Source organism: Piliocolobus tephrosceles, chromosome 5, assembly GCF_002776525.5.
Source record: "Piliocolobus tephrosceles isolate RC106 chromosome 5, ASM277652v3, whole genome shotgun sequence".
Taxonomy (NCBI): domain Eukaryota; kingdom Metazoa; phylum Chordata; class Mammalia; order Primates; family Cercopithecidae; genus Piliocolobus; species Piliocolobus tephrosceles.
The window spans coordinates 51424488-51496576 of NC_045438.1; the positions used below are offsets into that span (position 1 = coordinate 51424488).

The window sequence follows — 72089 nt, forward strand, 5'->3', positions numbered from 1 at the left end:
AATGTTTCAGATTTTCAAGCATTTTCAATTTTCGATTTTTAAATTAGGGATTCTCAACCTGTAACAGTTTTCTTCTTATTTAATTATCCTGTATCCTTTGGGTGAATCTTATTTGACTATAGAAGATATATTTTAAACACACTAATAAATGAAATGGCCAATTCTTTTTGTAAAATTTATGAGTAGGATTCATAAATGAGACTAATTTTTATTTTCTGGTCTGCTATCTTTGTTAACATTTTAAAATAAGTTTATACTATTTTGCTCAATAAATTGGGAAGCTTTTCATGGTTATACACTCTGAAACTTTTTATTTAGCCTGAGTAATACCTGTTCTTTGAATTTTTGAAAAGTTCACCATCTGAGCTGGGATACTTTTATTCACATAAAATGATTTGATGTTTGTAATTTTTTAAACCATAGTCACTGATTCTTTTTTTTTTTTTTTTTTTTTTTTGAGATGGAGTCTCACTCTGTCGCCCAGGCTGGAGTGCAGTGGCACGATCTCGGCTCACTGCAAGCTCCGCCTCCCGGGTTCTTGTCATTCTCCTGCCTCAGCATCCCGAGTAACTGGGACTACAGGCGCCCACCACCTCGCCTGGCTAATTTTTTGTGTGTGTTTTTAGTAGAGACAGGGTCTCACTGTGTTAGCCAGGATGGTCTTGATCTCCTGACCTCGTGATCTGCGTTCCTCAGCTTCCCAAAGTGCTGGGATTACAGGTGTGAGCCACTGCACCTAGCCAGTCACTGATTTTTTGTTAGTTTTGGAACTTCATTTGTTTTAGGGAAATTATTCCAGATTATCTGGGTGGTCCCAGTGTAATCAGGAGAGAGCCCTGCCTCTTAATTGACACCTTGATTTTGGACTTTCAGCCTCCAGAACTGTGAGAGAATAATACGTTTCTGTGTTTTAAACTATCTAGACTCTGATACTATGTTACAGCAGCGCTGGGAAACTAACATAATCAGGCATCTCCTTAAATGCCAAGCAACAAATGCCTTTATTGAGAGACACCTTGTAGTCTCAGATACTTGGGAGGCTAAAGTGGGAGGATTGCTTGAGCCCAAGAGTTTGTGGCTGCAGTGAGCTATGCTTGCACCACTGTACTCCAGCCTGGGTGATAGAATGAGACCCTATCTCTCTCTTAAAGAAAACTATCTTGTTTTGTAAAAATTAAGTCTCCATAAGAAGCGAATATACTATCGATAACTCTTACATAATACTGCTCCGGAATATGACATTTTCCTATTAAAAACATTTGTGACTAATACCACTACAGAGTTTCTATCCTCTTTTCTTGAATGCGTGTCATGTTGTTTGTGGTTAAGCTTTTTCATATAAAGGCATTGATTTCAAAAGATCATATAATATGGTAGTTGGAGAACTTCTATAATTTTTATTTTTTTAGGCCCCTACCCAAGACCAAAGCAGCACTGTTCAGATATTTTTTGGATAAGGAAAAGAAACACTTAGAAAATCCCTCAACCTCAAAATTAATGCTTTGATTGGAACAGAGACAGACTCACTTGAATTACGTTCCAGAACCAACTTCAACTTTCTGAGACCTGTATTTTCTTTTGAGCTTTTTTTCCTGAGAGCTCTTTCTATGAAGAGCCTCTCCCCAAACCCATCATGGCTCCACTTAAATGCTCATCATGTTGAATAGCACATTCAGCTGGGGAAATCCAAAACCCTTTCTCCAAGGAAAGTAAGGAGTAAGGCAAAGTAAGGACGGGAATACGTGATTTGCTTGGAGAAGGTGGGATATAACCTTTAATTCCCACTCCATAGTCCTCCATATTGGGACCATGTCACTTCCACCACCACCAATTTTTTTTTTTTTTTTTTTTTTTTTACCTTAAGTTCTGGGATACATGTGCAGAACGTGCAGGTTTGTTACTTAGGTATACATGTGCCCTGGTGGTTTGCTGCACCTATCAACCCATCATCTAGGTTTTAAGCCCTGCATGCATTAGGTATTTGTCCTAATGCTCTCCCTCTCCTTGCCCCCCACCCACTGACCAGCCCCAGTGTGTGATGTTCTCCTCCCTGTGTCCATGTGTTCTCACTGGTCACCTCCCACTTACAGTGGAAACATGCGGTGTTTGGTTTTCTGTTCCTGTGTTAGTTTGCTGAGAATGACAGTTTCCAGCTTCATCCATGTCCCTGCAAAAGACACGAACTCATTCTGTCTTATGGCCACATAGTATTCCATGGCACCACTGCCAAATTTTATGCAAGCAGTTCCTCTTCCCAGTCCCACAGTTTTCTTTCCAAATAAGACCCCCGTTAGCTTTCGTTTGAACTGCTGCAATGGTTCTTTGACTCATCTTCCTGCCAAAGCTTTTATTGGCCCCTGATTCTGTGACCAGATTATTTTACCCCAAAATAGTTTTAAAAACATCACTTCCATTCTTTATTGAAGCTTTGAATATCCATTTACTGGGAGTTTATTATGTGCAAGACACTGTACACATTTCTGTTGTTTTAAACCATAGAGGTTACAATACTCTGTCCCAGCAGCTCCAGCAAACTAATGCAATCAGGCATCTTCTTAAATGCCAAGCAGCCAATGCCTTTGTCAAGAGCCATCTTGTTTTCCAAAAATGATGTCCCAATAAATTATTCTTAGAGGAAAAATAAGAATGAGAAATATTTACTAGCTCTGAGGATTTTTTTTTATTTGCAGAAAAGCAAAATGGTGCTTTATTAAGACACCATGTAAGAACAATTTTCAATAATTGTTTTATCTTTAGAATAATTTGCTTTTCTGGGTGATGTAGGGGCTTGGGTTTGGAGAATCTGAATTTGGAATAAAGTAGGGCATGTAAGAAAGAGCCTTTCCTGTAGCTCAGTGGCTCTCAAACTTTAGCCAGCATCAGAGTCACTTTAGGGCGGTTGAAATACAGATTGCAGGGTCATGGTCCTACAGTTTCTGATTCAGGAAGCCTGGAGTGAGGCCTGGGAACCTGCATTCTATCAAGTTCCCAGGTGCTGCCAATGCTCTGATCCAGGACCATACTCTGAGGACTCCGGCTCTGACTCACTCACTGTGCCTGGGCCACAGTAGGTAGTTCTTCATTTGCTTTTCTTTTCAGAGCAGTGGAGTTTCTTATAAGATGCCTCATCCTGAGAATTCATTGTGCTAATGTAGATAAAGGGTTAATACAGTGCTGGCACTGAGTAGGTAATATATGATAAACATCAGCATCATAAACCTTCTGAGCAATTAGCTATATGATAAATACTCTTGGTGGGTTGATATAAGTGAGCATAAGGCCAATTAAGTTTTAAAGCATTTGTGAATTCCGTAGGTTTTTCCAGCTTCACGTTGGAACAGAGATAAGATCATGGAGTACAACACAGGCACATCCTATTTCAAGTCTTCAACTTGAACTTGCTAAATGAGCAGTTGATTTAAATGTTTGACACCAGTTGGCTTGTGTGAATGGATAGAACAGTTAGTTACCTCACTCAATGCCCCAAGAATTCTCTTTTGTGGAAAGTTTTTCAAACATATTTGGCTTCTTTGGTGAATACATATTCGAAAAGCAAAAAGGAAAATGAACACAGGGATCATTAGATTTAACGTCAGCATTGAGAGTTAAAAATAACATGTGTGTCTTGGGGAGTTGTGTCTTCTAGAATAGTACTATTCAAAATGTGGTCTGCAGATGGGGCTTCTGAACATGACTCTTGGTTACCAGTCCCCAAATGAGGTAAGAAACATGTACTAGAATGTAAATTCAGGGACACCAACCACGTCACTATACACACTGTTTAGTTCCACTGGCCTTTATAAAAGGAAAGTATTGTCCCACTCCCGTAAGGGGGAGGGGCACAAGACTGGGGGACAAGACTTTCCTGAGGAAAGAAGCTGCATTGATTACATCCTGGTACAAGCTCCTTTCCGGACTGGCACCTTGAGCAGCACTGTCCCAGAAGACAATGAGTTCAAGACTACATAAAAGCTTCAAAACCTCTGTGGACCCTGTCCCCTCTTAGCCTAAATAAGGGACTCCGTGTGTGTGCGATTCTATTGTCAGCCCACAGTTTAACGAAAAGAGGCTCTCTTAAAAAAAAAGTTTACTTAGGGATTAGGAAATTGCAAGGTAATACGCATGCCATAATAAGCTATGTTCATATTTGGGGAGGTAAGGGAAAATCATTTCTTTCTTTTACTATTAGTATCTTTTAATTTTTAATTTTATTCATTTATTATTATTTTCCCTTATCTCCCCGAATATGAACATAGCTTATTATGGCATGCATATTTTATTTTGAAATAAAATAACTATGTCAAAATTTTGAGATAATTATCCTTGGCTACAAGGACCAATAATAAGAATGATGCCAGTTCATGATTGGACAGGCAGTTGCTGGGCAGATGTCCTCCCAGAAGTGTTAGGTTGTGATGACCTTTGTGTGAGATTAGGGTTTTTGCGATCTTTTGGGAGAGTTCTGGCGCCTGCTACAACATGGATGAACCTCGAGGCCATTATGCTAAGTGAAATAAGCTGGTGACAAAAGGACCAATGCTGTGTAGTTTCACATGATACGAAGTGCCTAGAGTCATCAAATTCACAGAGACAAAAAGCAGTCTGGAGGTTACCTGGGGCTGGCGGAGGGTGAATGGGGTTATTTATTTAATAGGTCTCGAGTTTCTATTGCGTAGTGAAGAAGGTTTGGAAATACTGGTGATGGTTGCACAACATTGCCACCAACTGTACCCTTACAAGTGGTTAAGATGATCAATTTTATGCTATATATAGTTTACCACAATAAAAAATACAAAAGTGCATGTTGATATATGCATCTACTATGTACCCCCCAAAATTTTCAAAATATGTATTTTTAAAAATTTCAATGCATGCTAGTTGAAAAAAATCAAATTATATAAGTGAGAGAGGCCTGAGATAGGCAACAACCCTCCTCCCCCTCCCCTAGTCTCCAAAAACGCAAGGGAACAAATATCCCAAGAGACTTGGAAACTACTCCCAAGGGGCGTGGAGATTGGTTGATGATGGAACAGCCAGAAGGGCCCTGTCATCTGGGTTTGGAGGATGCAGAGGTGGTGGGAGGCAGAATATGTCTGGGTGTAGGTGCAGCCTGCACACTGTTGCCTAAGACCACCAGGACTAGACCCTTCCAATGGACCCGTCAAGATGGGGCCACACCAAGACCCGCCTCTCTCTCTCCCAGTACCAGGACACTCTGTGGGCACCCAGGGAAATGGAAGGGCAAGAGAGAGAGAATGCTATTTGTCTCTGTATCAAAACAGAGGGGTAAAATTGTCATTTATTTATTTATTACTTATTTGAGGCAATAAGTAATAAACAAATTATTTATTACTTTTATTTATTATTTGAGGCAGTGTCTTAGTTCGTTCTCACACTGCTATAAAGATACTACCTGAGACTGGGTAATTTATGCAGGGGAAGTGCAACGCTTTTAAACTATCAGATCTCACGAGAGCACTCACTGTGATGAGAACAGCCTGGGGAAACTGCCCCCATGATCCAGTCACCTCCCCCCAGGTCCCTCCCTGACACATGGGGATTACAATTCGAGGTAAGATTTGGGTGAGTGCACAGAGCCAAACCATATCAGACGTATCAGACAGGATCTTGCTCTGTCACTCAGGCTGGAGTGCAGTAGTGCCATCATAGCTCACTGAAGCCTCAAATACTTGAGCTCCAGTGATCCTCCCACTTAGCCTCCCAAGTAGCTATGGGCCACCATGCATGGCTAATTTGTTAATTTTTTATTTTTTGGTAGCGATGAGGTCTTGCTATGTTGGCAGGCTGGCCTCAAACTCCTGGCCTCAAGTGATCCTCCTGCCTCGGCCTCCCAAATCACTGGGATTACAGGCATAAGCCCCCATGCCTAGCCAAAATTGTCTTGATAGCAAAATTAAATTTTCTGTCATCAGTGGAAATGAAGTGATTAAACCAGACAACGAATCTGAAGTGAGTAATGAAACACAACCGGTGTGAAAGTATCTCATGCCATCTTCCAACGCATCCATCCTCAGCACTCCTCCATTTTCCTCACTTGATGATGAAAACATGTTGTGGAAACAAGCTGACCAGGGTGCTTTAGAGCTACTCAGAGTAGAGAGATAGTTGGGCCTTCCCCAAGTCAGCACTGTGGCATGACACTATGCCGCCAACCACAGCTCTGCTTCTAAAATAAAACCAAATGGAAACTTTGATATTAGCAGAGGCCTTTACCATCAAGGTTGGTGGGGAACACAAGGCATTTGCTATCTTGACTTGACCATGAAAGAGAGGCCTGGCCATGGAGATGGGGTTGGATAAGGAGAACTGGGGGTCTAGCTCAGGTGAGCATTGTGGGAATCCACATCAAGAAGGAAGCAGGGATGGTATCGTGGAAATCCAAGAGTGAGAGTGCTGGGAAGGATGCACTTCACTGGCCCTGCAGGTGCTTTGGAATATAAAGCAGTGTGGGCACCAGAGTTCCAGGGCTGTGTGCCTCCCCTCTTGGTGTCACCATAACCTGCCCTGCCCCTCTCCACTACCTGTTCCTGCCACCCTTTGCTCCCTGGTAGCAGCTGCCAATTCTTTTCCTCTATGCTATATGCATTTTTAAACCTCTTTTCTGTATTTCTCCTAAGCTAAGCTGGAGCCACACGATGCCAAGTACCTGTACCTGCTACATCAGTGCAAGAAACCTGCACCTCCCACTTTCCATTCCCCAACCAGGCTGGTGTGGCACCAATGGGCTCTGGCCAAGGACTCTGGCCTGCTATGAAGAAGTGAACAACAGGGGAGCCATTCCAAGGGGATACACACAGGGCCTATTTCTGCCCATTTATCTGACACTGACCCTCGGCCTATTTGTACTTCATTTTTTTCATTTGGAAAATGAAGATACTAATGGAATCTATTGCACAGGGTTGTTGTGAGGTACATATGAGTAAACATGCGTAAGTGCTAAGAAGGGAACCTGGTACCACATGGTGTGTGCTTGATGTGTCCCCAATTCTCAACTTGTCACTGTTCCCCCCCCCCCCCCCCCCATTCCATTTAGGGTGAAGAAAACATTTACTAGCATGACCTACAGAGACCTGCCTCATCTGGCACTTTCCTACCTCTCTGGCTCCCTGCATCCCCTGTTTATGCCCTCCTGAAATCCTCAGCTCCTGTCAATCCTCTCCACAGGTACCTGTTCCTTCCAAGGCATAGGCCTTTGCCCACACCTGGAACAGGAATTAAAAGAAATTTTAAAATGTGTAAGCAAAAGCTCAGTTGTATGTAAGAAAAACCAATTCCCCCTGAGGAAGAGAAAGAGCTGGAGTCCTTTAAAAATTGACTACCTGTTTTTCTGAGGCTAGTGAGTCTTATCTCTTCCTTTCCTGGGCATTGTGCAGACCCTGTTTCTCTAGTTGTGCAGCTGCAAGGTCACTAGACAGATAAACTCAAGTCATAAAACATGTTGTTCCTTGAAAAGTAAGAAATAATGTAATGCATGTCTTAATTGAATAGCTTTCTTTGTTTCTCACTTCTGTAATACGCTTCACCCTGCACAAATCTCCCCCCACCCCACAAAATGCTTAAAAGGTAGCTCGACTCTTTGTTCGGGGCTCAGTCCTTTGGATGTTAATCCGACTGGTTTGGTGCACCTAAATAATTAAGTAATTCCTCCTCAACCCCTTGGTCTCTCTGATTCCTCAATTATCCTGCTGCACACCATGACCTCTGCCTGGAAGACTCTCTTCTCCCCCATGACTGATTCCCACTCACAGCTCCGACCTCAACTCAACCATTCCTTCCTCTGGGAAGCCTCTGATTTCACCAACTCAGCCCAGTCATGCTCCAATCAGCTCCCTAGCAGCTCATAGGGAAGTTGGAATGTGGCCTTAGTATGTGAGATTCGATCTGCTTGTCTGTCTGTAGCTCCGGGCTCCATGAGGCATGTGCAGCCCCTACTGCCCTCTGGTCCATGTCTGGCCCCAAATGCAATGCCTTTTGCATGGATCCCAAAAAAATACATGTTAAATGAATGAGTGAATGAATGAATGAAGGAATGCATGGTCACTTTGCTTTTCTTCTCTGTCTTGAACCAAGCAATTGAGAGCAAGAATCTTTTCTTTTCCATTGCAAGTCACTAAACATGGTGGAAAGCCGCCCTCGGGCATGGTTGTCCTTATGTTTCTGCTCCTCTGGGGCTCTCAATGGCTTCAGAATCCCCTACAGACTCATTCTGCTGGGCACATGGTCTGAAACCCAAGAGACTCAGGCAATACTCTAATTAGCCGGCCAGCTGCTGCATGCCGTAGCTGTTGGTATTCCCTTCTGAGGTGGGGGTGCCTCCCAGACTTCACCCACCAGTACACTGTAACCAATTTCCACCACCCCATTTTTCCTGGGCTTAATCCTGTTCCTGACACTGATATGAATTGTGCTTTTGTAGTTACAGGCACAGAGGATCTTTCTGATTCTTCAAAGGTAAGGAGACACATGGGCTGAAACCGAGCCAGGCCTGGGACCTCCTAGGAGCAGAGGCAGTTGCCACCTGTGGCCCCTCATCTTGTCTTTCCCCTGGGCTGTGAGGTGTTGCTGCCTCACAGGCCTTGTTTCTCTCTGCACATTTGTTCTGCTCTTCTCTTGCTATGGAGTGGTTCCTTTATTCTGTGTTTTTAGTGGGATGTAAAGAGAAGCTGGGCCCCAACACAGGCTCTGCCGTTTTCAGCTGCCTGTGTGGGGTTGGATCACATGGACTGGACATGTCCCCTCTGACCCACTCTCAGGAGGCACAGGGGAGGGCACTTTCCTGTACAGAAGCTGTTGGCATGGCAGGCAGCACCACCAAATTCAGTGGTCTATGGAGGCCAGTGCTTCCATAATAAACTTTGCTTATTATCGTTTTTTTGTTTTTGTTTTTGTTTTTTTTTTTTTTTGAGACGGAGTCTTGCTCTGTCACCCAGGCTGGAGTGCAGTGGTGCGATCTGGGCTCACTGCAAGCTCCACCTCCTGGGTTCATGCCATTCTCCTGCCTCAGCCTCCCGAGTAGCTGGGACTACAGGCGCCCGCCACCACGCCCTGCTAATTTTTTGTATTTTTAGTAGAGATGGGGTTTCACTGTGTTAGCCAGGATGGTCTCCATCTCCTGACCTTGTGATCCACCCGCCTCGGCCTCCCAAAGTGCTGGGATTACAGGCGTGAGCCACCGCGCCCGGCCTGCTTATTATCTTTTACAGAGTTCTCTGGAGTTAGAGAACCAGTATGATATACATTTTAAAAAGCAGCTATCTATCACAAAAAGGAGTATTACAATATATGATACAATAAAACCATCAAAATGACTATTCAAATAAATAACACATATTCAATTTATTAAATAGATAATATATTTACAACAGCTCAAAAATTTTGAAATTATGGAATAGTATTCAGTAGAAATTCTCTCACCCTTGTCGCCCAGCTATCCAGTTTCCATACTCTCTCCAAAACAAGTAACCACTGTTTTTTTAACTCTTTATTTTGAAATAATATAGACTTGTGAGAAATTGCAAAATTAATAAGGAGAATTCCTGATATAACCACTCTTTAAAGTTTAGAGTATACTCTTCCAGGAAATACATACATAAGCTTGTATAAATGTATCATATTTTCCACTCTGTTTTATTCAAATGGCATCATGTTATACATACTTTTGCACCTTGATGCTGAAGACTGAATGTGTCTTGGCAAAATTCATATGTTGGAGCCTTAACCCCCAATACAATGGTATTTGGAGGTTAGGCCTTTGGGAGGTGAACAGGTGATGAGAGTGGAGCCCTCATTAATGAGATTAGTGGTCTTATAAGAAAAAAGATGAGAGAGATGGTCTATTTCCACCATCTACCATCTGAAGTTACAGCAAGAAGGTACTGTTGGCAAACCAGGAGGGGAGCCCTCACTAGGAGCTGACTTGCCAGCACCTTAATTTTGGACTTCTCAACCTCCAGAACTATGATAAATTTCTTTCTTTCTTTCTTTCTTTTTTTTTGTGAGGGAGTTTCACTCTTGTCGCCCAGGCTGGAGTGTAATGGCACAATCTCGGCTCACTGAAACCTCTGCCTCCTGGGTTCAAGCTATTTTCCTGCCTCAGCCTCCTGAGTAGCTGAGATTGCAGGCATGTGCCACCATGCCCAGTTAATTTTTGTATTTTTAGTAGAGATAGGGTTTCATCATATTGGCCAGGCTGGTCTCGAACTCCTGACCTCAAGTGATCCCCCCCTTCAGTGTCCCAAAGTGCCAGGATTATAGGCATGCGTCACCACACCTGCCTGAGAAATAAATTTCTATTGTTTAAGCCACCCGGTCCATAGTATTTTTGTTATTTCAACCATAACTGACCAAGGCACTTGCTAAAACAGACAGACAAACAAATGAAAAGCCCTACTGAATTTATCACATAAATAATCAAGTTGTCACTTTAATTTTTTGTGTCAGTTTTCCTGGATCAAAGTCTTTCTCTGATGCAAAACATGATATTCTCTTTACTCCATATATTGACTCAGGTATCATAAAAAAAAAAATCAAAACCGTAGTGCTATTTTCACAAACATGCCATTTAAAATGCATGGTGCCAAACCTCTTTCCTGAACATTTTCTTCCAGCAGATCTGAGTTGGTGTGCAGAAATCTATTGAAAAAAAAAAAAAAGTTCTTCAGGTGATCTAGCTAGATCTAGCACATGGAAGTTCTTACTCAGGTTCTGGCAATTGTTGTCTAAGAATATATTGATAGAGTACATACTTTTAAAAAGTGAATGCACTGGTGCATGACCAAAGGCACAAAACCCCACACATGTGACTGTGATCTTTGCTCCTTTGCAAAGTCCTCAAAGAGTTGAAGAGTTCTGCACTTTGTTCCTTCCCTGGCACACCTCTCTCTTCATTCCTTCCATCTCCTGACATTCTCCACTTCTGTCTCTGTGTTTTAAAACCGGTGTAGGAAGTGTGCATGCTTGTGGCGTCAGACTCCAGGCCATGTTTTTCCTGACTCCCATCTTGGTAGCCATTCTCTGCATTTTGATTGTGTGGATCTTTAAAAATGCTGATAGACACATGGAGAAAAAGAAGGGGGAGCCTAGAGCCATGGCCGAGGCTTGCCCCTGGGTGGATGAAGACTTAAAAGATAACAGTGACCTGCACCAAGCAGAAGAAGGTAAATATACCAGCTATGCTGCTTAGCTTCGCTGTCGTATGTGTTGATGATGAGTGTGAGTCAATGGCAGGGCTTATGGAGAAGAATAAACACACACAGGCCAGCTTCAGCATCAACCTCTATTCTGCTAATGAATCAGTGCCTGGCACAGATCATCTATCTCCAGTGATGAGCGTGTCACCTGCTGGGACCAACCCTTTTTTATTTTGGATACTCAGTGAAAATGCTGTTGAGAGGCTGAAGTTTTCCCTGGCTCCAATTCTGTTCTGGTTGTTAAAATCTTTCTGCAGGGATTCATCCCAGGCTGGCAGTGGGCAGGGTCTAAGTGGCCAGGTTTTGATCAGGAACTTTGAAATCTACCAAGTGTCATCACCTAGGAGGCTGCCACCTTTCCCTGTGCCAGGTCCTGGAAATGAAAGACTGGGGTGGCCTTTGTCCTCAACACACTGCATGTCCCAATTCAGCTGCCAAGATGATACAGGAGAATCAGAGAAAGTAACAAAGAGACAGACCCGGTGGAACTGATTCTAAGGTGTTTAGAGCAGGCCTGGGAGTCTGACAGTGCAGTCAGGGAAAGGACAAACTGGGCTGGGAGGATGAATAGGGTACAAATAGCAAGTGCTGGGAGGCCTGTCAGGCCACAAGTGGCAGAAGAAGCAGGAGCACCGGGAGGCCTGGGGTGGGGGTAAGAGAGGAAGTGGAGAATCGAGGGCAGAGGGAAGGGGTAAGAATGGAAGTAGAGAATTGAGAGTGGGAGGGTTATGGCCACCTTGAGAAGAAGAGGTGATGAAGGAGGCAGGGAGGAAGGGAGAGACTGTGGAAGAGGCTTGAGCCACCAGTGTTTGAGAAGCTTTGTCTGGGATGGGTTTGATTTGGAAGAGGCTCCGTGATCTTCAGCTGGGCTAATGATGCCCCATCCCCAAACAGAGTCTATCTGGACATGTGAGCGTGTGTGAGTGTGTGTGTGTTAATGAATGTGCATGTGTGCATGCATGTGTGTGTGTGCGCGCATAAGAGTGTATGTGTGTGTGCATGTGTGTGTTTGTGTGTGAGTTTGCATGTGCGTGTTCATTAATGTGCATGTGTGAGTGTGTATACATGAGAGTGTGCATGAGTGTGTGTGAGTGTGCATGTATGTGTGTGCGTGCATGAATGTGTGTGAGCATGCATGAGTGTGTGTGTATGCGTGTGTTTGTGAGAGTATGTGTGCGTGAGTGTGTGTCCTAATCTCAGTTCCGGGGCACAGGGTGTCCAGCTGGCCCTCAGTGCTAGGAGCCTGTAGTGCTGAATGCACCGCACAGGAGTCTAGCCTCTCAGCAGGGCTGCCTCTTGTTCTCCTACATTGAAAGCTCTTCCACTCAGAACATCAATTCTACCCAGCAGAGAAGCACTTTTAATCCAGGGGACATCTACTGTGAAGCTGGGTAATGGTTTGTGCTGGTAAGGATGGCCTGGATGGTGGGGGCAGTGGGAATGCAGTGGAAGGGGTGGATCAGAGTGAAGTTAATGGAAGAGCAACAGGGTTTGCTAATAAATTGGATATTGGGAAAAGAAGGAGAAAGGGAGAGTTGGAAGCTGGAAGCTATTATAAGTGGGTGAGGGAATGAAGATCCAGCTTAAAGGGGAAAATGTTGAGTTCCATCAAGGACATGTTTTATTTCAGATGACAGTGACACACCTGAGCAGAAAAGGGAGAGAGCGGTCTAGGTTAGGGGCCCAAGCCACAGATACTGACTGGAGAGTCACCAGTATGGAGAGGATACTTGGAACCTGGACAACTAATGAATCCACAAAGAGAGCATTGCTAGAGAGAAGGGTGAGGATAGAACTTGGGGGACACGTGCAGTTAAGAGGAACTGTGGAAGAGAAATGTACTAGAGAAAGAGAGAAGCTGTTGGAAAGGGAGCTCTGGGATCATAACAGTAACAAGCCCTTATATATTAATAGCACTTACTGTATGCAATCAGAGTCACATTTTATGTGTAGTAAATCGTTTCATCTTCATGACAGTACAATGATTCTAATAGGTAGGCACTATTAGAATCCCCATATTATAGATAAGGAAACTGAGGCTCCAATAGGGTAAGCCCAGGAAGGTGATTGCAGAGACAGGACCCAAGCAGTCTGGCTGTAGGGTCCAGACATATAACTGTTTGGTGGGCTGCCTCTCGCCTGGGAGAATGACCTAGAATGGAGGAGGCAGGAGATAACCAGCAGGGACAAACGTTAAATGAGAGACCAGAAAGAGTGTGCATTGAGGAAAGGCCACTGGATTTGAAGACTCAAGAGGTCTGAGGACACAAGAGAGCTTGGGCAGGCTGTTGAGGGTGAGGTCCTGGGGCTGGGCCTGGAGGCTGGGAACACCGAGCAGAACTGGAGGGCCATTCTCTGGCTCTCTGCCTGATCACTTACTTTTGCAAAGTGCTTTGTCTTTTCATTCTCTGTTCCCTTCCATCCTCATCCTTCTCTTATCTTTATGCAGAGGAATGAAAGGGACAGCCTTAGTGTCCTCCTTAGCAGCTGGGGCAAAGACTGCCCTGAGTGTGGCATCCACAGATCTCTTGTATGGGGATTCTAATAGTGCCTACCTCATTGTATTGTCATGAAGATGAAATGATTTACTTCTCATCTCTTATGTTGTTTACATAAGTGGTGCATGCTAAGGTCACACAGGTGGCCGGTGAGAACCAATACTTAAACCCGGGCTTCTCAGCCCCCAAGTCCCTGCTCTTAGTCAGAGGGTGGTGGACATGATCTACGTGGGGATCTTACTGTAGGTCCGGGAGGGATTGAGAAGGAGCTAACTGGAGAAGAGAACGGACTCCTTTACTTAAGAAACATGGAGATGGTGTTGTTGACTGGAAATAGATACTAGATTCAAGCCATTTTTAATGTTAACACGACACTAAATGGTAAAATAAGTATTGTAGGACATTCTAGCATGAGTTAAGGAAAATATGGATACCAATCTAACCTCCTGCAGCTCTGATTCACAAATAATTCCTACTTCATGTTCACAGGTCAGGGAATTGGCATCTGTGTGTAGGGGTGGGGTGGGGGAATGGAGAGGGAACATTGTGTGTCTATGCTTATTAGACATGTGTATGTGTGTGGGGGGGGGGGGGAGTGGTGAAGGAACATGATGTGTCCATGCTTATTAGACATTGTGTGTGGGTGGGTTGGGGGTTGGTGAGGGAACATTGTATGTCCATGCTTATTAGACATGTATGTGTGTGGGTGGGTTGGGGGGTGGTGAGGGAACATTGTGTGTCCATGCTTATTAGATGTAAACTATAGTCTTCCTCTGCAAACGAGCCAAGCTTGGTGTCCTGTTAATACCTTGTTTGTCTACAGTTAGGGTCCAAGAAGGAAGAGTTGCTGAAGTTTATCTCAAAGAAATAAATCTCAGATTGTCCCAATAAAATGAATTGAAAATCCTACCCACAAATCCTCTAGTTAGGCCCAGAATCATAGAAGTTCATAGAAATGGGAAAAGAAGAAAAAAGAAACACATCTCATCAAGATGAATCTGTTTTAATGTTAGTGGGGGATTCTTCTGTACTTAGCTTCATTGGCCATCCAAAAGCTATTATTCTAATTGAAGTCACTAACTGAATAATAAGAGACCCATCTTGTCCAGTCTTTTCTAAGAAAGAAAGGCCTGAGTTAATTTTTTTATCCAGTGTGGGTAACTCTTGAGAACAAAAATGTTCCTACAAACTTGGGAAACAGATTGTTATATGCCCATAATAACAAGTAGCTTTCAGAACTGGTTCCAAGCCTGAGCAGTGGATCAATGACAACTCATTTCAGAATAAACTTGGCAAGCTAACCAATCAGTGTCAGCCTCATGCTTCTGAAAGTCAGCCAACCAGGCGTGGACTCATTCCCAGGGCCAGCTCCTCTGAGTGTCAAGAGTCTCAACCAAATGACACTGATCCTACAAAGGATGTGTGTCACTCACACCCTTGAAAGTCCACCAGTTCCTGAACTTCATGCTTCCCAATCAAGTAGCATACTAGGGCTAGTCTCTGGGGATTAGCAAGGACCAATTGTTAAATATTTAGGAGTTTTTTTGTTAAATCATTAGTGGCTTGAAGTCAGGCCATGGTGTGATTATTTACATCACGGATACTGGCAAGTGCTATAAATCAGTGCTTTCTCTCTTCCACCCTGCAAAGAGTTGGCTTACCAGCACACCATTGCCAAAAATTCTGTACTAAGTCAGCATTCTACTCGGCTCAGAGAGTCGTGCTTGATCAGCATAGTTGTCTTTTACTATGGGAAGCAACACAATCAGCTTTGTCTTGGACACACCCGGACATTAATACTTTGACATGACTAATTGAAGAGGTTGGTTTGCTAGACTCCTGTAAGATCTTAAGGTTTTAGAACAAGAGACAGGCAAGTTTAGATGAGAGAAGAGTAGGAAAGGAAAAGGACTTGAATGAAGATGTTGTTCTTGAGATCAAGTCTGGGTGGGTTCCTACTAGGGGAAAGTTAAGGTCAGCAAAGGACATTGGGGTACTGAAAGAGATAAAGGGACTCAGAAGAACAAATCCTGTCAACTTCACTCCATTGCTTTGGAGACAAGGATAAAAATACCTTTTTCTCTACCCAATCTAGGTTCATGGCTGAGGCTCCTGTAACAAAAGACAGATTCACAGAAAGTGTAAATGTTTATTTAGCATAAGTTTCATGTGATACAGGAGCCTTCATAGGCAAATGAAGACCCAAAGGAACAGTTAAACCTGTGTGCTTTCATGCTAGGTTTCGTGAAAAGTGAACACTCATGGAGATATACAAGAGGACAGAGGGGCTATGGTCTAATGTGATCTAATGGCAATAAACTGGGGAAACTTAGTGTATTCGTCTGTTTTCAGACTGCTGATAAAGACATACCTGAGACTCAGTAATTTATCAAGAAAAAGATTTAATGGACTCACAGTTCCATGTGGCTAGAGATGCCTCACAATCATGGTAGAAGGTGAAAGGCTTGGCTTACATGGTGGCAGGCAAAGAGGAAATGAGAATCAAGCAAAAGGGGCTTCCCCTTATAAAACCATCAGATCTCCTGAGACTTATTCACTACCACAAGAACAGTATGGGGGAAACTGCCCCCATGATTCAATTCTCTCCCACTAGGTCCGTCCCACAACACATGGGAATTATGGGAGCTACAATTCAAGATGAGATTTGAGTGGGGACACAGCCAAAACATACCACTTTGCAGTATCTATTTGTTCAGATTTTTCTCTGTGTCCCTAACATCTTCAGAGATGAGGATGCACCTTTCCTTTGGATGGGCACCTCTTACATGGGGGACATATGACCTGCCTCAGGGGAGGGTCAGAAAATTCTTCCTAGGTTTTATGACCTGCTTCAGGAAAGAAAGCTCTTCTTGCTCTGAAGTTGGCATGTTTTGGGGTAATATTTTCTGAACCCCATTGACTTTAGGATAGCATTGCCCTATTCAAGGTTTCTCTGTCTGGGCACCCTTCAGCCTTCTCAATCCCCACCCACCTCAGTGCTACCAATGAAATAATCCATCTATACAGCAGCCAGGTGTCACTTTAATAGTTCAGTTGCTCGATGCACACAGCAAGTCAATACATTGAGACACCAGGTTGCAACAGAGAAAGAGGTTTAATCATAAGGCTACTGAATGAGGAGACAGGAGGAAACCTTAAATCCATTTCCCTGAGGAGTTTGGAGCTAGTATTTTTTAGGGTTTTGGAGTGGGTCAAAGTGTGGTGGTCATTGATTGGTCAGAGTGCAGGGTGAAGTCATGGGACAGGGAGATGAAGAATCTGTATTCTCTTGCTGATTCCACTTCAACATGGGAGTCTTCAAACTGGTTGGCATCAGCTATTACTGGAATTCATGATTTGAAAAACATTTTAAGTAATTTTAAAACAAAAGCCTTATGATACTGATAGAGAGATCTTATCTATCTCAAACAAAAGCCTTGTGATTCTAATGTCAGAAATTCTATGTATAGGAACAGTGAGGATGCAAAAGGTCAGTATCTACTAGTGATATGAGACTTTCAGAACAAGGAAGTGGGTCAAAGCAGCCTGATGAAATTGATTATAATTGTACTTCTGTCTACAATTCTTGTTAGCCCTATGAGGATGGCCTCACAGGAAGCGGGATGACTGAGAGGCCAGGTAGAGAGCAGAGTAATGGTGAAGCAGCTGGGAAAGAGGCATTGTTGGGGCAGGTGCTGAGCCCTGAAGTGACTCCCATCCTCACCTTCAAAATCTGCATCACCCTCTTCCTTAGTGACATTACTCCTCCAGGCTCCCAAAATTGCAAGAAGGGAACAAGGATGGTGTGACACAAATTGTCCTTGGTTTCCTAATTAGAAAATAGTGGCCCATTTGCAAAGATTGTGTAGTAGAACTGAAAAAAAAAAAAAACACTAAAGCAATGCATTTGGAGATACAACCAGAAAAACACCTCCACGTTAAATGTGAAAAGATAGAAGTGATCTAGAATTACTTGGCTGGCTAAACCTAATTATGGCACAATTAAAGGATTCCTTGGCATTAAAGCGATTGTAGGGACCAAGGGATTGATTGCTAGAAAGCTGATCGTGTGTATTACCACTCCCTCTTCATATCTGCTTCCTTCTAACTAAAATTATACAGTTTGGGCCAAAACGGTTCCTGTTAGTGAAATATGAAAAGAAGTTTCTCCTCTGCCCTCTGAAGGTTCACTGAAAATGAACTGACAAGAGACAGATTAACAGAAGAAAAGGCATACAGATTTATTTAACATGTATAAGCACTGGGGAATCCCAGGAGAATGGTTACCCAATAACCCAATGGGGTCCAGATGCTTATATATCCTTCTCCATAGGGGATGAGGGGATGGTGGGGGTGCATAGGAGTAAATGATTTTCAGAGGAAATGAATGGGTCCAAAGAACAATGCTTTGGGATGAAGTTCCTCGAGCTTATGAGAATTAGTGGGAAGGCGAGGGGTGGAACTTCAGTGTGAACAAAAGTCTTCTCATTATGTAGGTAAAGTCCCCCAGGTTATCTCTGTCTGTCTGGATTCCTAGGCAGGGGGTCTTAAGACAATTACATTTCTTCATCTTCTTCGTTCCTTTTCTTAATACATGGGGTATTGCTTTGTTGCCCAGGCTGGAGTGCAGTGGCATGATCATAGCTTACTGAAGCCTCAAACTCCCAGTCTCAAGCTATCCTTCCACCTTAGCCTCTTGAGTAGCTAGGACTATGGGTACACACCACCATGCCTAATGTTTAGACTTTTTGTAAAGACGAGGTCTCTCTATGTTGCCCAGGCTGGTCTCGAACTCCTGGGCTCAAGCAATCCTCCTACCTCAGCCTCCCAAAGTGCTGGGATTATAGGCATGAACCACTGGGCCCATCCCAATTACATTTCTTTTGGAAAGAAATGTCCTTAGTCAGATTGGGAAATTCCAGAAAGAGTCTCTCTCAGTGCTTCAGGAAAAAGGATCAGAGAGACCAGAGACCAGGCAGGTCAGAGGGAGACCCGGAGGTGCTTCTTTAGTTCACCAGATCAAATGCCAAGTGTCAGTATTTTAGGGTATTATTTGCAGACCCCCAGTGCAATGATACAAGGCAAGTTACTGTTGGCATCAATAGCAAGCCCCAAGTGTGGCAGCACAAGATTTACATTCAAAAAGCAGGCCATAATAGTACACATTTACTTTGCACTATGTGGGCCTTAGAGCTTGAATCCCTGGTGGCTTGGCTGCTCTAGAGTGAAGGCAGGGAAACAAAGGAGTTTACACAGCCTGCTCTCTTGCCTCTGGGTGAGGGCCACATTCCTCGGGAGCAGTCAAGAGTTCAAGGGAGGGGGAGAAGTGGAAGCTCACTGAGCTCCTAGCCTGGCCCTGCTGGTCTCATTTGCCAGCCGTAGTATAGACCTTCTGCCCTGTGAAAGGCTCCAGGAATGGCAGCCCAGCTGTACGGTTTTCTGAGAGTGCACTCAGGACAATCCCATCAGGAGGTGATGAGGACAATTTGTTTGACCATTCCCTGATCAGGGATAATGGCTGGCACTGATAATCAGGCAACAGTTTGCTTCCTTCTGCTAATTAAGAGAGTCTTCCTTGGACTCTAGAAGCTGCAGAAACTGCCAAGTCATGCATTTAGACCACTTTTAGTTTTTACAAGTGCTGAATGGATCTTAAGAGTTAGTAACTTACCTTTCAAACAGTTAAAGAAGCATTTAATGCATTTGCTTATATACCACTTATTAACTACAGAGGCTGCCAGACTTCATCTTAAATGGTGTCGAAAGTATCATTGGTGTTGAAAGTCTTTATTGACACCTTGGTAAAGTTCAGGGTTGTCACTGTGACATTGATGATATTAGCATTTCGTTAGGACTGATTGTTAGAAAGCTGATAGATGTTTATTACCACTCCCCCATCACACCTACTTTCTTCTAAACAGGTCCAAACTGTCCCTGCTAGAGAAATATAAAAAGAACTTTCCTCACTAAGTTTCCCAGGCAAACTTTGTCATAAACCATTGTTCTTAGGTCCCATTCAATTCCCAAAGGGAATTATTGACGATACATCATCAGATCATTGGGTCCATTCATTCCCCCTGAAATTCATTACTCTTACACCTCCAATCTCCTCTTCCTCTATAAAAAAGGGTGTATAAGCATTTGGACCCCACTGGGTTATTGAGTGATCATTCTCTTGCTATTGTCCCATGCTATGCATGTTAGAATAATTTTGTATGGCTTTTTCTCCTATTAATCTGTCTTTTGTCAATTTGTTTTCAGTGAACCTTCAGAGAGTGAAGGGGGGAGCTTTCCCTCTTCACCCCTATGGTGTAAAAGTCACATCTATCTTGTTCACTAATATATATCAAAGGCTCAATAAAAACCTTGTTGAATGAATTATATATTTCCATCTTCCAGGAAGATTTTGAGAGATTTACTAAATGTAATTTGCATTATACATAGTATGTTTTGCAAATGTATAATTATAACCTGAAAACTTGTTTTTTCCCAACTAATCATATGCACCAGAGACTTTTATTCCACTGTACCACCCTTCTCTCCCTAAAACACCACAACTACCACTACCACTACCACAACAACAACCATTGCAAAATCATTGCTATTGGCATTTCCTGAGCAGATGTCTAAAAAAAGAAAGTTGTTTAGTTCCACTAATTTAAAACAGATCAACTTTAGGACTTGCATTGCTTTTTCATGCTTTGTTCTTTTAGCTAATGTATAATACTTACATAACCTAGGGGTCAGCTGAGCTCATCCTATTTAGAAAAAATAAATAAACTAAAAATAAGATTTAAAAAAGGCTGAATCCTCAATCCTACATGCTTTGAGGAGGCCAATTCCCTCTCAAGGATTTGAGAGTCCCCACAGAACCTGGGTCCATAGAGTCACCTCTGGCTCTCAGGTTCATGCCCCATGGACTCCTGATTTCCTCTATGTGTTTTCTTCTTCCACCTCACACCAATTTATCTGTGGAAATCAACCTTTGTTTCTGTTTGTTTCTTTGGTCCCTCACTTCTCAACTTCTCACATGGCCTGTTAGCATGTGAGGCAGCCCTTCTTTCTTCTAAAGGTCTTTTGAACCACTGTCGTAGGTCTCCCTTTGGGCTCCATTCCCTGAACTCTGTTCCCCTCACTTGATCATGCTCAGCTCCTCTCCCTCTAAGACTCACGCCTGTGCTCTGAAAAAGCGTGGTCCATGGAATCCAGGGACGTGGCAGTACAGGAAAATCATCAGAGGTTTAGAATTTTACACTATCTTCTTTTCTCATCAGCTTGGTGAGGGGAAGTGAGCAATTTATTTTCCACAAATAATGCTACTTTGCTCAGAAGGCAAAAGTACCTATGTCAGTTTTGTTTACACTTTTAAGTTCTTACTCATTGTTTTAAACTCTAAATCTTTCTTGAAAGCATTGACATTTTAAATATGAAACAGGAATTTAAAAATATTGGTTTTGCTATTGTGCTTAGAAAAATGGTAACATGGCAAGAAATTCATCTCTAAGGATCTAGGTTTCCACTGTATCTAGACTTTACCTACTTTCGCTGAACTTGAACTTTTGCTGCATTGAGAAAATGTAAGCATCTTTTGTCCTTTTATAGAAGTTTTGTTTTAAAGTTCTGGACAGTTGACCAATTCTTGATTCCTCTGGTAATTAATCTCTACGACCTTCTTCTCATTGAAAAAACTCTTAATTGTGAAATGTACTTACTGAAGAAGTGTATAAAACACAGATGAACAGCTTAACAAATAGTTATTAAGCAAAACCTTACACAATTATCACTTAGGATAAGAAATATACACATCCAACATTTCATAAACACCCATATGTCATTCCCTAGTCACAACCTTTTCTCTCCCCAGCAGAAGTAACTCCTATTTTGAATATTACGGAAATTATTTATTTGCTTTTCTTCTTAGTTGCATCACTCTTACACAACTAAACGTTCCTAAACATTAAAATTATACTGTTTATATTATTTTGACTTGCTGTTTTATATTTGTAAGAGTCAAATATAATGCTAAGCAGGTTGAGCATGTAACTGAGGCTCATTCATTTTCACTATTGTATAGTATTCTGCTATATGACTATATCACAATTTATTCTACTGTTGACGAACATTTGGTCTATTTCTAGTTTAGGACTGTTATAAACTATTTCTGTAAACATTTTAATACTAGTATTGTACATATGCGCATGGATTTTTCTGGTGCATGCATGGAATTGCAGAGTCATGGTGTGAAGGGCCTGATGATGTACCATGCAGATCCCCCCTTGAGGAAGGGTTTGCTGCCTCTACTGCTGGGGGTACTGTCGGCCTCTTCCAGGGATGGCCTCTGCTGTAGACAGCTATCTCTCCTGAGATCCCACCTCTCCCAGGATGGCCCACATCTAATGACTGATTGCAGTGGTTGTTTAAAGACCCAGCCATTATAGCCTAATCTGAGACAACTCTGATGGGTACTTTTAGTTTCAAAATAGCCCTTGCTGTGGTTGAGGCCGTCTCTCAACTTGCATTGCAGCTTGGCTTCTTCTGCCCAATCTGTTTCTTTCTTCTCCTTTCCATAGGTTTTAATCCCAAAGATACTTCCTATAAACGTTCCACACAGCAGACTCAGTCTCAGAGTCAACTTCTTGGAGAACCTAAGTAGAGACATGTAGGGTACCCCTCTATCCAGTTTTACTAGACAATACTGAGTTCTAAAATCTCGGATTTGTATTTTTCAACAATTTTGGAAAAATTTCAGCCATTGCCTTTTCAGATATTGCCTCTGGCCCATTTGCTCTCTCTTTTCTCCTTTCAGGACTCCAGTTAAATGGTTAGACCTTCTCACTGTATCCTCTGATGTCTTTTACATTCTCACCTATGTTTTCTATCTTTCTCTTTCCATGCTACATTTTGGATAGGTAAGAAGAAACTATCTTTCTATTGATTTATTTCCTCTTCAGCTGTGCCTACTTTGATGTTAAACCTATTAATTAAATGTTTAATTTAGTTTGTTTTCATTTTTGTTTCTAGAGGATCTTTTTAGTTCTTTTTTCAAATTTGCTGTCACTTTTTTCTACCAAAGTCATACGTCTTGTACTTCTTTGGACATAGTGAGCACAGTTGTTTCATGATCTGTGGCTGGTAACTCCAGTATCGTAAGTCATTGTTGGTCTGTTTCTGATGCTCATAGTTTTTTAATGGTTCTTATTCGTGACTTTGTGTTTTCCTAAATACACTCTTATTTTTCATTGTTTGCTAGCCATTCTTTTGGAAAATTACTTATAAAAACTTTGTGAGGTCTAGGATATTGGTACTTATTTCCAGGGAAAATTCACTTTTGTGCTTACATGGTGTGACACTAATACTCTGGGATGACTTTAACCTAAGGTGAAAGCCTGTGGTTCCCTGGATCACTCAGTTGATATTGTCTTAGGCTGCAAGCACATATCAGGGCTGGTTTATTTTAAATTCCCCCTTACTGTGAGACTGTAGACCTTAAGGGTCCCAGCTTAAAGTGTAGGGGCTGTCAAGCTCCCAGCTCCCAGGTCCTGGGTAGACCTGGGATTTTGGCTTTTGTCGTCATCCTTTATCTCAGATCATCCTCACAGCTGTTTCTTGGTAATTGGAAAATATATAATACTCTGGGCATTTGAATGCTGGTCTACCTCTGTGGTACTAACCTTCAGCTAGATTTTGACTGTCATTTTCTAGAGTAACAGATGAGCATTCCAATGCATATAAGGAAAACGTTTTAAAATATATTTTACAAAGCATTTCAGTTTTTTTTCCTAGCTTACAGCATTCATAAAAATTCTCTAATTAACCACTACTAAAAGTGGAATTCCTTTAATAGATGCCACAACCACAATTGCAACAACTATAACCACAGCTGCATCAGCTAATCAATGAGATCAAAATGGATTTATGGTTGGGTGCAGTGGCATATGCCTGTAATCCCAGCACTTTGGGAGGCTGAGGTGGGAGGATTGCTTGGGTCCAGGAGTTTGAGGCCCACACAACATAATGAGACCGTGTCTCTAAAATAATAATAATAATAATATTAAAAAAAACCCTCCTCCCAAAAAAAACACTTGAAGTGGATTTGTATCTACTAAAAGAAAAAAGTAACAAGTTATTGTCTTCCATCACACAGCTCAAGGCATGGGATACACATCATATCAAGCACATATAATTGGGTTTTGGGGAGGTTGTCAATGAGGAAGATGTATAACAACATTATATTCAGTTTCCTAAAGACATAGTTTAGGTAGTACAATAATGATTCAGGTAGAACACAAACACATGCACATACATACATTTTAATGGTTTAAAAGACCTTAAATTTGTTGCTTTAGGAAAATGAGTGCTGATCATTTTCAGCAATATGATGGCAGACTGATGGTCTGTTCTTATCTAAGTAGGAGTTGCTTTCTGTGGTGATATTGCTTCTCTGCACCCATTCCCATCAGACTGAAAAATATTAGGGCAGGCTTATTAAAGACTGAATTATTGTGTAAAAGGACCATCTACTCATTAGATCCCAACATTTCAGTGTTTGCTCTGTGGGTAGCCTTCTCAGTGAAGCTTTCTTTATGTGATTCAAATTTCACTGAAAAAATTCCAACTCACAGCAATTCATTCTGATTTAATATACTGAGGTTTACTTTCTATACTGGCCTCGTTTTGGTATACTTTGCCTCCTAGGTTCTAGGAATTGATAAAACTCAACAACAACTGGAAGCCCAAGACCAGCCTAAGACAAGCAAGGAATATCTTTTTTTTTTTTTTTTGCCATCCAAACATTTTCCCCTCAATAATTTTAAGTGTTTGAAGACAGCATCTTAGAATTTTTTTCTGTTGAAATCTTTGTAGTTCAGAAGTATGTCTTTTAATGAGCTTAAGTGAAATGAAGAAACAGTATTCAGAAGAGCTGTGACATTTTGGATATATAACAAACAATTTTGAGAATATTGGAATGTAGTATCTGGGAATTTGACAATACAGTCTTCAAAACCCTTGTTTGTAGAGACTATCTTGAATTTCACAATGTTATTTGTTGGAAAATTTTCTTCTAAAATAAGATAACTGGGTCTGCCCTTGGTGAAGCTTTTAGTGCACTAAACACATCATCCTTCTTATCTTCTGCCATATCTGTGGGCTCATTTTGTTTCTCCTAAGTTTTATCTTTTTTTTTTTTTTTTAATACTTTAAGTTCTAGGGTACATGTGCATAACGTGCAGGTTTGTTACATATGTATATATGTGCCATGTTGGTGTGCTGTACCCATCAACTCGTCAGTACCCATCAAAGTTTTATCATTTTTAGCTTCAGTGATTGACCCTTCTGTTGCACCTTTATCTTCTCTAAGATCTTGAACTACTGATAATGAGCTTGCAGAACTCTCAGAACAGGAGGGTAACAGGCAAAACAGAAGTGGCAGAAGCAGGCAGATGTAATGAGAAATTTTATGTAGTTAAATGTAACAGTTCTTTTCTTATGTTTAATCTTTTTGTGTTTTGTTTAAGAAATCCTTCTCCACTCCAAGGTCGTGAAGACATTCTCTTATATTCTCTTCTAAAAGCTTTAAAAATTAATCTTTCATATTTAGAATTGTGGTGAGAACATTCAATATCCTATTGTTCTCAATCTCTGATGGAAGGGTTTCAAAGATTCATCATTACCACAGCTGGATGTGGTGGGGATTTTCCCCTCATAGTTAGACGATTTATCATTACCATAGTTGGATGTGGTGGGGATTTTCCCCCCATAATTAGACTATGAGATTAAGAAAGTTCCTTTCTCCAAATTTACTGAGATAAATGTCAAGTTTTATCAAACATCTTTTCTGCATTGTAATGATTTTTGTGGTTTATGTTCTTCAGCTTTTTAATGTGACCAAAAAAAAAAAAAAAAAAAGATTATTTTTCTAATGTTAAATTAACCTCTTATTCCTGGGATAACTCCAACTTGCTCAAGATGTATTTTTTAAATAAATTGCTGAATTCTGTATTCATATTTTGTTTAGGATTTTTGTACCGTGTTTGTGAGGAAATTGAGCCTGTAGTTTTTTGTTCTCTTAATGCCCTACTTAGGTTGGGAATCAAGGTTGTGGTCATTCCATAAAATGAGTTGGAGGATGTTTACTCTTTTTCTAATGTTGGGAAGAGTTTGAGAATTTAGCAGTATTATCTCTGTGAGAGTTTGGTAGAACTCCTTCATGAAACTATCTGAACGTAAAGTTGTTTTCTCTTTTAGGGAAATCTTTGCTTACTAATTCAGTTTATTTAGTAGTCAGCAGACTTTTCAGTTTTTCTATTTTGAAGTTAGTTTTGGCAGGTCATATTTTTAAGAAATCGGTCTGTTTTATATAAATTTTCTAAACTATATTGGTACAATAAATATTCTCATACTGTTTGTTAAATGACAGTAACATCTGTAGTGATGCCTCCTTTTCCATTTCTGAAATTTGTTATTTGTGCTTTCTCTTTTTCTTGATCAATCTTGCCAGAGGATTGCCAATTTAATCAGTTTCTACAGAGAACCAGCTTTGGTTTTGATGTTTCTCCCTATTGGATGCTTGTTGTTGTTTTCCTTAATATGTCATATTTAATATTTGCTTCTTTCTACATCTTTGGTTTTATTTGGGTATTTTTTCTGACTTCTTGACATTGATCTTTAATTCATTAATTTTTAGGGTTTGTTCCTATCTAATGTATGTATGTGAGGCTTGGAATCTCCCTCTAAATAAAATATTTTAATGTTATTGCATAGATTTTTCAATACATAATAATGTCATATTTTAATTTGGAAACATTTTCTAATTTTCATTAAGGTATTTTGTTTGTTTTTTTAAGTTATCTTTTTGTTACTAGTTTAGTTGCATTACAGTTAGAGATCATTATCTACTGGGCCATTAAAATATGTTGAGAGTTATTTTCTGGTCCAATAAGTCTGCTTAAAAAGAATGTGTGTTCTATAGTTGTTTGGTGCAGTGTCCTATATAAGTCTATTTGGTCATCTTTGTCAATTACCTTGTTAAAATGTTCTGTATCCTTACTGATTTTTTTCTTCTGCTTATTCTATCATTACTGAGAGAGATGTGTTAAGATCTTTCACTGAGTTGTGGATTTTTACATTTCTTCTTAAAAGTCTGTCTTGAGGTCATGTAATGTAATTGCATACATATTTAAAATTATGTTTTCCCAGCAAATTAAATTGTGTTATGATCAACTGACCCTTTTTATTATCAACAATGCTTTTTGTCTTTTTTTTTTCAACTAGTATACTTATGTGATGCATGGTATGACTTTCAACCTTTCTATATGCTTATGTTTTAGGTGTGTCACTTATAAACAACATACTTGGACTTAAAATAATCATTGGCCTTTATCAGGAACATTTAGTTCATTTCTATTCAATGCAGCTATTCTTGCCTTGGTTAAAAATTCAGTTATTTCTGTGTTTTTCCCGAGGTAACTTTTCCTTTTCCTCTGGTTGCTTTCAATATCTTTATATTTTATTGTAAAATGTATAGTTTTTTTAAAAATAACTCTTTGAATTTACTAGGCCTCAGAGTAAAAGTATGCCATTTACATAGCTTATCTGTAGGCAAGAAGCCTGAAATAACTTGTAATTTGGCGTCTAATGTAGCCCCTGATTTACTTTCATTGTTGTCAGGATCAATTATGAAACTGAAGTTTGGCACCTTCTTTTAAATTACAGTTTCCCCCCTTGTAGCAGCTGTGTTTAATGTCATTAAAAATAGTCAGGTGCAATAGTGCACACCTGTACTCCCAGCTACTCAGGAGACTGAGGCTGGAGGATCCCTTGAGGCCAGGAGTTTGAGTCCAGCCTGGCAACATAGCAAAACCCCATTTCTAATTTTAAAAGAAGAGAAAGAAAAACGTTCTTTAAAAAAAAAAGAAAAAAGAACTTACCAGCCTTGGCCCTCTTGAATCTGTAGATCTGGTATTTTTCATGAGTTCTGTGAAAATTTCAGATGCTATCTTTTCAAATATTGCCTCCACCACATTCTCTTTGAATAAAATGATCATATGTATATTAGACATTCTCACTCTTCACTCTGCTCTATTTTTTCTTGCCCTTTCTTCTATATTTTCTATCTTTTTGCCTCTCCTTGCCCCATTCTAAGTGTTTTCTTCTGACTTATCTCTCAGTTCATTAATTTTTCTATAGCTAGTCTAACCTGCTAGTTAACCATCCATTTAAGTTCTTACTTCTATTATTTTCCAATTCCAGAAGTTCTCTATTTTTTCAGATTGTTTATATTAACTTTTATTCTTTATTTTTGCTGTTGTTTTTGTTTTTTCTTCTTTTTAATTTTTTTAATTTTGTTCTTTCATGTACCCTACTTACAGATTTATATGTTTGTCTTTTTTCTCTAAATATAGTAATCATGGTTGTTTTATCTTCTGGGTCTGATAATTCCAGTATTTGGAGTCTTTGGGCATCTGATTTTATTTTTTAAAAAAAATGGATTCTGCTGTTTCTTGTCCAAGATGTTTTCTTCTTTATGTGCCTGATTGCATTTGGTGGGTTGCTGATGATTATATTTAAAATTATTTGTATATTGGCATTTGCTTCTGCTAGACAACCAGGGTACTTTCAGACAGGACAAGTTTATTCCAAGTTCAAGTTTGAAGCAAGACTCATCAAACTGATATAAACCCTTGAGGAATAATTTATTTATGATTCATACTTCCCCTGTGGATGTAGTTTTGGGGTCCTAGCTTATTAGACTTCACATTCTGTGTGGGCCTGGGCTTTGATATCTGTCACCCTTGATCCCTGCAGATATAAAAATGGAATTCAAATGTGTGGGGATTGGCAAATACAGTAGGAAAAAAAAATGTACCTTCTGCATTTATTTACCTGTGTGAGTTCAAATTTTCTCTTCACTTTGGCCTGCAGATTTCTTGCTATATTGTAGGCTCAATGATTTCAAAAAAGACTTATTTTTCTAAATAAAGAAAAATACTTTATTTAGAGATCTGAGTGGTTTTCAGCTGATGGGAGATTGTTTCAAATAACCTAGTCCATCATTAACAGAAATTTGAATTCCTCATCTTTTTGTAGGTAAAATTTTTCTTTTCTTGATTTATATTTAGTCTGGAGTTTTTGCTTCTTTTTTTTTTTTTTTTTTTTTTTTCTTTTTCTTTTTGAGATGGAGTCTCACTCTGTCACCCAGGCTGGAGTGCAGTGGTGCAATCTCGGCTCACTGCAAACTCTGCCTCCCAGGTTCAAGCGATTCTCGTGCCTCAGCCTCCCAAGTAGCTGGGATTACAGGTGTGCACCACAACACCTGGCTAAGTTTTGTATTTTTAGTAGAGATGGGGTTTCACCATGTTGACCAGGTTGGTCTCGAACGCCCAACCTCAAGTGATCCACCTGCCTTGGCCTCCCAAAATGCTGGGATTACAGGCATAAGCCACCACGCCCAGACTTTTCTTTTTCTTTCTTTTCTTTCTTTTTTCTTTTTTTTAAAGAGACTGGGTGTCTTTCCATTGCCCAGGTTAGAGTGAGTGGTGTGATGATAGCTCACTGCAGCCTTGAACTCCTGGGCTCAAGCGTCCCTCTCACCTCAGTCTCCAGAGCAGCTGGGAATACACGTGTGAGCCATTGCACTCAGCTGGAGTTTTAAGGATAGCCAAGGTCAGTGGTAAGGATTCTGTAAATCTATTCTTTTTTATTTTATTGTATTTTTTTTTAGTTCATAACCTTACACATTTGAGAACTTTATCTTCTTCTCCCCAGTAGTCACCTTATGACCAAGAGATCATTTAGTTTGTTACCTTTCCTGTTCTTATTTGCAGATGCTGATGAATGGCAAGAATCAGAAGAAAGTGTTGAACACATCCCCTTCTCTCATACCCACTATCCGGAGAAGGAAATGGTTAAGAGGTCTCAGGAATTTTATGAACTTCTCAACAAGAGACGGTCAGTCAGGTTCATAAGTAATGAGCAAGTTCCAATGGAAGTCATTGATAATGTCATCAGAACGGCAGGTCTGTACTTGCAGACGGGGTCTTTGGAAATGTTAGCCACTTTACTGGTGTGACTCCAATAATGGAAAAATGTCAAAGTTTAAACATAGTGAATAAAGCCTAGAGTAATATGTTTATGTATAAAGTCTTACCCAAGTGCTGAGTGACTGCCAGAAACACAATGACTTCTACTTTCCACATTTTGACTATTACAAGTTTCTTGGAAGCAGATATGACAATAATTCAAAACTTCTGCAATTATTCAGTTCATGATCCTTTAATTAAAAACCAAGATTTCTGATCACATCATTATATTAATATATTGGAGGAGATACAGCTTCTTTCTTTCCCTCCCCTTAAAACACACCAGACACACACACACTCGCATACTCAGTTATATTTGTTTTCTTTGGAAGCAAATTTCTTATATTATACACCATGATGCTATAGTCCAGTATTCTCATTAACTAGCAAAATTTATTTATGTAAATTTGCAAAGTAAATCAAAGAAAGAAAAAACCCATTTTAATGTAAATTAATATTTCCACTGAGGAAAAAAAAAAAAAAAAAGAGCTACACAAAATGGGGAGGAGAAATAAGAGAAATCTCACTACTTGAGAATCTCCTGTGATTGGAGTCTTATTCTTACATAAACCACATTTAAGTCTATTTGCAAAAATTTTCACATGCTCATTGTTAATCTATTGTCCAACATGAAAGGAAGCAAGAATAAAACACTTTACTTCAGTTAGGAATACAAATACATTAGATTGTTGAGTCCTTAGTCTAACTAACAGCAGTTACTAAATTTCACCTTTACCTGTATCTGTATTTGTATATGTGTATGTACACATATGCTGTGAAGGTAAATTTGACACAACTAAAAACATTAGGGAAAACTTTATTTCTTATGTTTAGAGATATAAATGTTTAGTAAACAAATAAAATGGGTACAAAATTAACTGGAATCACTCTGTGCAGAAATTGGGGCCTCATGTTTAGCTTTTGACTTGCATTTCCCAAGCCAGTTGTGACTTCTAGTGTTGGGAGTGGTGTGTGGCAAGCGAGAACCCCACCAAGAGTCTGCAGCCCTTCCTCCTCCATCGGTGGATTGAACTATCCATTGGGAAGGAAGGAAGAGTTGCTTCTGAAATATCTCACCTGTGAGTCACTGTGGTCTCCCCCTGGGAACAGTGGGCCATCTCTAGGGCCGAGGGACGACACCCAGATAAGAAGCTGGCCCCTACTCTCACTGGAATCCCACAGGGAACTGAGGCTCCTTGGACAAAGGTGATGCACTGTGAAGCTTTGTCCTGAGACACTGGAACCGATCAAGGTGTGGGCTGAGAGGTCCTGAAGTCTCCCTGGGAGTAGAATGACACATGGCTGTGCGTATTGAGTACCCATGTCTAAGAGTTCTCCAACTGGGCCAGGCCTGGTGGCTCATGCCTGTAATCCCAGCACTTTGGTAGGCCGAGGCAGGTGGATCACGAAGTCAAGAGATCAAAACCATCCTGGCCAAAATGGTGAAACCCCGTCTATACTAAAATTACAAAAATTAGCTGCATGTGGTGGCGGGCACCTGGAGTCCCAGCTACTCGGGAAGCTGAGGCAAGAGAATCACTTGAACCTGGGAAGTGGTAGTTGCACTGAGCCGAGATAAGTGACACTGCACTCCAGCCTGGTGACAGACTGAGACTCCATCAAAAAAAAAAAAAAAAGAATTTCCCCAGCTGTCGTGTGTCCCCAAGGATAAATCTCACAGTGCCACACTAATAGCTTTGATATAGGGACCAAACACTGTATAACTAAGTTGCCTTTTGAGGAGTGTTTTAAAAACCATCTTACCATATACATTTTGCCTTCTTCAATAACCTTCACAACTTTTTTTTTTTTTCCAAGAATACCAAAAGAAACAACAGTCTGGAGAACTCTGGCTGTCAAAATTTCCCCTCTGAGTTTCTTTCCTTAGTGGTCATGGTGCAGTTACTGGGGAACATTTTCTCCCAGATAATTAGAGAAGCAGAGGTGGAGTTCCCACAACTCTGGAACTGCAGAGCTTGATCATTGATTAGTTGGCCTGATGCTGAACAAAACAAACTTGGCAGCAGCATGACAGGGTTCCCTGCCAGGCATTTGTTTTCCAGATTATCTAACTTCATTTTGAGCAAGTATGAATTATTATTTTTTTTTTGAGACAGAGTTTCACTCTTGTTGCCCAGGCTGGAGTACAATGGGATGATCTTAGCTCACGACAACCTCTGCCTCCCAGGTTCAAACAATTCTCCTGTCTCAGCCTCCCAAGTAGATGGGATTACAGGCACCCACCACCACACCCAGCTAATTTTTCTATTTTTGCTAGAGACGGGGTTTCACCATGTTGGCCAGGCTGGTTTTGAACTCCTGACCTCAGGTGATCCACCCACCTCGGCCTCCCAAAGTGCTGGGATTATAGGCATGAGCCACTGCACCCGGCCAAGTATGAATTATTATGTTTATCCTTAGAAAAAAAATTTTTTAAGAGATAGGATGTCACTCTGTTGCCAGGCTAGGGTGCAGTGGTGCAATCATGACTCACTGCCTCCTGAGCTCAAGCAATCCTCCCACCTCTGCCTCCCGAGCAGTTGGGGCTACAGGCACACACCAGCACACCCTGCTAGTTAAAAAAGAAAAAAAAAAAACTGCAAAAATGTTTTAATTCTCCAGCTCCAGCCTCCCAAAGTGCTTGGACTATAGGGATAAGCCTCTCCTTAATTAGCAGCCTCACACTTTCCTGCAGTTTTAATTTCTGATTTTAATGGAATGGGTGACAGGAACAGCCCCGAGTGGGGCCCACACAGAGCCCTGGACCTTCGTGGTTGTGAAGGACCCAGATGTGAAGCACCAGATTCGAAAGATCATTGAGGAGGAAGAGGAGATCAACTACATGAAAAGGATGGGACATCGCTGGGTCACAGATCTCAAGAAACTGAGGTACAAACAGTGGTGGAATTGGGGATGTTTGCCTTGGCTTCTTAAAATAAAATCACCACCACTACCATGTCCTGGCTTTGTTGTAAGTGTGGACAAGCTTGATTCTGCCTCTGGGAGGAATTATGGAAGTTAAGACAGAGCTCACTCCCGTATCGGCATGTGAGCATTGGTAAATAGGCTCTGACTCAATTATTTGCTTAGTAAATAATTGAGGAATTACTTCACTTTTCACCCATCTGGAACATAAAATGGCGAAATTCTTCTCAAGATCTTGCATGAAGCAAATTACATTTTGCTAAAGTGAACAGGTCTTCCCAATCATTTTACTAAGCAGGTTTTAGTTTTAGGACAAGTTTAGCACAAGTGTAGTTATCTGTGAGGCCTTAGTAACTTTTTGGCTTCCTCAACTCCAGGAAAAAAGTGGAGGGGAATTCAGTGTAAGTAGTTTCACTGTGGTCCCTCAACAAATGCAGCCCCCGGGGTCTGCTCCGGGCATCAAAGTCACAGTCCACGTGCTCTATGGAGGGAATGGAGAGTGTTGGTTCATTGAGTGAGTCAGGAAAGTGGATTACGAGTGGATCCTCTGTGTTGATATTTCCATGATTTAAAATTCTGATGCTTGGCTTTATTAAAAACCACTTTATGTATTTTAACTATTTTCACCCTTGCAATAACCATAGGGATTGGGTACACAAAAGTACATATTACAGAGGAGGTAACAGTTCCATGGGAGGCCAAGTAGCTTGCCCAGTGGCCAAGACAGTCCAGCTCCAGTGCAGATCTTCTAAAGCATTACCATTTTCCCTCTTTGTAGGGAGAAAAGAAATGACAATAGTCAAATGTAACTAAGCTGGTTGAAGTACAGTTAAGTAGCTTTGAAAGTGTAACATACTGATGTTCATAGTATAAGAGGAACCATGGAGAAATACACAAATGAGTTTCGTGTGCTTCGGAACAAGGAAGCATAACCGGGCTAGAAATGAAATGAATGGTGATTGTCTCTTGCTAATGAATGACATAAGATATCCTAAGGTAAAATCCCAATATATGGGATTATATGACTCTCTGTCCTTTTTGACTATCTGTGCTAGAATAAAACTTCTGCCAAAATGTGTGGGCCAGGGTAATGAAATCAAGAAAGAGATATTCTGAGCTGGAAAACAAAAATTTAGCTCTGCATTTATACCTCACATGAATGATCTCCCTCTCCCGCAGAAGTTCCCTTCCTTTTTTCTATAACTGGGTGAACAGCATTGCCATCTGCCCACCTGCGATTTTGTGATTTTGGCTAAACCTCACTGCCATCCTTGCCTTCTCCCTGGCTGAATTTTGACCCAGTGCATGCTGGGTAATAGGACCTGCGCTTGTATTTTTCAGCATTTCATATGTCTTGTCATACTAGGCACTTACTAAGACATGTTTATGAAATTGAATGATCCTGGTCAGAAAAAGAGGAATGAGACAAAAATAAAAATTCTGCAGCTATTCAATTTAAATATAAAAGATGAGTAAATAGGTTTTTATTTTTATCATAAAGAAGCTAAGGTAGTAAAAGAGAACAAAAAATATGGGCAAATATTCTCCTCAATCTCTTTTCTCTTCACAGAACCAACTGGATTAAAGAGTACTTGGATACTGCCCCTATTTTGATTCTCATTTTCAAACAAGTACACGGTTTTGCTGCAAATGGCAAGAAAAAAGTCCACTACTACAATGAGATCAGCGTTTCCATTGCTTGTGGCATCCTGCTAGCTGCTTTGCAGGTATATTGGGACATCAAGGGTTAAAGGGTGGCCTTATTAGAACATTTCAGCTGAGTTTTCAATTCAGGGACATTTGGAAATTGTTTTTTAATCTAAAGTGGAATTCCTAAGTGAGGTAACTCTGATGTGAAAACTGACTCTGGAAACCTGGATTGGTGAGTACGATGGTTCAATAAGTTGGGAATTCACTTATCACATCATTTCAAGGTTAGAAAAATTGGGGATGTGTTTGCCATCATCTGTAACAACATGAAGTTTCAAGGGTTTTGGCAGACACACATGAAGAACTTTGGAGCCTAAAAGTCAGAGGCTAACTCCCTGGATACGTTTCCTGTTGCTCTTAGAGAAGACGGAATGACTAAAAAGCCATGAGAAGGGCTCTTCATAGAGCCCCCTTTCTGAGAAGTTTGCATTGCATGGCATTAGGAAGATGGTCACATGCTTTTCAAAAATTCCATCTGCATGGGAACAAGAGCAGTGCTAACATGAAATGGAGCAGGATTGCTCTATAGTTTTCAAACTATTCATGCATTCACTCAACAATGCATTCACTCAACAAATATTTTCTGAGCTCCTTTTTGTTTTGTTCTGAGACAGGGTCTCAATCTGTCACTCAGGCTGGAGTGCAGTGGCGCTATCACAGCTCACTGCAGCCTTGACCTCCTGGGCTCAAGTGATCCTCCCACCTCAGTCTCCTGAATAGTTGGGACTACAGGCATTCACCACCATGCCCGGCTGATTTTTTACTTTTTTTTTTTTTTGTATAGATGGGGTTTTGCCATATTGCCTAGGCTAGTCTCAACTCCTGAGCTCCAGTGATTCACTCTTCTCAGGCTCCCGAAGTACTGGGATTACAGGTGTGAGCCACCATGCCGGCCTCTGAGCTCCTTGTATGTGGCAGTTCCTGGGAGCCACCGGGGATAGTTTGTCTGATGAACTGTATATTCTAGCAGACACTGGGGGCTGGGTAGGGGATAGAGAGAGATGGTAAACCCATAAAATAAACGTGGAAAACGAGATTATAAGAGCAAGAGCAAGTAATCATACTTTTAAGAGACAATGGATTCCACAAAAATAAAAAGAGCTCCTTCACTATCTCAAAGAAAAGTATATATGTTGAATAACACCTCCCAAAATGTAGTCATTGAAATGTGTTTTAGGTTATTGGAAAAATTATCCTGAAGGAGCTGGCATTGATTTCCTTCCTGAATCTGTAAGCAGGTAAATAATGGAATCACCATGCGGCGTCAGATTGCAGGGCACCGCTACCTGATCCAGGGTCCTGGAAGAAGCAGCGAAGCCTGCAGTAAGCTCAGCTCACAAGGCTGCCCGGGTGCCTCTGCAGCGGGCAGTCTTTTTCACTTTGCCATTGAGTTTGCTGCCCCCTAGCTTTCATAAGGCATAATCCCGAGAGTAGGTTACGATTAGTGATGGAGGCAAGAAAAATCTCCATGAAGCCCCCATCTCCGGTATGGTGACTGGGTCCAATAAGCGCGCCGTGCATGTCTTATAGAGGCAGCTTCCAGAACTTCCTGGTCAGGTTTAGAGGTGGTGATCTGACTGGAAAAGCTGGAAAGGGGCAGTGGGGGGGAAGTGTCTGAAAGCTCCTCATTGCTTTTACTTAGATGTTTGTTATTTGGAGGCTTGGAAAGAGGTCGATCGGGTACCCCTTGGCCACTGAGTCCCCCATCAACAGGCATCAGCATTTCACTGGGTGGGGAAGCTCTGCTTCCATGGTTGGCTCTGTAGTCATAGGAACTTGCCGTGGTGGTTGTTGTTTAAAATAAAATATACAAGCCTTTATTAATATATTAAATACCAAGAGCTAGTAGTAGCTCTATAATTTTAAAGTAGTGATGAATGTAATGATATTTTAAAATATCTGTAACAACTGTAAAATGATATGAAAATAACTGGATTACATTGGTGATAAAGTCATAGATATTGCTAACACTACTGTGGTTTGCTGCCTACATTTACAAAGGAAGAAACTGCTAAATTTCAGTTAGATGTTAGTGAATATAAAGACTTTGTTTTTCAAATTCAAGTTCATGGACCCACCAAATTCAATCTTTGGCCCTTTGGGGGTCTGAGGATTCCAGTTTAAAAAATCCTGACCTATAATAAGACCAAAGCACTCACATCGAGAGAGTGAAAGATAAAATAATAATAGAAGTCAACTTAACATTAATAATATTAGTGGAATTGTTTAACATGGTCTGTGTATTTGCAGGTTTCTACTGCTAGAGACTTACAAAATTAAGTATGGAGTAAAAGCTATGTCTTGAAAAGGACCAAAATATAAAATGACACCAAATTAAGGTGTAATTATTTTCTCAAAAAAGTTTAAGATTTATCCATTCCAAGTTCAAATACTATGTGAAGATACGATCAAGGAGAAGAAACACCATGATAAAGTAGAGCTAATGACAGAAAGAAGAAATCAGTTAGGTTTTCTGATGCGTGTATTCTTGAGAACAGTCTCTCAGGTATTGTGAAATCTTTGTTAATCAAGGTATATAATGATGTTGTATAAAAGACCTTCAGCAAGAAACTATATCAAGTCACTCTAGATTCATATATGTGTATATGTGCATGTGTAGAGAGATATATATACACACACATATGGGTTCACGTATATATGGTTCATATATATATATATATGGTTCAAATGCCAATATTAGAGTTATTGATATTAAATCATAGATTCCAGGCGGATCACTGGAGTTCAGGAAAGAATATTTAGCAGGAAAATTGGCCAGGTATTATGGTTCACACTTGTAATCCCAGCACTTTGGGAGGCTGAGACAGGCAGATCACTTAAACTCAGGTGTTTCAGACAAACCTGGGCAATATGGCAAAACCCCATCTCTACAAATAAATACTAAATATAGCCGGGCATGGTGGTGCATGCCTGTAGTCCCAGCTACTCAGGAGGCTGAGGTGGGAGGATAGCTTGAGCCTGGGAGGCAGAAGTTACAGTGAGCTGAGATCATGCCACTGCACTCCAGTCTGAGCGATAGAGCCACACCTTGTCTCAAAAAAAAAAAAAAAAAAGAAAAGAAAAGAAAAGAAAAAAGAAAAGAATATTTAGTAGGAAAATTATGTCGCATTTGGGCTAGTACACTGCTTTGGTGGACTGCTCTTACGATTTGGTTCTTGTACCAGGACACAGACCAATCACTTAGCTAAAAGGAACTCCCTGTGGTTTTTGCCTTGCCTTTACTATAGTTGTATTCCTACAGTATTTTTCTGTAAAATAGCCATTCCTATTTCTTAAGCATCAATGAAAAATAATAATATTTTTCTTCTTCCAGAAGCTTCCCACTGCTTGGTTAAAAGAAGGGAGGGGATGGGGAGATTGATGGCGGCAGGGAGGTTCACAATACCATTACCTGAGCTGGCAGCCTCTTTGCTGCCCAACTTCAGGGAAATGATAGGAAGAGCAGGTATAAACGGGACAAGAAGGTCCCCAGGTTAGAAGGGAGAGCAGTCATTCTGCCTGCTGACTTTAAAATGCTTTCTTGTCCTCTTATTTTAGAACGCAGGTCTGGTGACTGTCACTACCACTCCTCTCAACTGTGGCCCTCGACTGAGGATGCTCCTGGGCCGCCCCGCGCATGAAAAGCTGCTGATGCTGCTCCCCGTGGGATACCCCAGCAAGGAGGCCACAGTGCCTGACCTCAAGCGCAAACCTCTGGACCAGATCATGGTGACGGTGTAGGCAGGGCCGCCCAAGGGAGTGTCAGGGAGGCGGCGCCCCTGCTTCTCCCTGTGCTTCTTGCCTGCTCCTCTCAGGTCTCTTGGCTGCTCTTTCTCCGGGTGTCAGGTCCCCTCATTGCTCTTCTCGGGTGGCCACACTGTGTCGAGAAGCCTCTCCACACTCTGTGGCACTTCCAGTCCCATAAGTCCTGTTTCTTATCCACTTTGGAAATGCATGAACACTTTACAAAGAACATGCCCTGGTTTTTAAATTTTAAAAGTTACTCTAGAAAATCACTGTTGGCTTTTTTCTTGTATTTTTAAAAAACTCACATAGAGGAGACAATCAGAAATTTACCACAGTCCCAATAATTCAGCTACACGATGACTCGAATTTAAATTTAGATTAATCAAATGGTCTCCTGCTCTCTGACTTCTGGTGTCTTTTAGACAAAGGATATGCTTTTGAGAACTACTTTTTTTTAACTGAACTTCAGGGACACTCTGCTAGTTTTGAATAAGTAACCATCAAAGTTACTGAAACATGGCCAGGTGCAGTGATTCATGCCTGTAATCTTAGCACTTTGGGAGGCTGAGGTGGGCAGATTGCCTGAGCTCAAGAGTTCGAGACCAGCCAGGCCAACATGGTGAAACTCCATCTCTACCAAAAATACAAAAAAATTAGCTGGGCATGCACTTGTAACCCCAGCTACTCAGGAGGCTGAGGCAAGAGAATTGCTTGAACCTGGGAGGTAGAGATTGCAGTGAGCCAAGATGCTGAGATGCCATCACTGCACTCCAGCCTGGGCAACAGAGTGAGGCCCTGTCTCAAAAAAAAACAAAAACAAAGTTACTAAAATGTCACCTTCACAGAACAGGACAGGGTACACTTGGGTCGCACGGGCCTGGCTGGCATGTAAATGGTCAGTTGCACTGCCTAATGGTGTGGTAGATCTGACTTGTAGCATTCATAGAAGCTGCTAAATACTCAAGAATCTTGCAAGACAGTTATTAAACATTCATAGCTTGAAATTGCTCATGGTGGGAGAATTTACATCACAACCACTATAAATCAGGGCTTGCTTTCTTTTTCTTCAAGAGAGCTACTTACCATACACAGCATCCACAGTCTCCCTTCTCTTTCACCCCATGAAACATACTGACGCCTTTTCTCCAGATGATAACACAGCTGTTTGGGCCTGATAGGGTCACAGGTGCCAGGTTGGGAATGCCAGATGTAGTCTTCACCCATCACCTTCTGTCATCCTCCCAGGGGTGTCGTATACAGAGGCAAACTCTTACAGCTTGGATGATTTCTCATCAAGCAACTCTACTCACCTCTTTATCCCCTTCCACTATGCTTTTCTTCTTCTTGTCCTCATTTTCCTTGAGAAAACTCTCTCTATAAAAAATTTCCATATAGTATGTGGCTTATAAACAACAGAAATTCGTTTCTCACAGTTCTGGAGGCTGGAAGTCCAAGGTCAGAGTGTCTGCATGGTCAGGTGCTGGTGAGGACCCTGATCTGGGTTGTAGACTGCTGACTTCTCGTTGTGTCCTCATATGGTAGAAAGAGGCTTAGAGCCTCTGGCATGCCTTTTATAAGGGCACTAATCCCATCATGAGGCCCCACCCTCATGACCTCATCACCTCCCAAAGGCCCCCCTCCTAATATGGTCACATTGGGGGTTAGGGTTTCAACATATGAATTGTGGGGGACACAAACATTCCGTCCATGGCACCTACTTTATAGGGTTTGGCATGCTGCTTGGTACATGGTTAACATTCATAAATGGTGGGTGCCCTTACTGTGGTAGACACCATTGTCATTGCAAGGCAACCCTGCTTGGGATTCAGGTGAGCAAAGGTAACATGGGTGAGTGAGGGACTCGCTCCTCTTCAGAGAAGCCCTCCTGTGGCTCAGGGGCAGCTGCAAGGCCAGATGGAGTTGGCCTGCAGGGAGTCGGCCTTACCCCATCAGAGACCAACTTGAAGGATTTTTTTCTGTGTGTAGTTGAGTTATCAATCTGATATGCAGACAGGTTACTTACTTCCGAAGCGTTGTAGCTGTTGATTGCCACTGCCCCGTGGTTCTCACTCTTTGCAGGAACTCTTTAAATTTTTATTTTAAAAATTACAATGGAAATGTCTGGTCATCACCTTAACCAAGTGACAAAGTCCTAGCACACCATTAATGGTAGGATAACTGACATTAGGTGTTCCTGTTGGGATGCATTATGAAGCATTCCTTCCAAAGATATCAATGGAAACTAATCAAGTCTTACACCTAACTTTCAGTTTACAGTAAATACTGAGGATAAAGAAGTTAATGGCATGGTGGAATAACCAAAATGTGTGTCATTTTACAAGAAATAGGCCTGGACTCTTTAAGGAGTGAGTGTCACTGTGGGAAGAATAAAAGGGGGACTGTCTTGTCCTTGCTACTCAAAGGGTGGGCCTGGGCCCATAGCATCACTGGGACCACCTGGGCGCTTGTTAGAATCAAAGATTCTCAGGCCTCACTTAGACATCCAAAATCAAAATCTGCATTTTAACAAGATCCCCAGGTGATCTGCATGTCTGTTGAAGTCTGAGCTCTGTTTCAGATAACCAGAGACCCAACAACCAAAGGCAAAGCACAAGCCTTGATTGGATTTTGTTTTAGGAAAAAATCTCATAGGTATAAAAGACAACTGGGAATGTTGAATGTGGATCTAGTGGTAGGTGATATTGTTAGTGATGTGAGTGATGCATGCTGAAGTACTGAGAGATGAAGCATAATATTGACAACTTACTCCAGGAAAAAAGAAGGTGTGTGTATATGTGTGCGTTCGGCGAGTGTGAGAGAACTAACATGGTAAAATGTTAGATGGAGCATATAGCGTTCTCATTATACTCTTATTTTAAATTTATGTTTGAACACAGTCAAATCTGAATGGAAATACATGTAAATAAGCATTTCTTTCAGTCATATAAATAATTTGCCTAAAAACGCCCTCTAAGTCCATCATTAGGTTAAGCGATTTACTGAAGGTGCAGATATTATGCTTATTTCATTGGGTTGTTTTGGAATGTCCCCTAGTTGGATAGTTTGAGGCATGAAAACGAGAATCAGAGGAGAAATAAGGCCAGAGGCTCACATTGCTTGCAGGGAACCGACTGAGTAATCAAGAAGAGGAAGGAAGCCCTGGGAAGGAACGTAAAATCCATTTCAGCCCGCCTGCCCCTTGGAATGGAGGGACTGGAAACACCAGACACTTCTGCCCCAAGCACACCCCACACTAATTTCTGCTGCAGCATCACGATCAGGGCAAATCAGTACAGTCCCCCAGCCATCAGTGGTGTCTAGAAAAGTAAAGATAATTTTCTTCCTTCTCTCTGCAGCCTCAAGCTCTTACTAACCTTTTATGCGTGCATAAATGTAGTCATGTGACAACTGTGCTCAAAGTTAGAAATAGTGGTCTGGGAGGCTTATAGATCCTCTTGCTGTTTTGAGGCCTTAAAACAGAAAAAATAATGGAATGATTGCATCACTGTGAGGAAGTATACTTAATTAAGAAACTTGAAAATGGTTTGTGTCTTACTGATAGGACTCACCTGAAGACTCCACTTTGCCGAGAGGGGATTTTTAACTGAAAGCTGTGTTAGCCAGCACAGGGTAGAGCCATGGTCCTCATACTTGCTGGCATCACTCATGTAGGGGTCTGTTAAAGCACAGATTGCTGGGCTGCACCCTCAGGGTGTGTGATTCAGCAGGGCTGGGTGGTGCCCAAATGCTCCGTTTCTAATGTATTCCCAGGTGTTGCTGATGCTGGTGATTGGGTACCACAGTTTGAGAACCATGGGGCACTGGCAATCAACAAATGCAATACTTCTGACTTGACATGATAAAAGTTCATTTGTTAGGCAGGCAAAGTCCCCTGTGGGCCTGGAAACCCTCCGAGACAATTACTTGCATGGGGTAACCCAATAATCCGGTGGGATGCACCTTCCAGGGCATGACTGCCTCCTTCCTAGAGGCAGCAGGGGGAGGAAACACTGGAAGAGCTCACCCCAACAATTCCATCCTACGTTGGCCCAGGAGTGACCTCCTCACTCTCATAGCCCTTTGGCTAGAATTAGTCATGTGACCTCACAGGAGGTGGAGCAATGTCATCAATGTTATCCCCCTGCACCTGCAAGGAAGGGGGCCCAGAAGTGTGTAGGTGCTGGATGTCTCTTCCCCAAAACACATAACTCTGAATTTAGAAAATAAAACTGGATATAACAAACAAAAAAAGGAGGGGAGAAGGAAAGTTGAAGAAATTGGTGAAATCAGAATAGGACAGTGAAAAACATAAAGATTTTCTTCTGAAACACTAAGATCGGTTGATATTTGTCTAATACAGATTTAAACAGAGTATTACTTTGGGCCAAAGAAAATCGATACAAACATACATAAAGTGGAACTAAGATTGACTTCTTTCTAGACATCCCCGCCTCTGCCCACAAAATGGAAACTTCCATCAAGAAGTACTGGAGGATACTTCAGTATTTCTTTTTATTTTCTCCTCCCTATGAAAGGAAGAGTGACTTCTCTGATGCATGAAATTGGGGGTAGTTATTGCACATGTTCAAACCCCAACAAAGTAGGGTTTTAAGCCAAATTTACAAACTGGGGGTGATTCACCTTACAAAGATGATCCACCAATTGGTTTTTCTATTTACTTTATTCTTGCTTTGTCACCCACGCTAGAATTCAGTGATGTGATTATAGCTCACTGCAGCCTCCAACTTCTGGACTCAGGTGATCCTCCCACCTTAGCCTCCCAGGTAGCTGGGAATACAGGTGCACACCACCACACCCAGGCTAGTTTTTCTAAATATTGGAGTTCCCAAAGAGTATTCAAACTGATGTGATATTTGAAAAGACATTTTGTAAGCATCTTTTTGGAATATCAATAAGTGGAAGAAAAACACATAGTTATTAGTGGATATTTTGCCTGAGAGGCATGAGAAATATAATTGTTGTTTTGCTAGGTATCAGCAGAGTGCTCTCTTATAATTTGTGTGAAATGGAAGCAATGGTAACATCATGTTTTCAATTCACACATATATACAAGTAATGAGAGGTCCAGAAGGAATGTTGCTCCAGCTCTGCTGCCACTGTGCCTCCCTTCTCCTACCCCACTCACCCCACAAAAAAGGCTGGACACTCAAAAAAAGGTGCATTTATCTACCTTTTAGAGAAGGTGAATAGCAGAGAACTGGAGGTGGGAATGGTAAGGAACTTCCAGCAGGAGATTGGAGGGAATGGGCTGACGCATCTAAGGCTGATGTCAGGTCCGCTCCCTACCTGGGTGGCCTCAGCAAATGACGTCCAGGACATCCAGGGGCAGGCTCGAGGGAGAACAGTCCCTGAAGCCAAAAACCTGCCAAGCTAAATACAGTAGTTCTAATGAAATGTGAGAGGCTATAATCCCATTTGGGAAATTCCTAAAAAGTCATGAGGCAGGGGAATGGTTTATGTTATTATCATGACCTGAGAGTCGTGGCTCAGAGCCAAATGTTCAGGATTAAATTCAACAGCATTAAAATTTCGTTAGAGCGAGATGGAAATATGTTAGCAATGCCTGCAGAGTGCCAAGTAAATGCAAAAGCCAATGAGATCATAAAGGAAGTTGTTAGCTAACCTAGGTGGAGTCGCCAACTTCCTTCTACTCTAATAATTAAAAATAAAAATAATACTTAGGAGGTAATTTGAATAAAGATTCTAAAATCAAACTCCTCTGAAGGGTGAAAACTGGGAGCCTCCTCTTGCCATAGGAACCATAGCACTCAGGGCACTGTCTTCCAGCACTGGAGTACTGTCTTCTGACCTGAGATCCTAAGCAACCTCTGCTCATCTGAGATGTCCACCATATTGTGGGCATGAGTCCTTGACAACAGTAAATAGTACATCTGTTCTCTTGTTGGGTAAATGATTTTCCAAGTCTGAGAATGTGTGGAACTCATTATGGAAATAATGCAATAATTCAAATCCATAATATTGATACTTTCATGTTAAGTTTAGGAACAATATTGTGTATGCTCCTTAAGTGATTTGAATATTTTAAAAGCTTATGATTCCAATTTGAAATATGAAATTGATTTTAAGTTTGTGATTTGAAGTTGAAAGGTATAGGAATATTTAACTTAGCTCATTACAGCATTAGACTGTATTAGACTAGATTTACTGTGTTTATAAGTGTAATGTATTAGATTTACAAGAGATGCTTAAATATATGAGAATATTTTGTCTTAATTGATATAATCTGATATAATCTTGTCATATCAATGATTTGAAGTGCTAAAATAGAAAATCAAAATCAAATATGATAAATTATACAAGAAGTTTAGAATGTTTAAGAGATTTTAATAAATAGAGCCTATAACTGAGACTGATGGTTTAAGGAAGTTTGGCTTATTCAGCTTGAGTTAATCAAACATGAATTAAAGGCTCCCTTCCCCAAAGAGATTTATTTTATTTTATTTGTTTACTAGTTTTATACATAGAATAATAAAATGTGTATATCAGATCAGAATGCTTTTGACAGAAACTAATACAAACAAAAAAACCTCACTATAACCTAAACAAATAAGGGATTATTTTTCCCTCCTAGTGAGAAGTCTGGAGGTAGATATTAGATGCTGGTCTATTGGTTCAATGAAGTCAGTGCCAAAGTCTCAGTGGTTCTCTTGGCCTTTCTTCATAACCAGAGGATGCTGTTATAACTTCACCAATCACAACAAGCACAGTGCTTGAAACATAATAGGTGCTCAATACATACTCAGTACATGTTGAATGTGTGCAGAAATATATCTCTATCTAGTCATAAAATTTTAGAATGCAAGATCTGAAAAGGACATGGAAACCTGTGTTTTTAACGTGTGTTCCAGGTGATTCTGCTGACCAGGTGAGTATGGTAAACGTGGCAAGTGTTCTCAAGTGAGCTCATCAGTCCCAGGGCTGTTAGCACCTTCCATCTGCCAGGGCCTCCCTGGTCTAGACCTCCAGCCTTGACCTTGCCCTGAAGCTCCAAACTCTTATGCCCAGCTGCTTTCTCTGTCCCTCCACTTAGATGTCAGTAGGCACCACAACCTTTTCATACTCAGAGTACTACTTTTGAGTCCTTTCCACCCCTTACTTGGCCCCTCAATTCATACTTTTTGGGGTAGAGTCTCAAATCTAGAAATCATCTGTATTAGTCCATTCTCACACTGCTAATAAAGAATACCTGAGACTGGGTAATTTATAAAGGAAAGAGGTTTAATTGATTCACAGTTCAGCATGGCTGGGGAGGCCTCAGAAAACTTACAATCATGGCAGAAAGAAAAGCAAACATGTCCTTCTTCACATGGCGACAGGAAGCAGAAGAATGACAGCTGAGTAAGTGGGGAAACCCCTTATAAAGCCATCAGAGCGCATGAGAACTCACTCACTCTCATGAGAATAACAAGGGGGAAACTGCCCCCATAATTCAATTATCCCCCATCAGTTCTCTCCCATGACATGTGGGGATTATGGGAACTACAATTCAAGATAAGATTTGTGTGAGGACACAGCCAAACTGTATCATCATCTTAAATTTCTGTGATTCTCTTATTCTGCACATCCAAATCCATGAGCAAGTTATACTGACTTTATCTCTGAACATTGACCGTGGGAGGGGAGCAAGGAGAAGCAGTGTGAAAGGAACAGCGTGCTGCCTGCTGCTGTGAATAATAAAATATCTTGCTCTGACCCAGTAGTCTCATGTCTTCTGTCAGCATCCACACTACTAAGTCAGACTACCTTGCTATCTTGCAAGGAGGGTAAAATCTTAGGTCCTTTACAATTCATGACCCTTGGCATTAGATGTTCTCTCCACCTGCAATGCTCCTCCCCTAGATACTGTCATGGCTGCTCCCTTCATGTCAGTCATGATTCAGCTCAACCCAATACCTCTGCTGAGAAGCTTTCCTTGACCACCCAATCTCCAGAACCCCCAACCAAACCCCAGTCACTCTCAATCACTTCAGATTTTTATTTTCTTCAGAGCACTTATCATTATTTAATAAATTTTAAAATTTTATAGGGCAACATTTAAAATATATACACAAAATCCTAAGAATATTATAATAAAAACTTTGTAACACAACTTGGGTTAAGATACAAAACATTATCAATACAGTTGATATCCCCTATGTACTACTCCCCAATTCCATCCTCCTTCCTCCCTCCCTCCACAGAAGAAAGCACTAATCTAATTTGGTCTTATTAATGCCCATGCATATAAAAAATACTCTTGCTACTAAATAGTATCTAATATTTGTCAATTTTAACTCTGCATAAATGGCATTATACTTTACATATTTTTCTGCAACATTCTGAAGTTATACTTGTGAGATAGTCCATGGTGATATGTGCAGCTCTAGGTCATTCATTTTCACTGCTCTACACCATTGAATGAACATATCGCACATTTTTCATTTTCTTATGAGTTGTCATTTAAATTCTTTTACATTCATTCTTTGTCCTGTGGGAATGTTTAAGAATTTCTCCAGGATATATACCTAAGAGTAGACTTACTGGGTCAAAGAGCAATCAAATTTCAGCTTTTCTAGAGCTTGCCAAATTGTTCTTCAAAGGTTTTCCCCCACCCCGTTATTTTTAAAATTCATTTACTGAGTAGCTTCCATAATGCAATCTTAAATTCTAAGATAGCTTATCAATCATGCTCCCCTCTCTATTCCTGGTGCCAGTAGCTGCTATGTGAATATTTGTTGAATGGGTGAAGAAATGTAGGCTGAGAGGGGTGCTGTGACTTGTCTAGGGTCACAAAACTCTCTTGGTGACCAAGCAGGATTTGAGCCCAGGCTGCTGACTCCCTAAGAGGAAGTGGTTATTGTAAAGCCAGTTCCCCAAGCTGTGATTGCAAAGGTCCTGTCTCCAAAAGAAAGTCTTACACAATTTCACACTGAATAACCAGGGCCCTTCCCACAGTGCCTGAACTGTTGTGTGCCAGACATGCTCCCAGTGCAGATGGGAGTTGCAGTTCTGGAATATTCTTCAACAGATGCAGATCTGAACCCCAGAGTGCAGGAATTAAGCATCTGTGGTGATGGAGTTGAAGTAGCAGGAGCACCCCCAGCAGGGTGGGGAATGGCAGGGTAAGTGGGTCACTCAACTGACCCTCAGAGGTTTTCTATACAAAGCCCTGAGGTCACGTCCACCTTAAATTTAAAAAACAAAGAAGGAAGCACAAAGAGATCTTCTCTCCAACTCCCCCATTGTCCTTGGAGGACAGCCCTGGAGATTGCTTTGAGCAGAGTTGGAAGGCCCCATGGGGACAGCGCAGATGCATGCACAAGCTTGGACACTGTTTCTTTGGGGTCTTCAGTTTGTGTTTATTCCGGCCCTTCCTTCTAGCCAGTTTGCGTTTGGTTTTCATCCCACACTGTCTTGGATCCAGCCTGGAATGTATAAATCACTTAGCTAGCAAGCAAACAGCAAGGCCACCAGACGGATGGAAAAGAAAACCCTCAAAGTGGGATTGAGGAAGGGCAACTGGAAAAAGGCGAAGAGGGAGAGAGTGGGCGGGCAGGAGGCAGAGAGAAGCTGAGGACGTGAGCTGTGATTGTGCCTCCTCATCTCCTGAGGATCAGCTCAGCCAGCTGGGATACCTGGAGAGAGAGAGAGGAGAAGCTATATGGAGCATGTATGCAGAAGGAATATAAAATAGAACAAGCCCATGAATCTAGCTTCAGGGAGCCTGACCATCACTCAGAGTGTCTGCTTCCCATCAGGGGGTTCCACTGAATCAGCTTGAACCTTCTGCTGTGCCCTTTGGGCCCCCGGCTTGCCCTTCTTGCTGAGATCAAGAATCCCCTTCCATGTCCTTCTCCCAGATTTACATCCCCATCCTTGAAGGCCAAGCCTTATGTCACTTTGTCAAAGCCTCCCTGGATTCTCCCATCAGACTTCAGTAGGTAAAGAGGAAGGCTGAGCTCATCTCTTTCCTCTGAGCATCCTTGCTCCCTTCCTATGACGCTGGCCACCCTCCTCCTGGGGCCAAGCCTTCTGCTAGACTCTCAGCTCTCAGAGAGCAGAGACCAGTCTACCTCAACTCTGTGTCCTGGGGCTCCTGGGGACCATGGTAGGTATCGGCTGGTAAGGTTGTCATTGCAGAGAATCCTTGCAATTTGAATGACACCACTGGATGGTTGCAAGACTCCAAAAGCTTTTCTGCATTTTCTGCTGGAGAACTCTTGGGAAAAAAGAGTGCCTGGGTCTCTCTGATTTGGTAGCTAGATGAACCAGTTACGACACAACCCACGTAATTACGTGGAGTGTTGGGGGGTGTGTGAGGAGCGGGGGCAGCAGGAAGGGGTTACGCTTAGTGTGACCTCTTTACTCTTTGGCACCCTGCATTCATAGTATAGTTTTGGTCACAGACTGGTAGCATTGAGCTGACTAAACATTTTGTGAAACTCTGGACTGGAAAAGGGATTGAAAGGCTATTTCTAAGCCCGTCTTCTGCTCTTGGAAGGAATAAATGCACCCCATGCTGCTGTACTCTAAGAGATTACAGGGCCGCTCAGACAAGATCCAGTCAGGTAGAGAGATACCATCCTAATTATTTCCAGAAGGGGAATTTAAAACAAGGATTTGATTGCACTGGGGGGGACAGCGAGGCAAGAGTGATTAGCCCTGACCCTCCTACCCAGCGCTAGAGGAACGGGAGCACCTGGAGGAAGCTGGAACCATACAGAGCTTGCCAGGTAGGCAATGTGGCCACAGCCAACGACGCCGCCTGAGGCTGAGAGGCGGAGGAGGCCTACCCTGAGCTTTCTCTTCCTCCCACCAATACTTCCCATTGACTGAATTAACCCCACTCCCTCCTTTCCTTCTTTCCCTTCTTTCTGCCTTCCTCCTTCTTTCTTTCTCCATTTTTGTTTTAAGAAAAACTTTTTTTTTTTTTTTTTTAAGAGAAGGGAACATTTTTCTAGAGCTCACCAGTATCTCTAGAAAAGAGAGTAGCACATTTAAAATAAAGAAGTAAAAAAGATTGTGCCCTTGTAGCCCTGACAGCAATGAGGAACGATGCCTTTTTTTCCCTGATTTCAAAGCACCCATGTGAACTGCAGACAAATGAACCCATCTCACTGGAGGTGCAGTGGGACATTGGGACACAGTGGCTAGTGAGTAGGAGCATGGGCTCTGGAGCCAGACAACTTGGCCCTACTCCTAACTGGTGATCTTGGGCAAGTGTTTCAACACTTCTGTTGAAGATCTACATCTACAAGTGAGATATACATCTCACTTGTAGAAAGGGGGAAGTGATCACAGTAGTCCCTACTTCATGGGGTCAGTGTAAGGTTTATGAAGTTAATACATTTGGGGATCTTAGAACAGCACCTGGCAAACATATGAGGGCTGTGACTTTGAAAAGATTCCTAAATGGTCCTGTGTACTCCGCTGTCTTCCAGGCTCCTCAGAATAGAAAACCTGCTTTGGCATGCCTCCATGGGGCAGTATTTGGACTTAGGGATCAAATATCATCATTTTTTAGCTTTTAATCAAACACACACTATTTCTACCAGTAAGAGTCAGGTGCTGGCTTGGCATCCTGCCAAGTGTCATCTGGCAAGGACTCAATTAAACTAGAAGCAGGAAGTAGGAAAGACAAAATAAGCCCCCTACTTTTGTCTCAAAATGTCATTTCGAAGACTGCCAGTCTCAGCTGCTGCCCCAGCACCAATCAGGGTTAATGTGCTGCACCTGCAGAATCAGGGCCCTGCCACCACCAGCTGTGACGTGGCCACCCAGCACCAGGCCAGGGGAGCTTGATGGGGTTTGAGTGCATTGGCCCAATCATTCGGTTGGCAGGTTGGGCCAGCTCCTCCAAAGCCCATGACACTACAAATTGGTTTCTCAAGTAGCTTTTTCCCTGGTTCCTGTGTGGTCTCTTCTTTATCTTTCAAAGTTATACTACTAATTTCTGAAAGAATGAAAATTGGGCTAGGGATCCCATAACAATACATATTAACCATCGAAACAACAAATGGTTCTATGAAATATAAGAGACCCCCAAAGTATCAAGCAAGGATTCAGTTCATAAAATTGAAATGGTGCTTTATGAAACTTTTATCACAGACTCTTTGTGAACTTAGAAGTTAAGGGACTTCTGATTTTCAGTTAGGTGTTTAAATGTAATTAAATGAACACTTCTGCAATTCCCTTAATTAAGGAATAAGGGAATTAAGTGATTTAACTTATGCCAGTTTTCATCCATGCATGATTTTTTTTTTTCCATGTTGAAAGCAAAACTCAGAGTTTCCTAGCTTAGAGGCAGAAACTCAACCAGAGCCAGCGTGAACTCTGGCAGTGACCTTAGAAGCGGGAAATTGTGGGGGAGGAGCTGGAGAGAAAATATAGCTTAAAAGAGACAGGATGTCCACTAATTAAAACTAATACAGGACATTAAAATCAAAGCTAATGGATGGTAGCTTTAATTCTTTAAGACTTCATTCATATCTAAACATGCATTTCAGTGGCCAAGTCCATCCTTGATGTACTATGAGTATTTGTTAATTGCATGAATCTCTCTTGTTTTCAAAAATATATCAACTTTCAATAAAGACTTAAGGCAGGTGGCCCTATTAAAACTTGTTTAAAAAACAAAAAGCAGGAGAGTTAAAGACAATAAGGACGGCAAGTTCTAACAAGCTATTTCCCTTTTTCCGGCACTCTTATGTGTAAATATATAAACCTTAATTTAAGAGGATCACATTTAATTAAGTTGTCCAAACATAGGCTCACGTGAAAATAGCCTGAGTGTGGAAAGGCTTTTCTAAAGAATATTCCAGTGTTTGTTCTTCATCACTTGAAGCTGCAGTCTTAATTTTAATGTGACATGTGGCATTCCAGACATAGAAGAAGCCATAGATCATAGCCATGGAGAAAAATGACTCCCTTCAAAATGACAAATTATGTTGAGGTATTAAAACTTCTCCAAGTCTTACATACAAGTAGATACGATTTAAAAATGCCATTTTGCTTTTATAAACCATATTTCAGTGATTGATCACAAAAAGAAATCTGGAATATTTAGCCAATTTTCAGACCTATATTTTTCAAAGTCAAGTTTAGAAAGGAGAGATTCTGACAGCTCACTGGCTTTCTTCTATATAGTAAATTATGTGTTTATATAGTGAACAGTGAAGAGTATAGTAAACACTATTTCTAGAGTAATACCCGCTTACTCACTATTTCTCATTTGGAATCATTAATTCATAAAATGTAGCGTTGAAGTGAGACTTCTTTATCAAACCTAAACATTAGGAAGCAAATACAGATAAAAATTGCTAGATCAACATTGGCCAAAGTTCTTTAATGAAAGAAAAACCAGCCATCTCAAAGACTAATACTGTCAGTCACTCAGAGTGGTCGAAGCCTCCTGTACAGGAGTCAGAAGAAAACCTTCGTGTTCTTCCTCTTTGGGTAACATCAGCCATGCCTGCTTTCTTCATTTAAGAACCAGATGAGATCAGGTATATTTTGAAGCTGTAAAGCCCCGTTTACATATTAGATGTGATAGTCACAGTAGGAACAGAAATACTGGAGATTCAATTCAAGCTATTCTTATTCTTAAAAAATAACCCAAAGTATGTTTCTATAAAATGGAGTCAGTGTCAACTCTCTCTAATTCAATGGACAGCAAGGGAAATAAATAGCCACTCTAAAAATGGAATTGAAACAATAATCTCTGAAAATACACAAAAAAAGAGAGAAAGCTTTTCCCAATGATCTTCAGTCTCAAAACAAAATAGATCTGATCTTGGGAGACAATATTAATATAAGCAATCATATAACATTTATCTTAAGAACCCAACAACTACAATTATAATATATTAGTTGTACTTTGTAACACAGAGCACTCTTCAAAAATCAGTCTGTAGGTTGAATCCAAGTGAGTTAACCATGGGACACAGATTGTTCTGTGAACTTGCTCTAAAAATAAATTGTTGGACTGAAAAGATCCGAAGATTGACTTTCATCATGTAATAAAGTATAGAAATGGAAAAAAAATCTTTTTTTTTTTCACGACGGCTCACATGTCTTAGTTCTGATTTTCAAGGGACTAGTTTCAACAGCAGGACATAGTTTGTTCATAGGCTCTCTAAGGGTAAAACAAATAGTGTGCAGAGTTTAGATCAATAGCAGAATGACTCACTTGACAGATATTTGGATCTGTAGAAACCTCAGCCCTCTGGTTCAGATGCTCCAAACTGCCACCTAATTTTTGCCTCCGATATCCTTAAAATAACTGTCACAATCCGCATCCTAAAGATGCAGAACAATCCTCCACAACAAAACATTCTTCAAACATTTGCTCAGAGTTACTTTACTCTATTTTACCATCAATTCTAAAAAGCACACTTATTTTAATTTCCCAGCATATAGTACATAGAAACAGGAATTTAGAAGGTGAAAGAAGAAGAAAAAAACAGGAAGAAACAACATTAAGAAAGATGTGAGCCCAAGTGGATGATGGCTCACACCTGTAACCCCAGCTACTCCTGAGACTGAGATGGGAGGATCACCTGAGTCCATTTCAAGCCCAGCCTCAGCAATATTAGTAAGACTCCCTTTCTAAAAAGTAAATAAAGTAAAGAAAGATGTAAAAGCTGACTGTGTACTAGGTAGGCAACAGACAGAAAAACAGAAGCCAAGATGCACTCACTGCAATCAGGGGACAGTAAACTTTCAAGGGTACTTGCCAATTGAATAGTGTTTAAGGCTGTTAATGCATTCAGTGATAAACTTCAAAGTGAATTAAAACATTGAAAGATAAAGGACGATATATTAAAATAATTTCTTTTCCTGTGGAAAATTTGGATCACGTATGAAAAATATATGAAAAAAAGCCGTAATGATCTTGTATCTTAGAAATAATCACTGTCAACAATTGTTTAATTGCCTCCTGCTGCCACCACGTGCAGTAAATTTGCATACACTAAGATCTTGTCATTAGGCCATTCCCTAATGCCCTGGCCTTGCTCTTTAAATAGAAACTAACTGTTGGAGCTACTGAGGGGAATCAGTGGACCTGAAGGGGTTCTGGGTGTTTTCTCCCTCGTGTTGTAAGGTAAATTGATCTTCTAGAAGAAACTATGAAGATTATAACCATTCTAAAGGGATTTCAATTGCATTTTGATGACATATGTTAAATTTGTTGTGATAAAATGTAAAAATCCATAGACATACCTCCTTTAGCTATGTCAAAAGGGCAGCCACATCAGCAATTTCACATGCATCAAAATGTCCACACATCCGCAGATTTGCTTTTAAAAATATGATTTCAGTAACTGGAAAAATGAAGGCAAGTATCTAGAACATAACAACACATAGGAATCCAGCACTTGGAATAAATGCATATTTACATTTTGTAATTTTGCATTCTTTTAAAAATAAAAGTGACAAGGCATTACATGTGAATGGGTAATACCTCATTAGTTTCTTCTTGGTTTTGATGCACTGCAAGTGAGCCCCCAGATTGGGGCTTAGCCTGAGAGGGTTCTTGGCTTTGCCCAGGAAAAACTTCAAAGATGAGTCAGCGGTGTTAGCAACTTCTATTGAAGTGGTCGTGCACAGCAGCAGCAGAGGGACTGCTCCTTGCAGAACATAGTCATCCCATTGGCAGGGTGCCCAGAGTAGCAGGGGCAGTTCTGCAGTCATATTTATACCTGCTTTTCATTACATACAAATTAAGGGGCAGGTTATTCAGACATTTCTAGAAAAAGGGTGGTAAATTTCTGGTCATTGCCATGGAAGGGAGCAGTAACTTCCAGGTGTTGCCATAGCAATGATAAATTGACATGGCACTGGTGGACATGTGTGATGGTTAATACTAAGCATCAACTTGATTGGATTGAAGGACACAAAGTATCGATCCTAGGTGTGTCTGTGAGGGTGTTCCCAAAGGAGATTAACATTTGAGTCAGTGAGCTGGGAAAGGCAGACCCACCCTCAATCTGGGTAGGCACAGCCTAATCAGCAGCTAGCATGGCTAGAACATAAGCAGACAGAAACATGTGAAAAGAGAGACTGGCCTAGCCTCCCAGCCTACATCTTTCTCTCATGCTGGATCCTTCCTCACCTCAAACACTGGATTCCAAGTTCTTCAGTTTTGGAACTTGGATTGGCTCTCCTTGTGCCTCAGCCTGTAGACAGCCTATTGTGGGACCTTGTGATCTTGTGAGTTAATACTTAATAAACTCCTCTCACTCTCTCTCCCTCTATATATATATTCCATTAGTTCTGTCTCTCTAGACAGATCATGTGAGTTAATACTTAATAAGCTCCTATATACATATTCCATTAGTTCTGTCCCTCTAGATAACCCTGAGTAATACATGTCTTATGGAGAGGTGTTTTCACCTCCTCCCTGTTTCAGCCAGTCTTCAATCCAGTTTGGAGTAAAGTCTTACCTCCTACCTCAGTTTCAATTCATTCCTTCCTCTTCCTGAGGCAACCACTCCCCTGTGGGTCACTTTTAAATGAAAGGCATCAGTTACTGGCAGAAATCTTTGGAACGTAGCTAAGAAAATGGATGCTGTCAGTAGGATATCACAAATAGGAGTTTTTCTCCTTTTCAAGGGGATGGTCACAACTTCATAAAAGGCTTTCTAACTCTGGCTTGGAACTGACTTGGGTTCAGATTCTGACCTACTAAGCAATTAACCATGTGACCCTGGATGATTTACTTAAATTCCCTGTGCCTCAGTTTTCTCATACCTAGAATGAAAATAAAAATGGAACTTAGAGGTTTGATGTAAGGATGAAATGAGTTAATTTACATAAAATGCTTAACATAAATCCTAGCACATAAAAAAACCCGAAAAAATGTAAGCGATTTTTTTTGAGAACTTGAAAGATGAAGGAGGATATATTAGGAAGTGAATTGTTAGCTGTACAGAAAGTGTCATTGAATGGTGTTTTTTGTTTTGTTTTGTTTTGTTTCCATGGCTTAAGATAGCTAAAGAGTGGGATTTTTTATCAAGGGACATCAACAAAGTTCTAGGCTGACATTTGAAAGGGAAATTGTTCAATTCAATTAAACAAATATTTATTAAGTGACTAGTATTTAACACGGACAGTGAGATTTCAATCTAATAGTGAGGCAGACAAGTGAACAGCTATTCTGTCATTGCTTCTGGATGATGCTGCATCCGAGAATAGATGCTCATCTGGAGAGGAGGCTTTCTGCATGGTTCATAATAAGGAATTGGTCAAACATCAATAAAAATATCTTTCTAATTCATAACTGACATAAAGCTGGCATGGTGGGGTGAATCCAAAAGATTACAACAAGCTGGAATTATAGACTAAAATTTTTAAAATGAGATTTAATATGGAGACATATACACTTCAAAAACCAACTACCCAAGAGCAGCAGGGTAACAGCAGGTCGTTCGAAAAAGTCTTGAGGATTTTAGCAGATTTGGAGGAAGCACTATTTGAGCTATCTTACATAGTTGCAAAAAGTCCTGCAGACTTGCACTGTATTATTAAGAGAAACACAGTACTACAAACAATAAAGGTCTCCTGGCATTCCCCACTGGCCAGAGCACATTTTGTTCATATTTGAGGGATAGCTGCTTAGAAGGATATTGACACATTGTAATACCTAGAGGAAAGTATCAGAGATGGTATAGGAATGGAAACTATGACTTTATAGAAAAGGTTAATATGAGAAGGTGGCTTCATGGAAAGAAGTATTGAGGCCGAGGACATGGTAGGTGGCTTGGTATACTTTAAAATTTGTCACTCAGTTTTAAAATTTACAGGAAGTTATAAGATGACAAACTGAAAATGTCAAGAACGGCATTCTAGACATTGTAAATAAAATGGTAAGAAAAGAGTTTCCTGCCACTGGATGAAGTGAATGAAATGATTAACTGTCAGATAAATTGCAGGGAACCTTCTTGCATCAGTGGGATGAAAGAAGACAGTTCTGACTCACTCTCTCATCCTACAAACGCCCTAGTAGCAAAGTCTGTATCTGAACAGGCTGTGTAATTATTCTCCTCTGTGCTAAGTGAGGTAGAAGTATGTAATTGACTTTATTATGATGAGATCTTTTTGATCTCCAAAGAGCATTGATTTGTTTTCTAGTCTGTATTTGCATTAATATTTGCTCTTTAAAATAAAACCATTGACCACTTTATATCTACTAAGATGGCTATAATAGTAATATATTTTTAAAATACAGAAAATAACAAGCATTGGCAAGAATATAGAGAAATTAGAGCCCTCATGCATTGCTGGTGGGAATGTAAAATGGTGCAGATGCTGCTGAAAACAAATGGACAGTTTTTCAGAATTAAAGAATTGTCACATAGAATTCTTATCATGGAATTACCATGTAAACCAGAAATTCCTCTCCTAGATATATATACCCAAGAGTATTTTGAAAATATTCCTGTTCAAAAACTGAAAAAAATCATGTACAAAAACTTGTGTAAGAATGTTCATAGTAGGATTATTCATAATAGTAAAAGTAGAATAAACACATGTCCATCAACTGATGAATGTGTAAAGTTTGGTATACCCATACAACGGAATATCATTCAGCCATAAAAAGAAAGAAAGTACTGTGATGCTACAAGACGGACGAGCTTTGGAAACATGCCGAGTGAAAGAAGGCAGACACCCAAGGCTATATATTGTATGATTCCATTTGTATAAAATGTCCAGAATAGGCAAATCCATAGAGATAGAGAGTACATTGGTAATTTCCAAGGGCTGGTGCAGGCAGGGGGCATCGGGAGTGTTTGCTGTGGATACGGGTTTATTTTAGGAGGAATGAAAACGTCCTAAACTCAGTTTGAGGTGATGGTTACACAACTTTGTGAATATACTAAAAACCACTCAGCTGTACTCTTTTAAATGGTTAATTTTATGTTATGTAAATTATATCTCAATTAAAATCGTGTCAATGATTCAGAATACTCTAGTTTTAAAAGTAGAGTTATGTTTTTAAAATTATGACACATTTCCATTTTTCTAACATTTCCAAAGGTTATAGAGGGGTCTGGCCCCACCTTGCTCCCCTCTTAGCCTAGCTGTTTTACCACTCTGTACATTCACGTTTTTATAGATCTACATGAAGCGTACAGTTATTCAAAACAACTTGTAACATAAACTATCACTATTTATTCCCTGGAGATCTGGAGGTTGTTTTCTTATTTTTCTTCCCTGAGTTTCTTGTGGCTCTTGTACTGTGGTTGGCATTGAGGTACCCGCAGTTGAGAATGTGAGTGGCTTAGCAGGGAATTGCACAGAACTGGGGACATTTGTGAGCTGGGAACAACCTTAGGTGGGCACTGGTGGCTTCCAGAATGCAGATGAGAGAGCAGGAAATTCCAGGTAGAGGAAGAGACAGCACAAGCTGGTGTGCCTGGGCTCCAACTTTGGAGCTAAAATGATCAAAGATCCCCAATGTTTCAGAGCAAGAAATATGGGGAAGTTAATGTTATTGTGTGAAGAACATCAGCCTTTGGCTGTTTGATGGATGGCTATTGAGTTTGGAGGTTCTTCTCTATCCTTATTAGTTGCTATAGATATTCTCACTATGTCTTAGTACCTTGTAAATAGAGGAAAGGGAAGCCTGCAGCTCTCTATCTGCAGATGCCGATAAACATCTGGGGACAGTGACAAAGCCCACAGACTCTGATGGTGTCTTTGATATACAGCCACAATACACATTTTGACACCGAGTAGATGCTTTTAGATGATGAAATCAGTGGTTTTAATTTAGGCCTTTGTGTGAAGTTCGTGATGTTTCATGCCATGATTGGCTTAAGTAATTCAGAATTAGCTGCGTGTGGGTGCCGTGGAAATACTCTTTCAATCTCTTTCTTATAGGGCCAAATTTGTGCAAAATAAATTGCTGTTTTAATGGGAAAAACAGCAATTAATTTTGCACCAACCCAAGAGTTCACGGGCTATTCAAAGCAATTTTGCAAACTGTATCCTCCAACTCGAGGCAGTGACTGTGAAACCACTAGATGGCACAGTCATGCTAGATGTAATCAAGACTTCAGCAGAGAAGGAAAAATGAGTCTTCCTGGATAACTTCATCAGATACTTAAGCTGTAGTTTACTTCCCCTCTCCAAAATTTTTCTACGTGTTAGTAATTTATGTCTTCCAGATCATGTAAATACAGATGTGTTAGACTTAGTCATCTAAATCAACTGTTCAGTGACTAGAGCCAAACTATAAAAAATGATTACTTCTCTTTGTTTTCAGTTCAAGTATTTTTACTATTCCTTTGCCACATTTATTTATTTTTCATACAGTTACATCAGCGCCCTGGGTCCCTTTTCTTTTGTACACATACTGATAGAGAAATTACTCATCTCTAACGTCCTGGAAATTGTTTTACAGCGCATAAATTTCCTCGCCCTCTGAAAGATGTCACTCATTTTCTTTAGCAGGGCATTAGGGAACTCCAGCTTTCGGAAAGATGTTAGAAAAGAAATGTCATGTTCCAAGACACAAAGTAAATGATTACTTTCTTTACCCAGCTTTATTTGTCATTTGTCTGAAAAAAAAAAAAAAATAGGAGAACTGTTTTATTCACAGTCAGAGGCTAAGGAAGCAAGACAAGGCACGTTAGTGAGGCTGTAAATACCACTGTGTCCAGGATCACTTAACACACGCCATCTTCCAGCATAGCCCCGGCCCCTCTAACCCCCCTGCCCCACTGCAGCCCTTAAAGCCAGAAACACTCAGGCCCCCAAAAGTTTAGTAGGGCTGCATTTGGAACAAGTCCAGAGCCAACAAAGGAAAATAGTGGAGACACTTAGGAGGGAGAAGAGAGAAATGAAATTTATTTAGCCCGGGGTCCCCACGCCACGAATGTGGCCAGCAGGGGGCTTCTCATGCAGACGCTCAAAGCCGGAAGAGCCAGCAGGCTCCGAAGCCCTCATGGGAGCCGGGAGTTCCATGGCGCAGGCCCCCCGTTGCTGACCCAAGAAACGCTTGGGTTTGAGAACTCAGGGAACACGGAGAGCCCCCACTACGATGGTGATGGCCCTGGATTGGGTGGTGCTAAGGAAAGGGCAGCACACCCTTGAGGGCGGGAAGTGAATGGGGTGAGAGTCCGCACTGCTGGCCATGTTTTCTTTTCCTCCATTTCCTTATGGGACTCAGTTTCTTCAAGGGAAGAACCAAAATGAATAGAGTGTGATATGGTTTGGCTGTGTCTTCACCCAAATCTCGTCTTGAATTGTAGCTCCCATAATTCCCACATGTAGTGGGAGGGACCCCATAGGAGGTAATTGAATTGGGAGGGTGGGTCTTTTCCATGCTATTCTCGTGATACTGAGTAAGTCTCACGAAATCTGATGGTTTTATGAAGGGCAGTTTACCTCCACACGCTCTCTTGCCTGCCTTCATGTAAGATGTGGCTTGGTTCCCCTTCCTCCTCTGCCATGGTTGTGAGGCCTCCCCAGCCATGTGGAACTGTGAGTCAATTAAACTTCTTTCCTTTATAAATTACCCAGTCTTGGGTATGTCTTTCTTAGCAGCCTGAAAACAGACTAATACAGAGTCTAAATGACAAAAAAAAGAATGCCATCTAGTTTTTTATAGAAAGAGATCGAGAAACAGCCCTTGATTGTGCTGACAAGATTTTAGGAACTGTTTATAAGTGCCCTACTGAGGACTCTAGAGATGATACTTCATTCTAGAATTATAAGGTTAAAGTTGTTTGTTTTTTTTACTGGCCTAGTCCTTGGTGTATATAAAGAATCTTGTGGTGCTTTGGTATTTATTAAGAGAGAGAGAGTCTTTAATTTTTGAATACATAGGATCAATTTTTATACAGCATTGCATTTTTTATAACCCTTATTTACTTTTTATTTTTAAACCCCACCATCTCCTCTATTCTCTTGACCTAGATGTCATGTAATAAGTTATGATATTATACATTTTCACCTTACAGCTATGTTCTGGGGCTTGGCATTCTTATTATTTAAAAAATTGTATCGTCTATGAGAAAACATGAATATTAAAGTGGACATGAATTTAGTTTTGTAATAATTAAATTGAATCCCAGGATGGCAAAGGTTTAAATATGATTTATACTTGGCATTAGTCGCGCAAGTAATACTTGCTATAGTAACAAAAACCCATTTCAGTGGCTTCGTACAATGAAGGTTTATTTCTCACTGTCATCATCATTCAACATGGATCTCTTAGGAGGCAGAGAGAGCTCTGCTCCATACATTAATTCAGGGATCCAGGCTCTTTCAAACTGGTTGCTCTGTCATCTTCTAGTGCCACGGTTTCCTCTACCAATGCTTTGCATCCTATCAACAGGTGACAAAAGAGAGGGAGAATGGATAAATCGCATTCCACTCAACCACCTCAGTCTGAAGATGACATACATAATTTCTGCCTACATCCCATTGATAAGAATTAGTCCCAAGGACCTATCTCAGGAAGAAGAGAACATGGATATTGTTGCAAAATACTCTGATATCTACCATACACACATGTTAAATCAAGTTTAGCCTAAAGTTGCCTCCTTACATATTTTAAATTTAGCCTAAATGTTTCTCCCTATATGGTGAACTATAAATTAAATGGAGGTATAAACAGACTGTAACCTTTGTCTGTGCCGATCATTGAGTTTTGGCCAATCAAAGAGGGCCAACTGTTCAAACCATGTTCAAATAAGGTAAATGCCAAGATATAACCAACCCAGCTGTTTCTACACTTCACTTCTGTTTTCTGTATATCACTTTCCTTTTTCTTACCATAACTTTTCCACCAGGTGGCTGCGTTGGAGTCTCTGAGCCTACTCTGGCTTGGGAGGCTGCCCAATTTGCAAATCATTCTTTGTTCAACTAAACCGTGTTAAATTTAATTTGTCTAAGGTTTTTCTTTTAGCACACATGTGCCAGCAATACAAAGTTTGAGAAGACACTAAACTATTTGTTTCAGGGTGAGAAATGCCATGTCTTACTGCTTGATGTACTCCCCCAGAAGAATCCACCCACTCATACCATACCCAGTCAAGAATAAGCAAAATATGGCCTTGGGAATTAACTTCCTATTTCCAGCATTTGTTTAAACTCAAGAATCTTCGTGAAGTCTTGACCAAGGGAGTTTTAAAGTAAAACAGCATATTTTAAAAGTTGATTTAATCTAGTTCTTGAGAAAACAAGCTTTAAGTCCTTTGTAAATGTGGTGGCCAGCCTACAAGATGGCCCCCAGTGATTCTGTTGCTGATATTCCACCCTGTGTCGTCTCCTCCCACTTTGAATAAGGCTGACTTGTGCAGCCAATAGGATACTGTGAAATGAGAGAGTGTGATTTTTGAGACTGGTCACTAAAGTCATTGCAGCTTCCCTTGCTTTCTTTTGGATTACTTGCTCTTGGGAAAGCCAGTTGCCGTATTGTAAGAACACTCAAGAAGCCCTGCAGAGAGGGCCACATGATGAGGAAATGAGGTCTTCTTCCAACAGCCAGCACCGACTTGCCAGCCATGTGAGTGCACTATCTTGGAATCAAATCTTCCACCTCTAATTAGGCCTTCAGATGGCTGCAGCCCTAGATGACTTTTGACTACAACTTCTTGAGACACCCTGAACCAGAACCACTTAGTTAAGCTGCTCCCAATTTCCTGATCCATAGAAATGGTGTAAGAAAATAAATGTTTATTGTTGTTTTAAGCCACTAAATTCAGAAGGAATTTATTCCATAGGAACAGCTAAAATAAATACAGTATATCCAGACAATCTGTTCTCCTGTTGTGGGTTTTGGAGTGGTGGGTTACAGTAGACAAAAGGCAAAAGAGGGGACTCTGTGCTCTTATCCCACCAATTAGAAATATAATATATATGATTTAAATAGATTCACTTTCTGCTTTTTCAATGTTATAAAAATACTGGCACTTCAACCAGATTAAGTTCATTACCATATAAATAACCCTAGCTAGATTGCTTTTCTTTTTGAGGAGAAAAGATCATTAACTTAAAAAGAATATCATTTATTTAAATTTTCACAAAAACCATATGCTGGAGGTTATTGCCATGTTTACAGATAAGGAAAGGAAGTCTTATAGAGTTTAAACACTTTGACCATACTCTAAATGGCAAAGTCAGGGTAGTACAATTCTAGAAGCTGCGTTTCATCCATATTGGTTCCTAAGCCTACCTGAAGTCAATCATTTTTCCCTGTGAAGAGTCGAGACCCCAAGAGTAAGATAGAGTTAGTTTTGGAGCCTGGTACATGCTAGGCAAGGACAGACCCAGGTTGCAGCTTGGCTTAGTTCAGTGCAGTTGAACAACTGTTTACCAAACACTAATTTGGTAGCATAAATGCTTTTTAGGTCCTACTGGCTGTGGATTCTTGATGGTAATAACAATGACAACAATGGCAGCATGATGCCAGCTGCATCTCAGATGCTGCTCTGATATATTCACATGTGTTAACCCATTTTATCCTACAACAATCCATGGGTAGGAACTGTTATTGTCGCTCTTTTACTGATGAGGCACTAAGGCAAAGAGAGATGAAATAACCTGTCCAAGGTCACCCACCCAGCTAGTAAGAAGTGGAGCTGGGACTCAAACCAGAGAGGCTGACTGCAGTCTGTGTGTCTGACCTTTCCAGGTGGCTTGATTAATGAGCTAGGCCTGTCCTATATCTGCTGGCTTAGTTCTGCCATCCCTACTCCTCGCATTCCTCATGTCTTGTTCTCCACCAATGTCTTGCTGCTGCTCCGGCCCTGCCCACCATTGCTGAGCTCACCTGCATGGATGCACTGTGTTCTACTGCTCTGTGGATGCCCATATGGTGGCCAGTGTTGTCTTGGACCCCTGGGAGTCCTTGGGATATCTGTGCTTCCTGTTAGAGCTATATGGGTGCTGGACTGGCAATTATCCCAATGTCCCTAACTTTGATGCAGCCTGAATCAATCTTCAGAGACCGCCAAATAGTCTGAGCTCAAGCAGGGCAGGTCATTCTCAAGCTGTGATTTGTAGAAGAATCACCTGGTGTACCTACTTAAAATGTAGATCCCCGGGCACTGTGGGAAATTCTGAACCTGTGGGTTTGGGGTAGTGCTAGTTATTCTGAGGCAGGAAACTACCTCCAAGCCTTAGAAGACACAGCAGGGAAATGCCCACCTCTTCACATGCCCTTCCCCCCTTGGAGGACCTATTCTCCTTCTGGGAGTTTTTATGTTTCAAGCATCATTTTATGCCGTCTTAATCCCTTCAGGCTCTTATGCTGTAATGCCATAGATTGGATGGCTTATCAACAACAGAAATTTATTTCTCACAGTTCCAGAAGCTGGGAAGTCCAAGATCAAAGTGCTGGAAACTTCTGTGTCTGGTGAGGGCCTACTTTCTAATTCATGGACAGTGACTTCTCACTGTTCCCGGCATGGTAGAAGGGGCAGGGTAGCTCTCTGGGGCCTCTAATCCTCCCAAAGGCGCCATCTCCTAACGCCATCACCTCGGGGATTAGATGTCAACATGAATTTTGGGGAGACACACTCATTCAGACCATGATACATGTTTTCCATAATGACTGCCTCCTTCTCTCCAGACCAGGTAACTGGGTCTGGCCCCCACTGTGGCCCACACGCTCCTTTTTCATGCTCAGTGATCTGTTGTCCTCTAGGTCCCCAGGTGAACCAGGGAAGGTGTCTCAGACACCATCCCAGAGTGCCCAATTCCACTCAGTGGCTGCTGGGAGAAGCAGGCCAGGCCTGCATCACCAGCCCTGCCCATAAGGGCCTCAGTTGCTGGTAGACAGTCAGAAATGTAAGCAGATTATCAGTATCTAATGGAAAGAGCTGACAAGTATGAATTGGGTGCCATTGATGGCAGGGGTCGGCCTTCTGGAGCAGCCACTGCCATCACGCTGGTTGCAGCAGGGAGGTGCAACCAGGTATGCACACTCCATGAAGCCAGTGGGAACTGGGGACAAGCAGGTGCCCCACCCCTTCCAAGTTGGGACAGGAGCTCCCTGGGTGCTGCTGCAGCCACCCAAGCCACGAATGTGGGCCCGGGCATCCCTGTGTTCTTGGAGGGGCCAGGAGCAGGCAGGAACCCCACCCTCCCAGGCACAGCTGCAGCCACCCAAATCAAACTGCAGACCTAGACATTTCTGTGCTCTTGGAGGCCTGGGAAGGCCACGGCTGCCCTCACAGGCTCAGAAGTGCCTGCTCCTGCTGCCTAGTTTCTCCCTGTTGTCAGCGCCTGCCCTGAGCATGGAGCAAAGTCAGGGCTGAGTCCAGTGCTATTACAGCTTGGCTGGGTGTGCACACGCTTAGGGCAGTGCTGACACACCAGGCCACTTCCACCTTGGCCCTCTCTGGACTTCGGGTGCCAATGAGCATAGGTGTGAAGCCAAGGGGGCGCTGAGGACAGCTCTGCGCAGGCCTACAGGTGCCGCTTGGCACCTACAGCCTGGGCACCATAAACATCAGCAGGAGGCATACAGGTTCCTGGGCGGAAGGGGTCCCACCTTCACGTCAGGGAGGGCCTGAAGGCTGCGGGGTGGGCTGCCAGTCCTGCCGACTGGAGTGGGAACGTGTGGTTCATTTTCCAGGCCCACCCATGGCCACGGGCCAGTTGGCACTCACTTCTTCCCCTCTGTGGCTTATAAAAGCCCCAGGCTCTGCCAAAGCTGAGCAGACATTGGGATGACCAGCTGCAAAGAGGAGCTACCCACCCAGGACCTCCTGTATGCTGAGAGCTGGGAAGATGATGGGACGACTTGCATGTAGAGAGGAATGACCCAGTTCAGTGCCACCTCTCTGCTGACAGCTGCAGAGATGATGGGATGACCTGCCTGCAGAGCGGAGCCTCTCACTCCAGGGTATCCTCTGTGCTAGGATCTGAACACTCATCAGGATGCCCTGGCTATAGAAAGGACCTAACCCCTGCAGGTCTCCTCTAAGCTGTTGTATTGCTCAACAAAACTCCTCTTTGTCTTGCTTACCCTCCACTTTTCTGCATAACTCATTCTTCCTTGTTGCAGGACAAGAACTCAGGACCCATCAAATGGCAAGGCTAAAAGAACTGTAACACAAACAGAGCTGAAACATGCCCCTTGCTCACCACGTTGCAAGTGAAGAGAAGGGGAGACGAGCTGTAGCCCTTCAGGGGGCCCAGACCTGCGGGCTGCCCGAGCCAGGGCTGTGACTCTCTCTTTGGTTCCTGGTATCTCCAAGCTTCTGGGCACCATTGCAATTCCCAGTGCCAGCAGGGGAAGCTGCTTGTGGTGTGCCTGGTCCAGCTGCAGCCTTGCAGAAAGCTGGCACCCATGCTGGCACCTGGAGCTGCCCATATCATGGCAGCAGCCAATATGTCTGACTGCACGTGGCTGGACCCCTCACTTGCTCACACAGCCCTCGCCACTCCATGCCTGACTCACAGTCTCCCTGGGAGATGTGGGATCCAGGCCGGTAGTATGAGCTGAGCACAGCCTACATGGCCAAGTGGGCAGAACAAGCCCAGCAGGCCCAAAGCAAAACTCGGGCAAAGACACCACCGGCCACAGGTTTCCAGCAAGAAAAGCAACACCCCAAAGATCCTGTAACACCATCAGAGTTTAGACAGGGGACCTTTTGCTTAAAATGCTCAACACTCAGGGAAGTTTACCAAATAAAGTGACATGTGACCTGGCTGCGAAAGACTAGTAATAGCCTAGGCCCGGGGCTGGCAAACTACATCCCCTGGGCCACATCCAGCCCACTGCCTGCTTTTATACAGCCCACTAGCTAACAATAGTTTTTACATTTTTGAATAATTGAAAAAAAATCAAGAATATTTTATGCCACATGACAACAATATGAAATTCCAACTCCAGTTTCTATAAATCGAGGTGTGTTGGAATACTACCATGCTCATTTGTTTCTGAATTATTTGTGGCTGCTTTTGTGAGTTGAGTTGTTGCAACAGAGACTGTGTGGCCTGCAAAACCTCAAATATTTACTCTCTGGCCCTTGACAGCAAAAGTGTGCCGACTTTTGTTCCAGATAGGAACCTCTGGGCAGAGGTACGAGGTGAGAAAACACATCCGTGGTTTGTGCATGGAGCTGCCTGCTTTAAGCAGTGTTCTCAGAGCAAGGAGGGTGAGGTAGAGGACACTGGACAGTGAAGCCGAGGCAACCAAAGGGGCCACGTGGTCTGGGGAGTGATGGGCCTTGCTTAGATGTTGCTCCTGTGTAATGAGGAGCTCTGGAAAGCAGGGACATGCAGCAATAAGAACTGAATGCTAAAGCTGAGGAGGGGAGGGATGGCAAGTTGGCCATTTAACAGGCTGAGGGGAGAGAGGCCCAGAGGTAGAAGAGAGAAAAGCCAGGAAGGGTGAGGAAGCTCTGCGTGTTGGGCAGTTTTGCAGAGGATGAATATGTAGGTGCTGTCGTGCCAGGCGCTACTGCCATGTCCCCGTTGCCCTTCCAGTCACTCAGTTCCTGTGATAAAGTCTCATCTTTGTTATTTATTGTCCAAGTCCACAATGAGGATTTCCAGTGGGATGTTACCCTTTTGGATTTTCTCAGATCATGAACCTAAAAATATGATTATGTACCTACAAGATACTTATAACCAGTGAAGTGCCAAATAAATGTCAGCTGTTACTGATCGACTGCGGTAAAATTAGGGCTAGGTCACTGCAGGACAGTTTAGGTGGTTAAATGTTGTCTTTTCTTCAATACTTACCACTATTTGCAGTTTATTCCAGAGATTATTCTTGATTCATGCTGTGTCACTCCTTATGTGACTTGCCGTCTAAAATTGTCCCCATGAGTTATTAGTTAGGCAAACAGTTTAATCATTTCTCACCATTTGTCTCTGTTCAGGGAGAACTAGCATAACTATCATGCATTTAATGAAGTCTCTAGATAATTATACTCAATGTCTTGCAGGAGGTAGGGGAACTAAAGATCCATGGCTAACTCTATTCTTATTTGGTAATTAATCACTCGGACAATCTTCCAGTAAAAGAGGCACGAACCCTGCAAAGGCCAGGAACTGAGGGAAGGGAATGAGGAAGGATGGAGCACTTTAGAGAATCTTTCTAACCTCAGGTACACCCAGGGAGCACTGAGTCTTGGGCATTAAAATGAGAAAAATGATTAGAAGCCATAGCAAATGCTCTCTCAGCACTATTTTGCTTTTATTTATATTTGGGGGGAGGAATGAAGTCAGAATTATTTTTAAATAAGAGAGATGATAAAAACTAAACCATTAAAAGGTACTGATTAAATATTCATAAGCACAATCCCACATCCTTAACAGGCAGCCTTCTATGAGGAGGTGGGATGTCTTCCTGTGATTCAGGGAAGGCACATTCATCTTACTTGGAGTCAGTTTGCTGGTGGCCATCTCAGGTCCCAGCCACCCCACGTCTCAAATTAACCGTCCTTGGGGCTGGACCACTGCCCACCATGTTCATATTCCTTCACTTTTGGGGCTTTCTTTTCAAACCACAGCCACAAATGCAGTCTTCAGTTTGCTGAACTTGTCATTTCCCCTAAAAGAGCAAAATCTCACCGTTTGTTTTATTTCTGGGAGGACAGAGGTGAAAAGCAGGCCTGGAGTGGTGACCATAAACCCATGGCTGTGGGCTGCTCTGAATAGACTAGGGGAGGTGGGAGGGAATATTATATTTCCACTGGCCATGAAAAACCACTAAGACAGAGCAACTCCCATGACCCTTCCCACCACAATTAAAAGGGGCAACGTTTACAAGCTCAGTTTTCTGTGGAAGAGGGTTCCAGTCTCAAAGTAGATTCTAGCCACATGTGTGAATTCACAAGAGGTTAGACAGCAAAAGCTATCCCAAAAGCTGGGATCACTTAGAACCTTTCTTTTCTTAATCATCACCTAAAAGCAGGAACGGCTGCCTACTTTGAGGGGCTGAGTGTAAAACAAACATGCAGGTCCCCCGGTTCAAAATTTAAGAATTCTATACTCATGAGAGCAGAGCATTAAACCCTTCTGAGTTTGGACCCCCACGCAACTACACAGATCACACGCCCATGGAAGTTCAAGGCACTTTTTTTTTGTTTGTTTGTTTATGAGATGAAGTCTTGCTCTGTCACCGAGGCTGGAGTGCAGTAGCGTGATCTTGGCTCACTGCAACCTCCACCTCCCAGGTTCAAGCAATTCTGCTGTCTCAGCCTCCCAAGTAACTGGGACTACAGGCACATGCCATAATGCCTGGCTAAGTTTTTTTATTTTTGAGATGGAGTCTTGCTCTGTCACCCAGGCTGGAGTGCAGTGGCGCGATCTAGGCTCACTGCAAGCTCCGCCTCCCGGGTTCACACCATTCTCCTGCCTCAGCCTCCTGAGTAGCTGGGACTACAGGCACCTGCCACCACGCCCAGTTGATTTTTTGTATTTTTAGTAGAGACAGCGTTTCACTGTGTTAGCCAGGAAGGTCTCGATCTCCTGACCTTGTGATCCACCTGCCTTGGCCTCCCAAAGAAGTTTTGTATTTTTAGTAGAGACAGGGTTTCACCATATTGGTCAGGCTGGTCTCAAACTCCTGACCTTAGGTGATCCACCCACCTCAGCCTCCCAAAGTGCTGGGATTACAGGCGTGAGCCACTGTGCCTAGCCATAGCAACTTTCAAAATGTGTTTAATTTACACTAAAAGAGTTAATTCGCCTACTAGGAATTTGTCTTGTCTAAGTAGAACAAGATTAAACTGTCTATAATTTTTCTTTAAGCTTGCAAAGGAATGGGTTTCCCTAGAACACACATGTCTAATTGGTTCAAACCAATTCTTGTCAGTGAGATGCTGGGGGAAGAGTTGTCAATGCCTGCCTGAGTACCACACATGTGTTTGCAAGCATCCTGATGTCAGAAGGATTTAACACTCTTTGGAATTATATTACCTTTGTATAGAAAAACTGGTATGTGGAGTTTTGAAAATACATACATTTCTTAAAATTTCACTTCCTTTGTTGCTTTCTCCCTTAGTTGGAATCTATTCACTACTGTCTGCTATTATCCTCAAAAGTTTGGTCTGCTTAGGTGCTTCTTTGGAAAACTGTCTCATTGAAGTTACTTGACAGGGTAGTAGGAGGGGCAAGCAGTGTGATTTCAGCTACAAGACAAAAGTTCAGTAGATAAGGCAAACCTTTCAGATTCTGAAAGTCAACATGGATGTGGGATCAGACCTAAAAGGGAAGCAGCAGCCCTGGAAATGGGGAAGGAAGCTACAAAGGAATCACTCCACAAAGAGAAACAACTCCAAGGAGCTCTACTCTTGGAGGGTGTAGAAGCTGGAGAGGGAGGGTCCAGGGGCAGCCAACTAGACAATAAGCTGAGGCCCTAAGTGGGCAAACATTCCCACACCTACCTCCACTCCTAGGCCAGGCCATTGCAATAGAGAGGTAGCCCAAGATGAAAAGAGCAGACTCTATAATGTGCAAGAGGACAAGTTAATCCCCACAAGGACTTGTAAGTCAGGCCTCCCACCAGTGGGAGGAAGTACAGGAAGGCCTCAGGCTGCGGTGCCCATCTCTGGGTGGTAGAAGCTGCAGAAGTTGCCTGCAGTGAGCTGGCGGGTGTGGTTCTGGTGGGTTCTGATGCCCGGACACAGTTCCTCTAGTTGTTAGACCCCTGCTTGCCAAAAAGACCTATTCTACTGCTGAGCTGGCTGTAAGGGGGCATTCGGCTTGGGTGGGCCAAGCTAGCCTGGGCCTGATTCCTGCCTGCACAGGAACTGCCAGCAGTGATGTGAGCGGCCAGAAGCCAGCCCAAGCTGAGAGGTGGTGGTTCTACACAGGCCAGCCGGGTGGGTCGGCATTAATATTTGCATGATGTCATGCTGCTTCATCTCATTTTACCAGCACGCACTTCCTAGCCTAGAAATTCAAAAGCCTCATTCTTTGCAGCCTGGAGGATTTTTTTTTTTTTTCCCACAATGTCTTGCTGTTTTTCCCAGGCTGGAGTGAAGTGGTGTGATTTCAGCTCACTGCAACCTCTACCCCCCAGGTTCAAGAGATTCTCCTGCCTCAGCCTCCCAAGTGCCTGGGATTACAGGCACGTGCCACTACACCCGGCTAATTTTTTGTACTTTTATTGGTGACGGGGTTTCGCCATGTTGGCTGGACTGGTCTGGAACTCCTGACCTCAGGTGATTCATCCGCCTCAGCCTTCCAAAGTGCTGGACTTACAGGGGTGAGCTGCTGCACCAGGCTGAGGATTTTATTTTCACAGTAAAAATGTAGAACAAGAAGCAGGAGGAAACTACTCATACCTGCTATATATGTTCTTCAGAAAATATATCTTTCACAACTGAAAAAAAAATTAAAGAAGGAAAGAGGACAGTCACGGGGTTACACAAGATCTCTCTGGGCAGGTTTCTCATTTTTCTCTGCTAGATGCTGCCTTCTGGGGAAGACAGATCATGGGGCAAAGGAGGGCTGAGCTCAGAGCTTCCTGCCCTGGCCCTCGGTTTCTCTCCTGCTGAATAAGGGGGTTTGGCTGGATGATTTCTGACGGCAATTCCCCCCAACCCCAACTACTAGTCTTCTATGATTTGAGACTCTCACCTTCCTTTTTGGCACTATTTATTTATTTATGCATTTATGTACTTTTGGCTGAGTTTTCCTTTTACTCCTAAATAGTACTTGGGTTTATACTAGTGAAACTGTGGGACCAGCTGAGACTGATTAGCCATTGCTTAAGTTGTTACAGGTAATGCAGAGCCAAAATTGCCCTGGCATGTGCAATGGGAAAAGTGTTAACCTTCTTATTGTTACCACCACCAGCCTGGCAGACTGGCTGCATTGACATCACCTGGGATCAGTTAGAAAGGCCACAGAAGCTTGACCCACACCTGCACTGGGGAGACAATTTGAGCATCACCTCCTGTGTCCTTGCCAGTTGATTCACAATAAAGCTTTTCTTTCTCATAAGCTGCTGCATGATATTGGTTTCTGTGTGTGTTAGACAGTGAGCCCATTGCTCAGTAACACTAACAGGGTCAAAAGCACGAAAGTCAGAAGAGTGTCTTATTTATGCATCTTTAATAACTGTGTTTGTAGAGAAAGTGTGGGGGACAAGCACCATCTGAGCACAGTGTGGCTCACACCTGTAATCCCAGCACTTTGGGAGGCCAAGATGGTAGGATTACTTGAGACCAGGAGCTTGAGACCAGTCTAGGCAATACAGTGATACCCCTGTCTTAATAACAACAACAAAAATTTAAAATTAGCTGGACATGGTGGTGTGCACCTGTAGTTCTAGCTTCTCAGGAGGCTGAGGCAGGAGGATTGCTTGAGCCCAGGAGTGAAGACTACAGTGAGCTATGATTTTGCCACTGCACTCCAGACTGAGTGACAGAGTGAGACCCTGTCTCTTTTAAGAAAGGAGAAGAAAAAGAAGGAGTGGGGCAGAGATAGCTCCAGGTGGTCTGTCTTCTGCAGGGGTTCCTGCGAGAGGCCAGGAGCCTTGTCACTCAAAACCTGAGGATCTCACTTGGGATTGTTGCCTTATCCGCAGGAGAGACAGCACTTCAAAAACCCCTAACTCACCCGCAGCATTCACAGGCTCCTTAGGACTCTATTGCCCTCTTCTGAAGTAGAATGCACAACCAGATTTGTTCCCTATTTCTAGAAGATAAAATCTATAGACTGACTTTATGTTTAGGCATTGCAATTAGCTCAACTGTCTACCTCAAACGGAATTTAGGAAAATATTTAAATTCACGTAAAATACTATCTGGAAGTTTATAACACTACATATATATGTATGAAATCCAGCCCCATTTTACCTTAGGCCCTGTGACAGGAAGGATGAAATGGCTCCAGCATCAAGCTCTGTAGCCAGGCAGGGGAATGAACAAATAGCCTTGTTCAGGGAGTGTCACAGTGTCCAGATTTCTGTCTAG

The 72089-nt window shown here is 41.9% G+C and overlaps 1 protein-coding gene across 5 annotated transcripts; it reads left to right on the forward strand.

The window, feature by feature from the left end:
* The first annotated feature begins 10861 nt into the window (after positions 1-10861).
* IYD (iodotyrosine deiodinase) lies at positions 10862-44560 on the forward strand. Of its 5 annotated transcripts, none has more exons than XM_023205854.1 (6): positions 10862-11177; positions 29533-29724; positions 32517-32676; positions 34283-34439; positions 35661-35772; positions 37981-44560. In XM_023205854.1, the coding sequence occupies exons 1-6, from the start codon at positions 11000-11002 to the stop codon at positions 38061-38063; spliced, it is 882 nt and encodes a 293-aa protein (XP_023061622.1). In that variant the 5' UTR covers positions 10862-10999; the 3' UTR covers positions 38064-44560. The 5 variants fall into 5 exon arrangements, 4 of the variants coding, with proteins under 4 accessions (XP_023061622.1, XP_023061623.1, XP_023061624.1 ...); XM_023205856.2 differs by lacking the exon at positions 35661-35772 and adding an exon at positions 35600-35660 and having other exon boundaries at positions 10931-11177; XR_002730371.2 differs by having other exon boundaries at positions 10986-11177; positions 35600-35772.
* Positions 44561-72089: the final 27529 nt, after the last annotated feature.

Excerpts from the sequence above, each read along its gene's own strand:
- IYD (XM_023205854.1), top strand. The coding sequence starts at position 11,000 with ATGTTTTTCCTGACTCCCATCTTGGTAGCCATTCTCTGCATTTTGATT. Across the intron at positions 32,677-34,282 it reads ACAGATCTCAAGAAACTGAG|AACCAACTGGATTAAAGAGT; the intron begins GTACAAACAGTG and ends TTCTCTTCACAG. Across the intron at positions 35,773-37,980 it reads CAGCTCACAAGGCTGCCCGG|AACGCAGGTCTGGTGACTGT; the intron begins GTGCCTCTGCAG and ends CTCTTATTTTAG.